The sequence below is a fragment of the Lepidochelys kempii genome, chromosome 25 (assembly GCF_965140265.1).
Source record: "Lepidochelys kempii isolate rLepKem1 chromosome 25, rLepKem1.hap2, whole genome shotgun sequence".
Lineage (NCBI taxonomy): Eukaryota > Metazoa > Chordata > Testudines > Cheloniidae > Lepidochelys > Lepidochelys kempii.
This window is the reverse complement of record NC_133280.1, coordinates 8,498,367-8,559,314: the sequence shown is the minus strand read 5'-3', so window position 1 is coordinate 8,559,314 and position 60,948 is coordinate 8,498,367. Positions and strand designations below refer to the sequence as shown.

Sequence of the window (60,948 nt, the reverse complement as noted above, 5' to 3'; positions counted from 1 at the left end):
CACACTCAGAATCTGAGCCACTGTGAACAGGAGGTCTGCCCATCCCAATGATATACGTCTATGGACGGTCGCAAACAACATGCGCAGGTTGAGTGGTTTGCACATGTCACCCATAGGCCTAGATCAGTGTTTCCCAACGTACTCCCATCACTTTAAGCACAGCACAACACTTGCAGTGGGGAGTCAAGGGGGCAGATCCTCCACTTGGGTGAATCGTCATAGTCCCATTTCAGTGGAGTAGAAGCTATGACCTGCTGAGGATCTCCCCCAAAATTGGATCTAGGGTCATGTAGCTTTTCCCACGCTCACTGCACCTGTCCTCTGCCCTGCACCCCTGGGCTGGGAAGCTGTGCCAGAGATAAAAATACCAATGTAGTGCATTAGTTTGGTGTAATCTGGTGTTTGCATAGTCGTATTTCAAACATAACACATGAAAAGTTTTAATTAAAACGTCACTAATGACATTTCTCAATGTATCATTATTTGCTGGATCATCTGAAACTTCCTTTTTCTTCCCTGTGTGTAAATTGTCTATTTACTGACACTTTATTCCTACAAATATCTCCCACCAACTCTCCTCACACAGATAAGGAATATGTTACCTCTCCTTATGTTACTTGCGTATTAAGAATGTTTACAAATAGTTAAGGGGGTTCAAATATTTTGATAGTTAAAGTTTTGGAACTGGTTTGAATTGTATGTGAAAGCAGATCATTTTATATAGAACGTGGTGCTTTTTCCAAGGAACTAAAAAGGAAAATAACCCAACAATGAATTTTGTAACAACAACGTGTTAGCTTGTTCTCCTCCTTTGGATCCCTTCTCAAAACTCTCTTCTGTAGTCAGTGTTCTTTCACGAATCTCCACTCTCATGCTTCCCAGGGCCCCTGACTGCTCTTGCCTATAGTAGGACTAAAAGTCAAATACACAAAATGTCGCAAATACCCCAAGAAGCTAACGAGCACAGCCCAAAGTTCCAGTATGTGACGCACCAAAAATAAACATAAAACACTCCGTTGAAGGCTTTCCCTCTCTCCATTTGCATTGTCACTTCATTAATCTCCCCTAGTGTTGAAATTTTCTTTACTCATGGTATTAACGGTGTATAATTGTAAGCTCTTTGGGGCAGGGAATCTTGTCTTGTGCATGGGGTGTTAGGCTGAAAACATCTATCATGACATATATCTGATAATAATGTACATCATCAAACATGTTGCTTCATTCCTGGGCTACCTTAATTTTAAAATAAACAATATTGACATAAAACAGGTGGGGTGAAGGTGAATTTTCAGTGGTGGTGGTTGGGGTGGAACTTAGCTCTTTTCTTGTGGGAATTTGGGTAGAAAGGGTTTCAAAACTCCTCGAAGATTATGGGAAATGTTGAAGTGTCACTTTAAGGCTTGAGAATGAAATGATTTCTATAGTAGTTGGTATATGTTTTGGGGGGCAAAGCTTTGTTTTTATCATGCTTTATGAATTTTCGGATGGTCTGGCGTGATATTTTTCATGCTTAAAGTTATAGATGTCTGTGGACTTGCTTCCCTTTTAATGAAACTAAACTGAGCAAGATTTGCCACACAGTGTAGTTTTGGGTTAAAATGGCAGATTTGGATTTGAGCTATAATAGGACGTGCCATTCTTCTACGTCTCATTAATGCCTCCACCAGAGAAGCCTGTTTTAAATGTCCAACTCCATGCTCTCTCTAAACAGGCAGAAGGCAAAACCACAATAAGTGACTTTTGATTGAGAAGGAAAGGAGGGACTCAAACCTTTCATCTACCCCATGTGGGCCGGTTCATAGACCTTAGCGACAGACACAATCTTTTAGGTAGGATTGGCAGAACTTGATTTTTATTTTGTTGTAATTTTGATGGATAATATGTTTATTTTTAAGCATTTTTCCCTCCAATTTTTATCAATTTAAATGTTCACGGTTACATGAAATTGGGAATAAGGGGGAGTCAACATCACATGTCCAAATATACTAAGTAAATGTCCTTAGCATTTTTCTTATCTTGCCTGTCTCTACATTTCAATCCTCATCAATGGAAATATTTTTCACCGGTTTGTGTGTATACGGTGAAATGGACGTTTTCCAACATTTACCCATAAAAATCTAATCTGTCTAAGATTACTTTTAAGTCATCTAGTCTATCCCAGAGCCTGGCAGGATTGTTTCCTACAGTGCTTTGGCAAGTGCTGATTATGGCAGAGCTTAGTAGTATAAGGGGCTTACCATCAATCAAACGTTGGCCCCGTCCCTGACCTGTCAGGTCCCACGCACCTGTCACCCTAAGACCCGCCCCCCATGGGGTATTACTTCTAGGGTCAAGATGGACACATGACCGGAAGGAGCTTACTGACTTGGACTTAATTTCCTTTTGTGGCCTTCTCATTAAGATTTAGTCTTTTACTGTCCCTGAGGCCACGTCTACGTTAGGGGCACTACGCCAGCGCGGAAGTTATGCTGCCATAGCATAGACGCTTCACACAGCACTGGACGGGGTTGTTCTGTTGATGCAGGACATCCATCTTCCCAAATGATGGTAGCCCAAATCCTTCCATCAACCTCCAACCATGTCTACACCGCGGTGAAGCGCTGCGACGACCTCCTGCTGGTCATCTTGGGAATTAGCTCTTCCAGCCTGGAGCGCCCTCTTCAGGCCAGCGTCTTGCTGTCCCCGTGTCCCTTCTGGACCCCGGTGTCCTTTTTCCCTTGGGGTTCCCCAGCAGAACCCCCTCACTCTGAGTCTCCCCTCCCAGGGGAACCCCCAACCCTCTAAACCCACCTTGCCTCAGTGGCTACTGCCAGTCATCATCTAGCCCCCGCTCGCTGGGGCAGGCTGCAGTCTGTAAGGGCCACTCATCCCTGGCAAGGGGTTAGGATCTGCTGCCTTTGCCTATCCCCGGGCTGCCCCTCTGCAGCCCCGGTAGCTTTTGGACCTTTAACAAGGCCTGCAGCCTGGGGGTTTACCAGGCTGGAGCGCCCCAGCTCCCTTTGCCCTTCTCCAGCACTTCTCCACTTCAGGTACCTTGCTCCCAGGCAGCAGCCCTTCCCACTCCAGGGCTGGAGTGAGACTCCTTCAGTTTCTGGACCCCAGCCCTCTTATCAGGGCCAGCTGGGCCCTGACTGGGACGTGGCCCCCACTGTGGCTGCTTCCCCCCATCAGCCTAGCTGTTCCCAGCCACAGCCCTCTCCAGGGCTGCTTTTAACCCCGTCAGAGCCGGCGTGGGGTGACCACCCCGCTACACCTGGGTTTGCTTAGATTAACTTTGGCACTCAAGGGTATGAATTTTTCACACCCCGGAGTGCCATAGCTATGTCGACCTATGTCTTTTTATGTAGGAAGGGAGTGATGGCCTGCAAATGTGCACCTAAGGAAAATATTAGCAAAGTCATCTGTTTCACAATCCCAGTATCGTGTTTCCCAGTATTTCCCAGGTTAAGTGAAATGAGCAACCTAATTCCCCCCTAAATCCCAGTACAATTCAATATCCCCACAGGGTTTCTGAGCTTTCCAGTGAATCTCCTCTTCTGTGCGCCAGTTTTCAGACTACGTTTTTTGTCCCAGAGATGGTCATCTTTTTAGTTCTGGTGCAGAGAATACTGGCAGTGCTTAATAAATACTAAACAAGAATATAAACTCGCTAAAGCAGTCTGCTGCATAGAAGAAATCAGTGTCGTTTATGGAAAAATACAGCAAAGATTGCGCAAACCGTGTGTGTTTTTCCGAGAAAGGACATTTTGCCTTCTGATTGCAACACTTTGTTTCTTCAGTAGAGTAGCAGTTAATCCTGTTTCAGCTGCACTGTGTAGTCATAATGTAGGGGAGCTTTCGAACTTTATCTGTTGCGCTGGTCACATTCCTTGCTGTCAGAATGTGTGATTAGCATACTTACCCAGGATTCCTGGCCTCCTTTTTTGTCACTACTGACCCAAATTCTTCTGCTGGCAAAACAGTGAGGTTAGTAACAATCTGGTGAAGGGCCACTTGAAATGTTTTAGAAGTGATTCAGATCCTAGTAACATGTGACCCTGCCCCTGAGGCAGTGGTTTTGTCTCAGACAGCATGTTACACAACATTACTTCAATCAGCATACCGTGGTTACGTCTCTGGAAATAGACAAAACAAGAAGTTTGTACACTATTACTTCCAACTCCAACTTGCCTTCAGCTTTAAAACACCACTCTCTAAGCGCAGTATTTCATCTGCTCGTACCAGCTCTCTGGAGAGAAATAGAATTTAAAATCAGAGATGGGATCAGACAAATTATCAGAAGAATGTTAGTTGTTATATAGAGCGGTTACAGTGATAGACGCTCTGTAAATCAATATTAAAAAAAAAATGGATCCCATTCTGCTCAAATTCTGCTCTCCATTTCTGCTCCCGTGTAACCCAAATGTAGCCATAGTAGCTTGTACCCACATTAAATGCTATGGATTTCATGGTAAGTTTTTCACAACATACATCCAACAATGTTTGGTTTACGACGATATTAATTTCCATTTTATGTTCATGCAAATATCTAATTTAAAAATATTTTTGGCATTCAAATTAGGATCCTGACATCTTAGATATATATGCTGGTTTATAACAGACTCTCTTGTGACTGAATGGTGAAGCATTTATGTCAATTAGGCTGCAAATGAAATATACAAAGAACAGGTCTTCTCAAATTTTAGTTTTCGTGGCAGAGTATGGTTCTTCACAGAGTAGGTGACGCGAAGCTAATGGGACAGTGTTTCCATGAGCCGCTTCTGAAGCAAAGTGTTATTGATATAGTAAAGGAAAGTTACTATATTTTTAGTGAGAGCATTTTGAGAGATTCACCTTGCAGCCTCAGCATTAGAAATCTGGCACCTTGTGACTTGTTTTATAGGAGAAAATGGTCCTTAATCCAAAGAAACTGAGATTCTTCTCCGGGTTTTACATTTAAGGCCACATTGTCATCAAAACATGTAACAGTGAAATTAGATGCACTCAAAATGTAGGAGAGGCATTTTCCTTTAAGGGTCATTCTGATTTTAATTAAATATCCACAGATTTGTATGGCAGAATACAAAGCAAAAAATAATAATAATACATAGTTAACAATCGTCTAGGTCTTCTAGCATAAACCACCTAAATTCAAACACTTTAGAAAAATGACAGTTCACACATTTTTACACATAGGTATGGGCGGGAGGGCGCACTGCAAAGGAAGAAAACTGAGATTGATTATAACCCCCTCTTATGGTGGCTTCAAAATTCACTTTCACAGTAGCATGCTATATTTTTGATTGCCAGTTAGTATGGAAATACAAAAGAAAACGTGTGTCTGCATTTTTAAAGCAATCTTGCCTGTTTATTTCTCCTGCTGTCAAGCCCATATCAGTTTAAAGCAACCATTCTTGTATTAACTCTGTTCTTTTTCCCTAGCCGGGACGGTGAAATAGATGAGTGTTGCTTTTAAGAATGTTGAACACTTAGGAATATTGTTTTTCTCTACCAACATGTAGACACATTTGTAAGCAAAGAGTCTTTGGAAAAAGTAGATGGAAAAATTGCCATGAGGTATGCTCTAAACGGATGCTCAGATTTACACAGGACTGTAGAGAAGAAATTGAATTCGTTTTCTAACCTGATTAGATCCCAGATTCTGTCCATTTTGGGTCCTGTGTCTTGTGGACCAAAACAAAAACTATTGGATAGTCCTGAATTTAGAGACATTCAAACAATGCCAGGACACAGTAGGTTGATTGCATAACCCTGTTGATGACTGCTGGTTAACCCTGGAAAAAATATCTGCAGTTCAGAAGGACTGATCATGTCTACCTCATTCTACTGATTTCGTTGGGCTGTCAGTAAAATACAGCAGAACAACAAGTAGATTGGAGAGAAATCACTGAAGCTGTTAAACGAACAAACAAAAAAGTTTCCTTCACTATGGCCCATATCCAAAGTTTACTGAAGTCAAAGGAAAGAGCCCCATTGACTTTAATAGACTTTGGAGCAGGCTCTTAGGGAGTATGCATGAATACATTAAAAATTGAATTAGGATGTTTTAGACTCTGCCCTTTAACTATCTCGATATAAAGACCAGAATCTGATTATTTTAGTTTATGGTTTTCCATGACATGGATGGTAGAATTCAACCACTAGTAGCTGTGAGCGCAATACCTTCTTGTTGTTCTTGGAGCTGGTGCCACAGATGTAAGATACCCTTTCCCTCCGTCAAAAATGGTGCTCTGGATGGACTCAATATTGGAACTAATGCACACAAGTCCAGGAGTTGCCTCACCCAGGAAAATGTGTTTGATAACACCTGTTACTTGGTATCATACAGAGCATTCGTAAGTCAAAACAGCTACTCTTCAGAGGTTCTTTACAAGGCAGGAATAAGACCAGGTCTACACTAGACGTGTTTCTGGTATAGTAATCATGCAATTTTTACATTTTTAGACCCGCAAAAGCCCTAAAGTAGATGCAGTTAAACCGCCAGTTGCTGCTTCTGCTGGTCTAGCTGATTTTGTTTGGGGACCTGATTGAAAAACTGCAGGAACACGAGAGTTTTTTGCTAGTGTAACTATACCCGTGTAGCTATCCCATTAAACCCTTTCTAGTATAGGCAAGGCACTAAAGTCCTCACTGTCAGGTCTCTTTCAGTCAATGGCAAGGAAATCTCTTGCCCTACCTCCAGCACTCTTTTCAGTTGGTATTCTATATAGCAGCATCACATCCAGGTGTAACCGTTTTGAATGGCAGATCCATTTTGCCTCGGAAAGTAATATTGTTATCAACATCGATAGATTTCTCCAGCAGAGAGTAATAGTGAAGATGCACGGAAATAAATACACCAAAGGCTTCTAAGGACATCGTTAACATCAAGAGTGGAGCTTGAGTAATGCCACCAGACTTCTGACATGGCATTACGTGATGCCACGTGACAATTTGTAACTTACAGCAGATACCTGCACATCTTAGTTCTGCTGTGAGGCCCAGGTATGTTAAATGCCTTCAACTACCGAAGAAGTAGAGCTGTCCAGTATGACGGCACTTCGTGAAGTGTTATTACTAAAGCATGTTTTGTTGTAGTTTTTAAACAACTGGTTGAGGACTCCAGGCCTATGCGGTTATACCAGATCCCTGCGCTCTCTGAAACTTTGTCTGCCATTCCGATTCTCTCTTTTGGCGGGCCAAATCCAACCCTCCTTGAAATTCACTGAGTCTTTCTATTGTCTTCATTGAGAGTCGAATCCAGCCCATTATGCTCTTTTTAAAACAAATGCAGCCATTTTGTGTGGAGTATTTTTACAGTCTAGGGATCTTATATTATATTGATGTATGAAAACATTTTAAAATCGCACAAGGCAGTCAATACCAGTCTTAGATATGTGGCTGCATATCTTGGTAAAGGGATACTGCCAACTTGAATGGCACGTTTCCATCTCAGACTTTTGTAGCTACTAGGGTTACAAATAATACCTAAAATCGGGACAGCTGAAAGAAGTGATTGACACTTTTTTGTCTCTTTTTTTAAATTTACTTTGTGCATTTGACAGCACTGTGTGTATCGTCTGTTTCACTTTTTCTCCTGTACAGTCGGTTTCTTTCATATTGAAAAGATCCTTATATAGACATCAGCTGGGAAGCAGGAAAATCTCTCGACACATTTTAAAACAAGATCTAGGATATCCTGTTTAAAGATCACTCTACCAGAAAGTGTATTTTTTAAAAAAAATTAGCTCGTTTTACGAAAGTCAAGTTGACGTTCTCCATTTCAACGAATTACCTTCCCTCTCTGTGCAAATGAAATAGATGATGTACATTTTAATATCCTGAAACCTCAACCCCAGTCTGGAGGACCTACCTCATAAGGTGCTAATACTTCAATCTCCAGGTCCATCCTTTCTGTGGTTTCTCTGCTAACGCTGCAAATGATGGTGTTTCAAAAAGGTCACCTATTGTGGTTACTATTCACGATCAACGTTTTAGTTCTCAAGGTCCCAAGATGGAAGATAAATCTGTGGGTGTTTTTCCCCCCCAGCAGAAGGTGTGCCAGAACAGTGTTAGTCCACTGACTGGGATGTTGTGAACATTTCTGCTGAAGTGTTGGAGTTACTACAGATGTGGTGGAGGTTTCTGGGGTTGGATTTCAAACATCTCTTTAATTTTCTACCCAACTGCCCATGGTATGACTTTACAACTCCCTTCCATCCTTCAATATCATACAGTTTATTGCATTCTTGACTTCCACTGAAATGCAGGAAAGTGTTCTCAGAATGAAAATAAAAGTCTAGGCCCTTGAATTTCTGATGGGAATGGGGAATTCACATGTTCTGTACTACAGCAAGATCTGTAATGATTTATTCTGAGTCTGTTCCAAAGTTCTTTGATGTCAGGGGGAGTTTTTTTATGCACCCCAATGGGTTTTGGATCAGTCTGTTTGTGAGAGTGCACATTGCTTTGTGGACCAGCTTAACCCTCCCATATTCTGATGACTGCTTCTTGCCTTGAAACCAAGTGACTGCCGAGTTTTTGGAATTCTTAGTGCAAAATGTTCTTTTTTTTTGTCTTATTTAGTGTAAAACTCAAATTCCAAAAACCCTGAAGTGCTGCTTTCTTTTGCTTGTAGCACAGAAATCTGACCTCCACGCCAGCAATTGGCTAAGAGTGAAATTTCCAGGAAGCCAGGTGGCTTCATGAATGCTCGGCAAATGAATTGTTACTTCTTTTTAACATGCCTGCAAGAGAAAGCATCAAGATCTTCTTCTTCTGTGGTTCATGATATCAGTGCAGTTCTCCTCTCCTTCCATGCATACGTCTGCTCAGTAAATAAATCCATGACTGAAGAGTCATGCATCCCACTGAAAACCTTCTGCCCACAATATAGGAGAAACATGCAGAACATGAGAAGATAAGAACATTGGCAAGTATATGGTTAGCTAGCATACTCTCTGCTCCTCTGCCATTGTTAATGATAGGAAAGTATAAAAAGCAACGCTCTGCATTTTACAGAAAGCTGATTCCTCTGTTCAGAAAATCTTGCTTTGCCAGTATTGCCCTCCTGTGGGGTTTTACAGCAGAGTGAAGTGGCATTAATTTCAAATGGTAATGAATAGCTGGACTGTTGGGGCTCTGTACATAAGATCCACCTGGGACACCAGTTATAAAATGTCTCTTGACCACTGAGATTCTCAGATAATTCTTCAGCTTCAGAACTCATCCATAAGGGGTTTTACCTTGTGCACGTGTGACATTGTTTGCATAGGCTGACCCTGGGCTAAGACAGGGGTTTACAAATTAGGTTGCCCGATTTATGCTTGTTCAAATTCTTCTCTCCTCTGCTCAGAAATCTTCATGAGCCCCCAAACCACGTGTTAAAGTCCCGATACCATGTCTGCATTGTTTTTGAGCTGAGCGCCTGCATGTCCATACAATTCCCCGTCTTCGTATTTGCAAGATTTCCCAACCTAGGTTTGTGCTGGTCACGCTGCAATCCGCCCTTTGCTCGGACAAGACTCTCACCACCCAGGAAGAGAATGTAGGAACATTTAGCAGCTTCTTTTTGCAATAGGAGGTATAAAGAGTGGATGACTGTCCAGTGTCATCATCTATGTAAAGAAGAGGTGTGAAAAACTTCCCAGTCCATAAGGTTCCTTCATAAGAATAGGTCTTTCTTTGTGCCATGATGTGAGAAGGTGCGTATAGAAGGATTCTGGCTAAGGTGGCATCCGAGGTAGAGGAGCCTTCTTTCAGAGTATAGTCTTTTATCTGCATGAGCCTTATGAAGAGGGACAGGACAAATTAAACATCATCGCACTCACTCATAGATAAGTTTCACCATGAGTTAGCTAGAGAGCTGGACCAGCAAGGATATCCCGAGGTGCGGGAGCCAGGGATGGGGGAAATGTGTTGGCCAAAGGCTTGGTGGATACGTAACATCTACTGGAAGAAACATACCCCGTATCTGTAAGGGAGGAAAACTTGCTCTTCCCAGTTCCTGCGTTAGCGAACATAGGCCCACGGCCATCGGAATCGCTACCTGGAGGAAACTGACGAACAATTGAAAGCAAAATTGCACAGTGCTGGCCAGCAGCAAGTTAGGGAAGGGGTTTATGCATTAAAAAAAATAGACCTCTTCTTTGAGCTGGTGGCTGTAATGGACTACGGGGTGATGTTTACGTGCTAAGAGGAAATATTGTATACGTTTGCACTGCTTATCTCTCGCCACAAACCATCCTGTCCTAGAAAGTGCTATTATTGGATTATTCTTTCTTTAAATAAAATGTTTCCAGAAGCTTTAAAGGACTTTGCATCTCTGAGACGGGGGAGGCAGGTTCCTTGATCTTACAGGAGTTGGAATGAGAAGATGACAAGATCTTGTACCAGGAAGGGCATTTACAGTGGGTGACTGCCAGGTTGCATCATTCTCCGGTTCCATTCATTCCTCGTTATTTCTATTCATGACATGCTAGGAGGAGAGAGAAAGACAGGGACATTTTTAGAGGGAAAACTGTAATAAATCTTATGCCTTGAAAGCCAAATAGCTAAGCATCCCAAAGAATATGGATACATGTGAGTTTAATCCTCCATAAAATTCTGCAAGCCAAACACGTCAGGCCATCTCATCACGGTATTCCTTTTCCAAAACTCCTATTCACTTCAATGGGCATTTTGCCTGAATAAGGACTGAGGGTCCAAAACTGCAAAGTTTTATTTGCTCAAAGTTGTGCTTATTCATGCATGTAGTCCATTGATGTCAAAGGGTGGCATGGTCACATTTAACGTGGCCCTTAAGAATGCTAGGTATTTCCTATGCTGTGATCTATACGTTCCCTTATGCGCTGTAAATTACAGCTATTCCACTTTTTAAACATTATGCATGTTGTCCAGTAGACTTTTAGGGGTTGATGTTTGTTTCCTTTGACCGGTTGTATTATCCTTGATGTTAATGAGCATTTCTAACTGGTTACAGTAATTTTTGGGGGACAGTCCTTAAACATAATCAATGCAGGCCGCTACTCGGGGCCAAACACTGACTGGCCCAGCCTCGCTCTCTGGTAGCAGGGCAGGAGAGGATAAAAAGTTCCCTGGCTCACCACTCTTCGCATCTCATAATACATACTTTTCTGCAGCGAAAGCTCATTCAAAGCCCAGTGTTTCCACCCAGCAGCTCAAGGACTCGCTAATGCTAGCCCAACCCTTCCTAATGGGCCACACGATTCTCTGCTGTTAAACTCCATCAACGAGATGCATGTGTCTCCAGCAGGTGTTTCTGTGCTTGAGGATGGTGGGAGCATTAAGGAACGCCAGCCAGGGCGCGTCTACACTAGGGGTTAGGTCAGCTTAACTTCATCGTGCAGGGGTGTGGATCTCTCAGACCCCTGGGCGACATAGCTGAGTCAACGTTTGAGCGTAGACCTGGCCCCACTCGGCGAACATCGGCTTAATTTTAAATTCCGAATTAGAAGTAGGTTTCATTCCAACCTGGTTTCCTGATCCTCCCTCGGCAGCGCAGGCCTGCTTGGGAGACAAACATTGCAGTGAATAAGCAAATCTGCACGACACGCCTGTCATCCTCAACTAACAGCCCTAGAGTCTCGTGTGGTTTTTTGGAAGGACGCAGGCAGCTCCAGTGGACTCTCCCAGGTTTGATCTTACCCTGGGGAGGGCATAGTAGCAAGACCCACCTTCCCCTTCAGGAGTAGAAAGGAGAGACTCTGGTAAATAGAGTCAGAGCCAAAGCAGTCACACAATCAGGTCTTGACACTGCAGGCTGACATTTGTCATTGCTTTGCATTCACATGTGATGATGCTGGAGGGTCATATTCTGCTCCGAGCTGCACCCAGGCGTTCAAAGGAGTTGCCCAGCTTTCCCTGGCAGCAGAATTTGGCCCTTTCCTTTGCAGCAGTGCAATATAAAGACAAACATCGCTACAGAATGTCAGGAGACCACTCCGTGTGACGTTGTGGTTCTCTGGCTCCAGTCCCTGACCACAGGGTGTTTCCAGCTCTGTGAAGTCGAAGAGCACTGCCAGGAATCTATTCAGACAGATGAAAACCAATAATGGCGAAAGATCAAGCTGATCCATGTATTCTTTATACTGCCACAGTACAGAAAATATTTCAGTCTCTAGAACAGGAGTAGGGCTCATCAGAATTGGGACCTGGGGGGAGGTGACACAGCAAGGCATGGTGCTAGGCTTAGAGAATTCGCTAACTTGGGCAATTACAAAATGCCCGGGAATCACGCAGCTGTGTTTTGAGGTCATTCCCCAAAGGGCCATCTGATAGTTTCAGAGGGTGGCGTTTCAGAGAGCTACCCGTCAGCTGCACCACTCTGCAAATTCCTGTTTCTAGGAGATTGTTGCCACGTTTATCTCTATAAAGATTTTGACCTACACATGTGGGTGGGGTTTTTCCTGGTGTAAATGGGAGGGAGAGACTGGCAAAGGCAAAGTCCCAGGCTGACATAAGGAATTCAATCTTACCCAAAACGGGGGCTGAATGGCTGTGGGGCAATAAAGCTTTGTAAAGTTCTCTTCCCTTTATTCATTGCCTTTGGGCTAAGAGCAAGGTAGAATCAATTTCCTATCCCCGCTCAGGGCTTGCCAGGGCATGGACCCTGCTTCCTTTCGCTTAGCACTGCAGGTTCAATATCAAAATGATCTCTGGCTTTAAACAAAACCCTGCACCTCACGTTCATTTCTCTGCGGGGACAGGATGGATTCCAAAAGTCCCTCGTTTCCTTTCTCACTAAATCTTGGATTGCCAGGTGTCCGGGTTTCAACCGGACGGTCCAATCGAAAGGGAACCTGTGCAGTGTCTGGTCAGATGTACTGACCAGACACCAAAAGTCTGGTTACCGTGGGGGAAGGAGGCATTGGGGTCATTAACCCATGCCAGCCCCTGCTCAGCCAGGACTGCCTCCTACCTGCATCTCATGGGCAGGCAGGATCTGTGTCAGGGACTGCAGCTCCCGACCCAGCCCCAGAGCAGAGGGAGGCCAGCTGGTGAGGGGAGGGAGGTGGAGAGGATCAAGTGATGAGGAAGGGGGAGAGGGGAGAGCAGTGAGTGACAGGGGAGGGGTGGAGAGGAGTGAGTAGGGGCAGGGCCTCGGGGGAAGAGGTGGAGCAGGGGGTGGGGCCTCAGGGCAATAGGCGAGGCAGGGGGTGGGGCAAGGCAGAGGGTCCGGCGTTCCTGCTTTAGGGTCCGGTTTTCAGAAATTAAAGAAAGTTGGCAACCCTACATCTCTTGGTTCCCGAGAACAACACGCTCTGCCCCTGGCTTCACATCCTTTGATATGCGAGTCCCTGGGTGAGTCCCGGGATTATCTAGGGCAGAGCTCCCTGGCTGCAGTGACTCAGGAGGGATCTGCATTTTAACATGCTGTCTTTTCACTGTGGTCCCTGAACACACAGTTGAGCAATCACGAGCACTGGGGCATGGGGTTTGATGGCAGCAATTGACTTTGTGAGCTGCTACACAATAGGATTGTTGGTTATACTAAGACCAGACTGGTCTTTAATAGGGTTAGAACCTTCTTGACGCATGCACCCGCTAAGTGACATGGCCAAGTGTGTGCCCTTCCTTTTCTTTCTGAAGATCTTGCTGATTTGCTCGCTAGATTTTCCCCGGTAGCTTTTATCACGATATTTTCAACCACTACTGGCAACATTACACCAGGTTTTCAATGGAACAGAACTGATAACAATGAACCAGGCAGGTGCTGAGGTGCAGCATCATGGCATGCAGCTCACCGACAAGTGCAGGGTATTTACCTGTCTTTCTCTGCCATTTCTTGTTTCTCCTCTGCCCTGTAATGATAAAATGTATTTGAAATCTACCGAGTGGGAGCTGCCAACGTGAAAGGGATGCGCTGGATTCTCCAGCTCATGCGGCTTTTAAATCAAGACCGGACATCTTTGTGAACGAGATGCTGTGTCTCCGCCCAACGGGATTTGGCTTGCTGCAGAAGTTAATAGGAGGGGTTCTTTGGGCCATTGTTATGCAACAGATCAAACTAGATGATCCTAATGGTTCCTTCTGGCCTGAAATCTATGGTTCTATTCAAATACCGAGATCCAGACCTTTCCATTTCTCCTCGCTTATTACAGATCAATCTCGCTTTTATGGTACGTATGGTGTTCTGAAGATGTAAAGCGCTATGTACCTATATTGCTCATTATGGTCCTGATCTTGCAGCCGTTACTCGAGTGAGTCATCTTTTCTCCCATGACTAGCCCTTTGAGACTGCTGGCTGCTCTAATTTTACGTTTGTGGCTGTTTTTGGGCTTTAGAGGATCTTGCAGGTTTTTTTTTTTTGGTTTGATCAGCTCAAGCAATTTAAAGGAATACCGCACTAATTACTTCTAATAACTTGGGGCTAGAGTCTGGCAACCTTACTTCTGTGGAGTAGCCTCTTACTCCATGGGTGAAACCGTGACCCGAATGGGAGTTTTGCTATTGACGTCAGTGGGACCAGGATTTCACCCCAAAAACCAGTGCAGAGAAATGCAGGCCTGGCAGAAACTGACCTTTAGGCTTGGGTTACACACAGGTTTTGCACTGATATAACTCTTTCGATTAGGGGGTGATTTTTTTTAAACCAAAATAGTTACATTTGTAGAGTGGATGCAGTTATACTGGTTATAAAGGTGCTTTGTACTGGTCTAGCTTATTCCCCTTTCTGTACAGGAATAAGCTAGACTGGTATAAGCCCCTTTCATACCAGTCTAACTGTATCCACACTAGAGGGGGGTTGTACTGATTTGAACTTTAGCAGTACAGGGAAAGTGATATGATTTTGGGGGGCAGGCAAGCCCTGAGAGAGGTAAATAGGCTTTTATTTAAGTATGCAGTCACATGCATTTTCAAACACTGATCAGTTTTTCAATAGCTCCTTAACTGTGAAGGGTCCATGGAACTGCATGGCTTTAAAGGGCTGGAGGGCTGTGAGTGGCCCCTCCTAAAAGTGAGGGGGGGCCGACCGACACCAGAACCGTGGTCCTGCCCCCTGGGCCATCCCTTCTTCCTGAGGCCCCGCCCCTTCTCCCCAAGCAGCAGGGTGTGGCCAACAGGGAGAGAGCCATCCAATGTATCAAGATCATTTTGAATTCTAATCTTGTCCCCCAAAGTGCTTGCAACCCCTCCCTGTTTGGTATCATCCCAAATTTTAAAAATGGACTCTGTGCGATAATCCAAATCATTTATGAAGATATTGAATAGAGCTGGACCCAGTACAGATCCATGCGGGACCCCACTCGATACGCCCTTCCAGCTAGACTGTGAACCATTGATAACTTCTCTCTGAGTACAGGTTTCCAATCAGTTGTGCATCAACCTTCTAGTAGGTTTGTCTAGGTTATATTTCTCTCGTTTGTTTATGAGAGGGTCATGTATCAAAAGCCTGACTAAAGTTGGAATATATCACATCTCCTGCTTCCTCCATCCACAAATGTTCTGATTCAGAGAAACATTTCTGCAATAAATAAAAATATCTGCTGAAAGCAAACACGAAAGGGGGCCAGAGACAACCGAAGCGTGTGCTTAACTTTAAGCACACCTGTAAGTCCATTCCTGTTCCACAAAGCACATGCTCAAGTGCCATCAAAATCAAAGGGACTTCATCATGTGCTTCGCATTAAGCATGTGATCAAGAGCTGTCCCGAACAGGGATGGAGTTACGTGCTTTGCTGAACTGGGGACTAACACAGGCCCCACTTTGCAGACACTCATATAACTTTGTGCACATGAATAATACCACTGAACTCATTGGACAACTCACATGGATAAAGTTACTTGGGCGCACCAAGTGGATGTACTTGCGTGCCAAAGTTTTCTTGTGTGTAAGAGTTTGCAAGTCGGGGGCACAGTTCTGACTTGGGTTGTGCTTTTGATCCGGAATGGTCACCGTGGCTCGGGCCCATGGCAAGAGCTCCTCCTCCCAGGTTGTTAACATTTGATTTGTTCTGTCTGTGGTAGTGAGTCCCACGTAGGTTCCCCGGCATGATGAGGCATTTTGTTTTAATAAACCTCACTGGATGCATGCTAACTCAGCTAGCTTTGCTTCCTTCCCATACCCCCCTCTGCTTTTAGTATAGGGTACTGTAATGATAATGTATGCTCTTATCATTAGTTGTGGCAATATATCCTAATTCAGTATTTTTTTTTATCGGATGGGATGGCTTAAAACATGGAAATAAAACAAACTAGGCTATAATGGGCCCAATTCTCATTTATAGTAAGGCCCTTTTACACCTCTCTAGCCTTAAAGAGCGCATAAATTACCTTTCCTGCCACTTTACACCACCGTGGTGAGGTGAAACAGCCTTAAAGAGGCTTTAGGGCTTGTCTGGACAGGAAGTGGTTCCTGATTAACTCCACGTGTGGCATTCCAGAATAAGAGCATCCACACACAGAATTAGTCAGGGACAGTTAAGCAGGAACAACTCCTTGTGTAGACAAGCCCTTTCCCAGATGAGAATCGGGCTCAATAGTTCCCCTGCAGGTTTATTCTGGGGGACTGTTTCTGTGCAGAGTTGGGGGACAGGTTCTTCCTATGGATGGAAGGTGGGGGTTGAATTTACCACAGAGGGCATCTTCACTAGTGAAAGTGGTACATTGTTAACTCAAGTTAGCTAAACAAAGGTAAAATCCTAGTGGGGACTCGGCAGTTGGCAGGTTTCACACAAGTTATCAGGTTGAGTTAAAACCTATAGGAAAGTCTGGGGTTTAAGCAGCTACTCCCTTTGCATCTTGTGTCTGTTCTGAATGAATATCAGTAAAAGTCAAATACAGACCAAATGGGTTGCCTGGATTATGAGGAACACAGAATTTACTGGCTGTAACTCCCACAGGAGAAAGCTTTAGGACAATATGAGCCCCATTCCCCCCAAAAGGTGATTTTTACCTTTCTTTCCTGGCTTTGGTTCTCTCCTCCTCGTACCTGCAATGAACAAGATAGATTTCCTTAAATGTCACCGCCAGGAAAACACAGCATTCACTCTGAAGCCGAAAGAGCCTGGGGCAAGCAATGGCTCCAGAATACAAAGAGTTAATGTGTTCTCTCTCTTGCATTTTCTGCCGGTAGGAATGGGGAAGCTTGAGGCACAGAGAGGGTAGGACTTGCCCAAAGCCAAGCAATGAGTCTGTGGCAGAGCTGGGACTAGACGACAGCCAGGCCTCCTGAATGCCAAGCCGTGATCACAGGACCATCCCTCCTCTCTGAAGCACCGGAAAGAGGTGCACGTGGTGAGGAGCTAATGGACTGTGGCCTCCAGAGTTGCCAAGTTTTCAAGTGAGAGGTCCCTGTGATACTTACTGTAGGAGGCAGTCAGGAATCTGGACGTGCTCCATGGGGATAGTCTGCTCCAGTTCTTCCAGACTGTGAACGTACTGGATCTTATTGATAAACTTCACACTGACAGAGGAAGAGAACATACACCCTTTGAGAGCTTATTCTGACTTCCCCCTTCATAGAACAGTGACTATCTGGGACATACATCCAGATCCTATCGAAATCTGTGGGCGTTTTGCTGTTGATTTAAATTCAACTGGGATATGACCCAAAACGAAGGCTTCTCTTTAGCCAGAGGCTACAAACACTTCAGACACCTAGAGTGGGGTTCTCCTGCTCCCAACTTCATTCCACCCTTTTGACAGTAACTTTTGCTGAGAGAGGATGGCTTGGGGGTGAGCTGTGAGTGCCAATCCTATGAGTTTTTACACCAGTCTATGCAGTGACCTGTACCGGGAGAGGCTGGGGCTAAGGCATCTGGGACTTCTCAAAGAACCACTAACTTCTGTGGGGAGAGAATTTGGTCTAGAGTCCTCCTTGCTAGAGCACCCACCCAACCCAAGTCAGGAGCTGGCCAATTGTTCCTTTATTTGTTATAAGAACTTGATAAAAATAAAAACAAACAAACAAAAAAACCCCTTCCAGCAGCATTGGGACACCTTTCCCCACTCCCAGTGAGTAAATTTCCTGCCACAAAAATCCAGCCTCCCTTTCTGGCTGCCTCAGTAGGGTAACAGGAATACAGGGCTTGCCAGGCTCAATCAGAGAGAAGGTCCAGCAAGCTCAGTATCCTCTCTCTTCTGTGGCCAGTCCCAGGTGATTCAGAGGAAGGGGTGACGTAGGTGGGATAATCCCCCTCGTGTTGTGTAGCCCTCACCCTGCTCTCTAACATGTAGAGATTGACACGAGGTTTAATAGCTTTTCCAAAACCCACTGGGATGCGGGAGAGTTCTTTGTTCACCTGATGAAGGGTCTGGATATAGCCAGTACTGTCCGGATGAACCATGAAGGGTGCACGATTATCAAAGCTTTCAGGTTTTTCCGTAGCCTGTGGAAAGGCCAGAGGTGAGAGGTTAGATGCAAAGGGCTTGCTTCCAAACTCCTGGAGGGCCCCGTGGGACTCCGTGGATTTCAGAGATTTACTCTGGTTGTCGGGGCAGAATTGGGCCCACAGGATCACATAAGTTAGAGAAGCAGAAGACCTGCTAGGGCATAGTCCTGATGCCTTTAGCTATTGTAGGAATGTTCCTACAGTATATTCTTCAGCACCTCACCCAGGCCTTGTTTTACACACTCTGATGATAACAGGGCTTCCACCATGTCCGTTGGAAGAGGAAAGAGAAAATCTGTTCTAGTCCTAAAGCAGCAAGAGGCTAGTCACACAAAGGGTCTTCGGCAGGCAGTGCTCAGTGTCCTCTAACGTTTAGGTGCCTTGAAAATCGCTGGGATTCACAGAGCCTGAGTTTGGGGCCTGGGCTCCCTATACAATGAATGGGGAGAGACAGGCGCCTCAGAATGGGAATCACAAAAGCCAGTGTCTAGGTGGCCCCTTGCCCAAGCTAGCTAGAGGGAGGTGCCCTGTCCTGCCCCTCTCATGGAGATAGGTGCCTCCTTCTGCCAGGGATTCTCAGCAACAAGCCAGTGGGGTGGGGTGGGGTGGGGGGGCTCCCTTATAACCTTGAACCCCGTGGTTAGCATACTCAGCTGGGATGTGGGAGACCCTGGTTCAAGTGCCCCTTCACTGGAGGAGGAGAAGGGATCTGCCACCTCTCTGGTGAGCATAGGCGAAATTTAACTTCTATATTTGTGGGGGCAGCTCCAGTCAGGCCAACAGGGCCACGCGTGGAATGGTGGGGGACTCACAAATTCCGTGCTTGCCCCCAAGGGCGCTATTTCAGATTTGGTGGTGGTGGTGGGGGACACAACTTTAACCGTGATTCCAGGGGCTACTTAGGCAGCTGAAAACTCTAGTGGTTTTGCAGATAATAACTTAGAAATCTCTGATAGGAGCCCAGTATCGAATTCCTATCTCAAGAAAGAAAATTAAATAAATATTAGACTCGCTCAGCTCTAATACTAACATGTTCTGACCTCTTGTGGCAAGTCACTTATGGGACACTGGTTAGTTTTAAAATGGTAATGTCTATTCTTTCTCAGATACTCTTACTAAAGTCAGAAGGGAACATCGTGATCATCTAGTCTGACCTCCTGCACCTCGCAGGCCACAGAACTTCCTCCACCTACCCCTGTAATAGCCCCCTAGTCTCTGGCTGAGTTACTGAAGTCCTCAAATCGTGGTGTAAAGACTTCAAGGTACAGAGACTCCACCACACCACAGAAACACTAACCCAGGAACCAATCCCTGTCAGAAACCCCATTGCCAGCTCTGTCCCCATATCTACTCTAGCGACACCATCAGAGGACCCAGCCACATCAGCCACACCATCAGGCATAGGCGCCAACTTCTACTCGCCCTGGTGGGTGCTTGACCCCGCCTCTGCCTCCGGCCCCGCCCCGACTCCACCCCTTCCCCACCCCCAGCCCCCCACCATTCCTACCCCTTCCCCAAAGTCCCTGCCCCAGCCCCGCCTCTTCCCCGCCTCCTCCTCAGAGCGCGCCACGTTCCTGCTCCTTCCCCCTCCCTCCTGGAGCTGGTTTTGCCAAGCACTGGGAGATCAGATGAGGAGCCGGGACATGGCGAACTCAGGCAGGGAGGCAGAGGAGGTGAGGTGGAGTGGGGAGGGGAGCTTGGCTGCCGGTGGGTGCAGAGCACCTACTAGGTTTCCCTGTGGGTGCTCCAGCCCCGGAGCACCCATGGAGTTGGCGTCTATGCCACCAGGGGCTCATTCACCTGCATATCTACCAATGTGATATCTGCCAGCATGTGCCAGCAACGCCCCTCTGCCATGTACGTTGGCCAAACTGGACAGTCTCTACGTAAAAGAATAAATGGACACAAATCAGACATCAGGAATGATAACATTCAAAAACCAGTAGGAGAACACTTCAATCTCCCTGGACATTCAATGACAGATTTAAAAGTAGCCACCCTGCAACAAAAAAACCTTCAGAAACAGACTTCAAAGAGAAACTTCAGAGCGACAATTCATTTGCAAACTTAACACCATTAATTTGGGCTTGAACAGGGGCTGGGAGTGGCTGGCTCACAACAAAAGCAATTTTCCTTCTCTTGGTATGGACACCTCCTCATTAGTTATTGGGAGTGGACCACATCCACCCTGGCTGAATTGGCCCTGTCAACACTGGTTCTCCTCTTGTACCGTGACTCCCTTCTCTTCATGTACCAGTATATTTAGCCTGTGTCTGTAATTTTCATGCCATGCATCTGAAGAAGTGGGTTTTTTACCCGCAAAAGGTTATGCCCCAATAAATCTGTTAGTCTTTAAGGGGCCACCGAACTCCTTGTTGTTTTTGTGGATATAGACTAACACGGCTGCCCCTCGGATGCATTTCCTTTGTCTACAAAATCAGTTCTCCTCTCAAAGAAAGATATTAGTGACTTTGTTAAAAAGAAAAGGAGGACTTGTGGCACCTTAGAGACTAACCAGTTTATTTGAGCATGAGCTTTAGTGAGCTACAGCTCACTTGCTGTAGCTCATGAAAGCTTCTGCTCAAATAAATTGGTTAGTCTCTAAGGTGCCACAAGTCCTCCTTTTCTTTTTGCGAATACAGACTAACACGGCTGCTACTCTGAAACCTAGTAACTTTGTTATTATTGAATACAAGAATTGAAACTATTGTAGAAAATTCTACAATTACTTTCTATCCTTTAGGCTACTTGCAGTTCGCCAAGCTGGGGCAGATCATTTAACTTTAGGAAACACCCTAACAGCCCTTTCTTATCTTAATTACCTGCTAATCACTCTGTTTATAAACACAATTCTGACGGGCTGCCTCAAGAGTGCAAACAGGGAGCAGCACCTCTCCCATCTCTGCAGAACTCATTGCATCCCATACTCAGACTGCCTGCCCCTGAGGCTTGCAGTTTGAGGGGGGAAACACCCTTCCTTGCCCTCCCCTCCACCTGTGCAGGTGAGCACCCTAACCGCTGGCCTATGGGATACTCTGCTGTGGGGAATCCCTCCTATTGAAGTTGTTCTACTCTGACTAAATTAAAAAACGACATGGGTGCAGGGGGCCTGGATCTTCTACCCCCCAGGGGAGCGTGCTAACCACCAGGCTACAGAGTCATTCTCATGCCTGCTTGTTCTCTCTGGCTCAATGATTCTTCCATTATTTAGACACCAGGGACACCTGAAAATGGAGACACCCCAACTGATCAGCTGTCTGCAGCATCCCCAAACCTGAACTCAACAGAGCTATGCTGATCTACACCAGCCAGGGATCTGGCTTCTACAATATAGATTAAAATAGCGTGACTAAGAAATTCTATCTGATGAAGTGAGCTGTAGCTCACGAAAGCTCATGCTCAAATAAATTGGTTAGTCTCTAAGGTGCCACAAGTACTCCTTTTCTTTTTACTTACTTCTTCCAAGGAGACACCCATTATTAGTATCCCCTTTGTGCTAGGTGCTGTGCAAACACAGAACACAAAGAGAGTCCCCGCCCCAGAGTTTACAATCTAAGTATGAGACAATAGACACCAGGGGAAGAGAGATGGGGGAGCCTGAGGAAACAATACTTTTTATAGTACAGAGCGTTAGTAAAATACTCTTTAGTTCCTTTGCATCAAATTGACTTTGACCGAGGTGTGTCTCTCTGTTACTACAGGTATACATGCTTGTATTTAATACTCCTGTGAAATATAACCAATAGAAGGGACGAAATAGCATCAAAGTCTAATGTGAAAATGATCCTCATTTTCTTGTTTATGGACCCCGCGGTCTGTATATGCTGCACCCTTGTCTTGGGTTGTGAAGTGTGAACCCGGTAATCAGGAATGAACAACCCAGTGAGTGTAAGGAGGAAGCAGGCCCGACAGTTCCTCCCACTGGTGCCCATTTAATGCTGCAGGCTGGCTTTCCCAGTGCATCACTTTGCAAGAGTCCCTGCTGCCGCATGGGAGATGTGGAATGATACCAGGTGAGAAACAATTCTGCTGACTTTGTCCCCTTTTTGCTAGGAGGGATGGAGTCATGCCCCCGGGACCTGTAGTGTTCAAGTACCACCCCCTATAGGTGGGGTCATAGAATCATAGAATATCAGGGTTGGAAGGGACCTCAGGAGGTCATCTAGTCCAACCCCCTGCACAATGCAGGACCAATCCCCAATTTTTGCCCCAGATCCCTAAATGGCCCTCTCAAGGAACTCACAACCCTGGGTTTAGCAGGCCAATGCTCAAACCACTGAGCTATCCCTCCCCCATCCTCTGTATGCATCCAGTCCTAACATACCTTACGTGGGTGCATAGGAGCCAAACTCAGCTTTACAGCTGTGGGACTGAGTCACATTTACACTAAGGCTCCTTTGCATTGTTTTGGTGGTGCCTTAAGCTGGGTGTATAGTGCAGTGGATGATCAGGGAAATAACCTGCCCGTAGAGGGCATTCCTCACCTTCTGTCTATCATCTGGTAGCATTTCTTCAGCCAGCCCAGGCCTGGCATCCTCCGACGTGGTGTGGCTCCATTCAGGTACACGATCATGTAGTCCTCGGCCACCAGCAGCTCCAAGCTACTGATCACGTACCTATCAGGTGGAAATCCAAAGCCGCCATGGAGTGGGATTGCAGGGATTGAAGCTTCAATACATACTGCGGGGTTTCTGTATTTATTTGTGTACACCCTCTCTCCCAGCCCCACCATGCTGATCATTCTCCAATCTATTCTGACTCCGTATTGTGACTCAGGTCACTGTATTTGGCCACAAGAAGGTTCAAAGGAACATTGCAACTGAAAATCTGACCTGTCTGTCTTTGTGGGTTGTGGGATTTGGAGAAGATGTTTCAAATCCACCATGAGGCACCTTTGCAGGAGCCATGAAGGGGTGTGTTTAGGTGGGGCCTAGAGATCAAGTACAGTGGTCCATACATTTATGTCCATAAGTTCCTTTGCACAGCAATAGTCTCAGATGGATAATTCCTACTCTGGGCAGGCATTTATTGCTGGCCAGCATATGGGCGCACATCAATGCTATATGTGAAGCTGCTTTGAGGTATCGGTGTTGGGTCAGAATTTGGATCATTGGGCAGGTAGGAGGACACTGTGGACAACAGGTCATCCAGCAGTATTCAGCCAGATACACAGCAGCACCCTGTACAGCTGGCATGGATTCCACCTTGCCTAGTCTCCCAGATGAGGTGCTCCATGTAAAGTCCCAGTGAGTGGCACAGATACTGAGGTTACCTGGGGACCCGGGACACTTCTTGCCTCCCCTCCATCATGCAACTTGGCGTTGTCACTTACAAGAAGAGGTTCTCCATGATGTAATGGTAATCAGCTAGATTACTGTCTGGGAGATAGCAGGCAGCAAAGACAATGATAGCATTGAGACCTTCTCCGTAGTACCCTAATAGAGAAAGAGATGGACAGCATGGCCACTTGAGTGAGACAGAGGCAGGAGGTCAAAACGGAAAACAACTAAGTGCTTCTGCAGCCAGGCCTGTGCTTATGCTGTGTTGTGGGACATGGCCCCGTCCACAGAGAGGTGTCCTGACCCTGCGCAGAACTCCCACTGACCTCCATGCAAGAGGAACTATGCAGGATCACAGCCCGGGAGAGATGCAATGCGATGTTTGCTTTGTTGTATTACTTTATGAAGCTCCTGTTGCTGGAGCAGCTCAGGGCTTACTTGAAAATCACTATGGCTTGCAGTGTGCCACAAAGTTGTGCCCATGAGGATTTTGGCAAATTCCCAAGGAAGTTGGATTCCAGAGGTAGAGGCCATCGACTGAGAGAGCCCAACTTATGATCCAGTCCTGGAAACTTTTACCCAGGGGACGAACAACAACGGCTTCCCATTGGATCTTAACATGCTCTGTTAGGCCCCTTATTCAGAATGGTCAGCTCATTATTCAGTCGTTGGATATAAACCAGTCTTTGTATTCGGGGAAAATATAGTCTGCTGTCAAGGCACAGGAGTAGGAGCACTATTCCTGGCTGTACCATTGACTCATTGCTAGCCACGAATTTTCAGAAGTGACCACTATGTCTGGTGCCTTAGTGCCTACGTGTCCAACCTGAGACACCAGGGCCTGGTTTTCAGAGCTGCTTAGCTCCTGCAGCTCCAGTTGACTTCCGTGTTAGTTGGGGGTGTCCCGCACCTCTGAGGGGGACCAGACCCTATTGCTGCCATCAGCTCCTGTATGCTTTCTATTATGTAGCTAGGTTTTTTAGGGTGATATACAGAGCTGGGTAGAAAATGGTTTCCCCATCCCTGGAAGATTTTTGATATTTTATCCTGTCCTGGGACGAAAAGTCAAAATATTTAAATTTTTTGCAAATGAAAAATCTACAAGACATCCAGTTCAGGTCCACCAAAACATTCGGTTTCAACCTTTTAAAAATTTGTTTTACATTGAACTACGAATTAACTTAAATTTTGAAACAAAAAAGTCGTTTTGGACCAAACGAGGGGAACTTTTCGCTTTGCAAAAGTCAAAACAGGATGGTTTGACAATTTCAAAACTTTTTTCCCCAAACATTTTTCCAAACAGGCCGTGCATTGAAACTGGCCCTGTCCTGCAAAGTGTCGTCAGAAAAAAGTTTAGTCGAAATAATCCCAACCGGCTTTAGTGATGTGAATGGTGCCATGCTGAGTGGGATAGCTGCCTCGTACGATATGGGGAACTGGCTCTCCTTACTGATGGGCAAGACAACCAGTTGCTCATGGGCGGTGGGTATCAAAGGCCGGGGGAGGCTGAGCCTCCCCAAACAGCCTTGCGTGGCCCTGCCCATTCTCCATCCCTGGCCACACCACATGCCCGCCCGGTACTCTGGGGCTGGGGGCACTGGGGGCCGCGCTGCCTGCTTGGTGCTGGGGGGGCTCTGGGCTCTGACGGGGGAAAGGAGGGAAGAGGGGCAGGGCCTTGGCCACAAGGGGAGAGTCAGGCCGGAGTTAGCCTCCCTGAGCCTGTGGTTCACCCGCCGCCCATGCAGTTGCTACATCTCTTCCAGCCCCACCTTCCCAAGAAGCAACTATAAGAAAGGCCGGCAGGCCAGTGCATTTCTGAGACACCATGGTCTTCCTAAACCTCACCTCCATGTGTCACCACCTTCATGTAGGGTTTGATCATCTGCAGATCAATGCGGTGTTCCTGCTCCCCAATGATAACTGTCCTCCATAGTCTCCCATTGGTAGCGCTGCTGTCTTCTACCACCCCATCCCCAAAGAGGTCTGCGCTGTTCCCGGGCATGTTCTTGGCTGTGGCCACAGGTGTATCATCTGGAAGAGGGAAAGCGAGAACTCTGGTGAGCTTCTCCTTGAGACTGGATAGAGGTCTAAGGTGCTTATCTAGGCGTCTACACTGAAAACGTACATTGGCATAGCTATGTCTCTCTGGGTGTGAAAAATCCCCCCTTCCCCATAGCAACACAGTTCAGATGACCTAACCCATGGTGCAGACAGTGCTAGGTCGACGGAAGACTGTAGTGAGTGTCTACACTGAAGCGTTACAGTGGTGCAGGTGCAGCTATGCTGCTGTAGCATTTTAAGTGTAGACACACCCTGAGATCCAGATTCAGAATGCATGCATTAAGAATACAAACTGGAGTCTCAGTCTGCTCTCCATGCAGGGCAATAAGAGACCGCAACAACCACAGACTGAGAACCTGTCACCTCAGGGTGGGATGCAGAGATAAAATTTCTCTCACCATTAATGACTGTCCATTGAAGCAGCTAATCCTGGAACCCATAATGGGAGAGGCAATTCTTGCTTTAGTCCTAAGTGGTGAACAGGATCTGGTCCAAGAGGTGAATATAGCTGAACCACTCAGTAATAGAGTCGATTATGTAATGAAATTAAAAACCCTTGTAGGGGGGAAAAGACCAAAGAAACCCACCACAGAAGCTTTTAACTTCAAAACAGGGAACTACAAAAAAAATGAGAAGGCTAGTTTAATGGAAATTAAAAGGAACAGCCACAAGAACGAAATGCCTGCAAGCTGCATGGAAATTTTTAAAAAGCACCATAACAGAGGCTCAAACTATATGTCTGCCCCAAAATTAAAAAAAAACATAAAGCAGCAAAAGGACCAAAAAGTGACACCATGGCTAAACAACACAGTAGAAGAGGCAGTTAGAGAAAAAAAGAGATCTTTTAAAAATTGGAAGTCAAATTCTACTGAGGAAAATAGAAAGAAACCTAATCTCTGGCAAGTCAAGTGCAAAAGTTAATAAGGCAGGCCAAAAAAGAATTTGAAGAATAACAGGCAAAAGATACAGAAACTAAAAGCAAAAAAAATTTTGTTAAGTACATCAGAAGCAGGAAGCCTGTCAAACAAGCAGTGGGACCGCTGGACAATCGAGGTGCTAAAGGAGCACTCAGGGAAGACAAGACCATTGCAGAGAAGCTAAATGAATTCTTTGCATCAGTCTTCACTACAGAGAATGCGAGGGAGATTCCCAAACCTGAGCTATTCTTTTTAGGTGACAAATCTGAGGAACTGTCCCAGATTGAGGTGTCATGAGAGGAGGTTTTGGAACAAATTGATTAATTAAACAGTAATAAGTGACCAGGACCAGATGAGATTCACCCAAGAGTTCTGAAGGAACTCAAATATGAAATACAGAGCTACGAACCGTGGTATGTAACCTATCGCTTAAATCAGCCTCTGTACCAGATGACTGGCTGATAGCTAATGTAAGCCAACTTTTAAAAAAGGCTCCAGAGGCGATCCTGGCAATTACAGGTGGGTAAGCCTAACTTCAGTAACAGACAAATTGGTTCCAACTATAGTAAAGAACAAAATTGTCAAACACTGTGATGGGGCACCTGCCCCACACTGGCCGGTAAGGGGTTAACTGAGCCCTAGGAAGGCTGTGCAGAAAGCAGCCAATAGAAGAGGGGCTCAAGGAGCAGCCAATCAGGCCCATATAAGAAGAGTTGCAGGTCAGAGCAAATTCAGTTGCTCCCTGGAGCTCCAGGAGGGAGGACTGGCTGCCTTGCAGGAGGAGGAAAGCTAGCACCTCGGACAGAGCAGTGCAGGGTGGGATCAGGGGAGTGAGGGCGAGCTCCTAGCTGACTGATAAAACTGGCATGCTGAGGCCCTGAGACAAGACAGGAGAAGGTGCTGGGGTTGTGGGGAAGCGGCCCAGGGAAGTAGACTGAGAGGTTGGAGGGGACGCAGCGCATGGCTGCTGCCTACAGGGTCCCTGGGCTGGGACCTGGAGTAGCGGGCAGGCCTGGGTCCCCCCTCACCTCCACTCACCACTGAGGAAACGGCTGGACGATCGGACTGTGGTACCTCCCCCACCAGGAGCGGGACGGTGGTGGGGAGCACAGAGTATGGCACAGCTGGAGGGCTGTGTCCTGAAGAGGACGCCGTGGTCCTTGGAACGAGACGGGTCCACGAGCAGAAGTGACAGAGGCAAGACATCACCAGAAGAAAGCGCACCGCCTTGCCGAGCTAATCCCAGAGACAGCCAGCAGGGGGCGCTAGCGAGGTGAGTGAAGCCCATCACAGACACATAGATGAACATGATTTGTTGGGGGAAGAGGCAACATGGTTTTTGTAAAGGGAAATCGTGCCTCACCAATCTACTAGAATTCTTTGAGGGGGTCAATGAACGTGTGGACCAGGCTGATCCAGTGGATACGGTGTATTTGGACTTCCAGAAAGCCTTTGACAAGGTCCCTCACCAACAGCTCTTAAGCAAAGTAAGCTGTCATGGGATAAGAGGGAAGGTCCTCTCATGGATCAGTAACTGGTTAAAAGATAGGAAACAAAGGGTAGGAATAAATGGTCAGTTTTCACAATAGAGAGAAGTAAACAGTGGGGTCCCAAAGGACCTGTATTGGGACCAATGTTGTTCATCTTATTAATAAATGATCTGGAAAAAGGGGCAAACAGTGAGGTGGCAAAGTTTTCAGACTATACAAAACTACTCAAGATAGTTAAGTCCAAAGCTGACTATGAAGAGTTACAAAAGGATCTCACAAAACTGGGTGACTGGCAGGTGAAATTCAGTGTTGACAATTACAAAGTAATGCATATCAGAAAACATAGTCCCAACTTTACATACAAAATGATGTGGACTAAACTAGTTGTTTCCACTCGAGAAAGAGATCTTGGAGTCATTGTGGATAGTTCTCTGAAAACATCCCCTCAATGTGCAGCAGCAGTCAAAAAATCTAACACAATGTTAGGAACCATTAAGAAAGGGCTAGATAGGAAGATGTAAAATATCATAATGCCACTATATAAATCCATGGTACGCCCACACCTTGAATACCAAGTGCAGTTCTGGTCACCTCATCTCTAAAAAGATATATTAGAATTGGAAAAAGTCCAGAGAAGGGCAACAAAAATGATTAAGGTTATGGAACAGCTTCCATATGAGGAGAGACTAAAAAGAATGGGATCGTTCAGTTTTGAAGAGAGACAGCTAAGAGGGGCATATGAGAGAAGTCTATAAAATCACGACTGGTGTGGAGAAAGTGAATAAGGAAGCGTTATTTACTCCTTCAAGTACTAGGGGTCACCCAATAACATTAATAGGCAGCTGGTTTAAAATAAACCTAAGGAAGTACTACTTCAAACAATGCTCAGTCAACCTGTGGAACTCGTTGCCTGGGGATGTTGTGAAGGCCAAAAGTATAACTGGGTTCAAAAAAGAATTAGATAAGTTCATGGAGGATAGCCATTGATGGACTTATTAGCCAAGATGGTCAGGGATGTTCTGTGTGTCCCTAAACGCCCCAACTGCCGGAAGTTGGGAATGGATGACAGGGGATGGGTCACTCGATAATTGCCCTGTTCTGCTCATTGCCTCTGAATGAACTGGTGCCAGTCACTGTCAGAAGACAGGATACTGGGTTCCATGGACGGTCGGTCTGACCCAGTGTGGTCTTTCTGATGTTCCTGTTCTTACATTTGGAGGGGCACTCGAGGGAGGCAGAATGTAATGATCTGTGTTGGAATCTGGCCTGAGGTCAGTGCCCTGGCTCTTGTGAGAAGTGACACAGACTCTTTATTGAGCTCAAGTAGTCAGTTCCTCGGTATTGCACCTCACCTGAGAGATGGAGCCTCTGCTGTGGAACAGCATGCTGGGGGATTAGCACAGGACTGACTCGGGGGGAGAGAACTTCTGAATCACCACCCCCCACCCCTCCCTGGAGCTGTGGGGGCAGATCTTCGCAGGGGACTGGACAAGATGACCTCCTGAGGTCCCTTCCAGTCCTAAGATTTTATGATTCTGATTCTATGATCTTCAGCTGGTCTCAATTCTCGTCGTTCCATTGACTTCATCGTTGCTACGACAATTAACAACAGCTGAACCTGTGTCATACCGTCAGCTGTGAACGTCCTGAGGACAAACGGTACACGACGGAGCTATGTGTCACAGCTGGGGAACACCAAAGCAGAGTCAAAAGAAAAAGGGTTAAAGTTAATCCAAGACAAGCACCAAGTCCTAGAGAAATCCACCCCACGTTGGTCTTTTTTACCTTCCCATTCCAGTTCATTCCCATTGCCCAGGAACTCCAGGGAGTCCGTCTCATCCGGGGTTTCGATGTCATCTACATTAATGTCCAGGTCGTCGGGCGTGTCCAGGAAGTCATCGGACAGCATGGAACCCTCACTTTGGTCCAGGGAAATGTTGATTTCAGGGGCTATGAGCGTCTTGCGCTTCCGATGAGCCCCGTTAAAGTTCAAAGTGTTAGGGGGAGCTGCAAGGAAAGAGGAAAGTAAGCGGCAGCTTGTCCTGATCATCCACCCTTGCACCAAGACTTTGCCCTGCCAGATCCTTGCATCTGTGCAGCAGCCTTACACCCCTGTGCAGTGAGTTGTTTTATCGCCATTTTAAAGGGGGGTTAAACTGAGGCACAGAAATGTTAAGCACCTGTCCAGGCCAAGAGAGTGAGTCAGTGGCAAGAGTCAGGAGTGGAAGGCAGGTGTCCTGACTCTCAGCTCTCTGTTCTAATGAGGTCCCTGCACATTACAAAATACAGCCCCACTTTTGAAGTGCTCACAAAGTCATTCCTTGCTGAGCTGGGCAAATTACTGAGACTGAACTTTCTCTGGGTCCAGAGTCTCTGTTCCGTTAATAACACTTAGCATTAATATAGTGCTAACTAAGTGATCTTCACAAGCCCCCACGAGACAGGTCAGAATCATTATTGCCATCTTATGGATGGGAAAACTGAGGCACAGAGGCCCTGTCTACACCAAGCAGGAAACTGTGTGGCTGAAAAATATAAATAACCATAAGAATAGACCAATTTGGGGCCTAATGATGCTCGAACCAGTATTTGAGCCTAGTTAAGAGCCTGATAATTGTTTTCATGGTTTGGTCTCTGGAACCCTTGCTATGGCTGATTGGTGATGGTGGTTTGCTGACATCACAGAGGAGGCAGCATGGTACAGTGAATTAAATATATGGCTGCGATGAAGGAATTCCTGAGTTCTCATTCTGGCTCTGCCACTGACTTCCAGGTAGGGCCTTAGCTCAGTCACTTGTTCTCTCAAGTCCTGTCTATGATGCTAAACATGCTTCTCTTATCTTAGGGGACGTCTACTATCCATAGCCAACCACAACGAAAGCTGCAGAGCTCAAAGCACAGGGGGGTGAACAGAACAACTTTTACTTAAAGGATAAACTAACCGGATAAAATAAAGCGAGGGAACAAAGAGGTCTGGGGCCACTAATGCAACTGTCTTTGTGCAGCGCCTAGCACGATGTATAGCACCCAGTCCTGGCCCAGGACTGGGGCTCCTAGCTGCCACAGCAATAGATATTAATAAGGATTGATCCTTAGGGTTCCTCTCCTCTCCCTATTAAACAAGTGCTAAATAATATTCTGGCTCTGTTCGTGGGGCGTATGTAGCTGTGGTATCTGCTCTATTCTGTCGGCGTCCAGGTGCATGGCAAAGCTCAATCAAATAACTGCAATGAGCGTTCCGGTCTGAACTCTGTTCTGAGCAAAGTGGATTATGGCAGCAATTGCTCAGCTTATCAATGAGCATCTGGCTTTTCAAACTCTTCCTACTGCTTTGCAGCAACTCACCGAGGCTGCGGGCACAGCTGTGTCCCCGGCCGGCTGCCAGATGGATGGAAGCCATGGGGCATCCCATTCAAGGAAATTGAGAGGGGTGGGACATAATTCGAAGGGGCTGAGCACCCACAACTCCAGTAGGAGTCCATGGGAGTGCTCAGCACTGTGACAATGCCTGTTTCCCCCACTTGTTGTGAATCTGTAACACACTCAAATGGTTCTTAGTTTTGATCCACACGCAAGATTTTTTGCTGAGACTTGAGGGAAATTTGTTCTCTCTCTTCTCTAACCATGGCCTGCTGCCCACTGGGCTCAGCAAAATACCCTCTTCGAAGCCCAACAAGGCAAGGCTGATACTTACAGGATGTGTTCTCATCTGCGGGTCTGCCCAGGGAGTCCATTCCTGTCTCTTCTGGGAGGGGTCTGCAAACCAGCCAAAGCAAAGGGTCCAGGAGGCAAAGAGAGCATAATTAGCAGGAGATGCCACTATTAAAGTCCGTTCATCCCAGCTCCTTGCGCTTCGTAACGACTATCTATAAGTATATTAGGCCCATAGTATTTATCAAGTTCAAGGTACAACATCATTTAAAAATCCATCAGGAAGAAGTCCCCCACCCTAATACCAAATAGGACAGGACCAGTTATCTTCAAGTCAATGCCTCCTCCTACCTAGCTCCCCAGCAAAAGAGATCAATTCCCAATGAATGCAAAGGAGTAGAGGGGAAAATGGGTCATAGGTGCAAAAAGCTCTGAAGCGAGCCAAAAATGGACAAGAAAAGACCAGCCAAAGAAGATAGGACCTGCCATGTATCCAAAATAAGTAGCCAGAGAAGGATCCCAGTGAAGAGAGTCTCAATGCAAAGAGCTCTGGATTGAGAAAGACCTTGCCCAAGACTGGTTCAATGTAAATCTAGGGATGGAGAACAATAGATCTACCTTGGCCAACCCTAACTGCTGGGCTGGGATGTAGGGTCAGAAGAGGCCTTCAGCTCAGAGTATGAGGAGCTTTAGAAGCTAATACTTGATACTGAGCTACGAAGCTATGGCTCAGCTGGCTTTACGTCCCTGACCTTATACGCATGGCAGACGGTGCCACCCACAATGGAGTGAGAGATCGATAGCAGGTCTTTCCATTGTTGATGCACTGGAGAGCACTGGGGAAAATGTGCAAGTTCTACACCTTTGAGCCACATACATTTCAACCAGACACAATAGTTGAGTTGGGTCCATCCCATCTGGAATAGACTGGGAACAACCTAATCAACTGCCATTTATTTTTATAGCATTTTGCATCCCAAGGTGCTTTAGGAGCTATCTATATGAACACACACACACATCGCATCCCCACTGAAATGCAGCCACTTCTGGGGTGCGAGGCAGCAGCCAGACACCCAGCTGCCACCCAGCAAGGAGAGTGGACATTTTAGCCAATGGACTAGAGCAAACTCTCTTTCACCCCCCAAAAGTGCCAAGAGACATCCTCACTCTCCCTTATTAAACTGCATGAAACCCACGTTCATGTCCTGTGAAGGATGAAGGGTTGCGTCAAACCTACAGGGATTTGAGTTCGTGGCACTGGGGAATCTATAGATTCTAAGTTTGATGTTTCAGATACTAAATTAAAGCCCCCAGCAGTGTGTGAATTAACCCTGCGATACACGTGAGGAACATACCTAGTAGGAAGCCGTCATTCATCATCTGCATAGAATCATTGAATATCAGGGTTGGAAGGGACCTCAGGAGGTCATCTAGTCCAACCCCCTGCTCAAAGCAGGACCAACACCAACGAAATAGTGTCTGTCCATGTCATATCTATTAATGGAGGAGGCTCCTTCAGGAACTAAGGTCTGGGGAACGCTTAGCTTCTGCAGAAGGAGTCTCTGAAATATTTGATGGCTGCTGTGTTAACCCTCCACTGAAAGTTCCCCTTTGCCAACCTTAAAGATGGGATGTTGACGGACAGGAGATTCTAGCAGAGCTGCTGAACCTGGAAGACCTGTTCACTCCTCTGCTTGGTGGATTCTTGTAGGGAGGTATTGTTTAGTCATTCTCACTCTTGCACAGTGCCTTACACCCTTGTTTCCTTGCCCACCCAGATGAGGCTCCTCCCCGAATCTAATAATAATAACAAAGTATTCACATAAGAGACCCAGTCATGGGCCAGGGCCCCATTGTGCTAGGCAAACACAGAACAAAGAGATGGTCCCTGCCCCAAGGAGCTTCCAATCAAAGTGTAAGACAAGACACAGCAGATGGGGACAGTCCGATGGAGGCGCACGAGGAAACAATGAGACCAGCATGATAGGTTGTGGTCTTAGCACAGCAGCAGCCGGGCTGTTGTCAAGTTTTACGCATTGCAATGTTCTCCTGGGTTTTCATTTAAAGTTCCTGGTTTGGATTTAACCCTTCCCTGGCTGCATTTGCAGCCCAGACAGCACGGCCTTGTGTGGGCCCCTTGACAGCCGGACGGGGAAATGGACTAAAGATGATGCCACGCAGAAGCCTGGGAGCTCAGCCACTCAGAGCAGGTGGATTTGGCTGCTGCATTCACTGAGCCACAGCCCCCGCCCCGGCCTTCCCTGAAGGGCCCCCCAAACAGCAAGTGTCCTGCCAAGAAGGAAGCCTTGGAGTGTAAAGTGAACAGACACTCTGGGCACGTCAGCACCCACCCTGGGCCGGTTATTTGCGGCCTGACTTTATACTTCTGCCCAAGGAAGATGGGGGGGGGAAAATTTGGCCCATTACATCACTTTGCAATTTTTCTACCCACAACGCTGCGAGCTACACCACAGCCCTAACCTGAACCATACCCCGGCAACTGCCTTTCACTCATTCTCTTCAAGGCCCGGGGTGGTGGGTAGAGTCCCCCTTTGGGCAGGCTAGCCCTGGCTCCGTCCCTTCTGCCTGCCCCCCCTCGCAGCCAGAGCCCCATCCCCGCTGTGCCCAGAGGAGCCCTGAATCCCTCGGCCGGAGGAGCCCCGGTCTGGCCGAAGCCCCGAGCCGGACCCCGCACCTGCCCAGAAGAGTCCCGGGCCCGCTGCAGCCACGCTGGGTCGCCCCTCCCCAGACCCCAAGCCGCCCGGGGGAAAGCATCTCTGGTCTGGAAGAAGCTTTTGCTATGCCCCATGCAGGTTCTGGGGCGGCTGAGGAGGCGGTATTTGCGACTCCGTCCAGAGAGGAACCCAGGAAGCTGAATAGCACATACCACCTCCTCAGCCGCCCTGGAACCTGCCTGGGGCATAATAAATCAAAAACTTCCCCCCCCAAAACCCCACAACTGGGGGTAGGACCAGGGGAAGCACAGCCCCCCCGGCCTATTATACCCACCCCACCCTGTCAAGGCACCTTGCAGAGACTAACTAATGAACCCTTCCTGTATGATTGTGGCCTTTATCTGGGTGGGGAACCTGATGCCAAGAGATTAGGTGACTGGGGCCCAGGGAGTCAGTGGCCTTAAAGACAGGTTTCAGAGTAGCAGCCGTGTTAGTCTGTATTCGCAAAAAGAAAAGGAGGACTTGTGGCACCTTAGAGACTAACCAATTTATTTGAGCATAAGCTTTCGTGAGCTACAGCTCACTTCATCGGATGCATACTGTGGAAAGTGTAGAAGATCTTTTTATACACACAAAGCATGAAAAAATACCTCCCCCCACCCCACTCTCCTGCTGGTAATAGCTTATCTAAAGTGATCACTCTCCTTACAATGTGTATGATAATCAAGGTGGGCCATTTCCAGCACAAATCCAGGGTTTAACAAGAACGTCTGGGGGGGGGGGCAGGAAAAAACAAGGGGAAATAGGTTACCTTGCATAATGACTTAGCCACTCCCAGTCTCTATTCAAGCCTAAGTTAATTGTATCCAATTTGCAAATGAATTCCAATTCAACAGTTTCTCGCTGGAGTCTGGATTTGAAGTTTTTTTGTTGTAATATCGCAACTTTCATGTCTGTAATTGCGTGACCAGAGAGATTGAAGTGTTCTCCGACTGGTTGCAAGGTAACCTATTTCCCCTTGTTTCTTCCTACCCCGCCCCCCCTCAGACGTTCTTGTTAAACCCTGGATTTGTGCTGGAAATGGCCCACCTTGATTATCATACACATTGTAAGGAGAGTGATCACTTTAGATAAGCTATTACCAGCAGGAGAGTGGGGTGGGGGGAGGTATTTTTTCATGCTTTGTGTGTATAAAAAGATCTTCTACACTTTCCACAGTATGCATCCGATGAAGTGAGCTGTAGCTCACGAAAGCTTATGCTCAGATAAATTGGTTAGTCTCTAAGGTGCCACAAGTACTCCTTTTCTTTCAGTGGCCTTAAAACTCAGGAGAACTCGGCACCTCCATGCTATGCTCTGGCTCAAGACTCCCCCATTTCTATCCTGGCCCTTCCTTGTGCAGAAACTGATGAGCCCCCTCCTCCCCCCACAAAAGGTGCAGTGGTTTGTAATACAGGCAAATAGGACCCAGGCACGCCATATCATTTCCCTACCCAGGAATTTACAGCCATGTCTCGGGGAGCACTGAGCAATACAGCAGCCCCGGGTCACAGCTCCAGAGGCAGATTCTGACTTTCAGCTTGCACCGTAAACCTCCCTTTTCTGCAAGATGGTCGCCACTAGCAGGAGGTTCAGCCATGCCAACGTAACAGAAAGCTTTGCTTTTAGATGCCAGAGCCAGAGTCTGCACTCAGTCACACTGGTGCGAGTCCTGCATCATTTCAAGGAAGCCAGTGGATCTACCCGGGTGTAAATGAGATCAGAATCTGGCCCACGCGTTGCATATGTTAAGCAGCACGTCTCGCCACGTCCCCTTGTAGTCTGCCCGGCTGAGCTACGCAGGCTCTCGCGGGCGCATGAATGATGTATGGTGTTCTGAAGCGCAGCACACTGGGCAAAACACCAGGCTGTGTTCCTTCTGCCTGGCGCCTAATAACCCGAACTAGAATTTGTGTTCCACTGCCCAGTGCCTGCGAGGGGCTGTGGGGTGAAGATTTGCGAGTTCAGGGACAGAGCCCCACAGAACAGGCCAGTCTCAGAGCAACCCATATGCTTGTTTTACCTGGTACGTTCAAGCAAGGGGGATAGACTGCCCTATAGAACTACGGAGACTGCCTTTTAAACTGACACACCACCACAGCCATCAAATTAAACTGTATAAACATTCAGATGAAGGGATCATCCCCTTGGAGCCAGGTTGTTGTATATTAACGAGTGTACGAGTTCTGATTAAAGGCACACTGGCCCTGTTTCTAAGGTCCAGCCCAGAGCCCAGCAGACAGCTGTACCCTAAACTGGTAAGAAATAAGAATATTCCTAGATCAGTGCAAAAGATCTACCGGACACACACACACATGTATGCGTGTGGATGGACACACACACACACACACTTTCTGTCTGTCTGTCTTTCTCTCTCTCTCTTTCCCTGGTTGGTTCTGTGACTGTGATCTGACCCTCTGATGCTTGACGGTTGGGTGATGCACTGTCAAAAAAAAAAAAAAAAAGCCATCTGGCGTGGGCGTATCAAAATACCTGCTGCCGTGAGGCTCAGGGGTTTATGAAGCTGATGGGGGATTTCAGATCCTTTTAATTTAGCAATAGAATCTGTCTAAAAGTCAGAAGTACGGGGTCTTCCTTACCTTTCCAAAGGATGCTTAGACTGCTGTCTCCCACTTCCTAGGGTAAGTCTGCCCTTGGGTTTTCCTTCCCACACAGCTAGCTGAAGAATCTTTCCCCTTTTCCAGAGTTTCCTGAATAAAGCAGCTTTTCTAAGGGTCATGGGCCACCATTTTGCTCTGTACTGATCAGCTGATGGCCAATTTCACCATATAAGGCACCTGCTCCCCTGTGCCCCTGCTGTGGATTAGATGGATGCTAGTGACACAGTGAGCATGCTCCTGCATCCACCCTCTAGCATCACTACAGCATCACTGCAGTCACACAAACAGCTGAGACATACTGTAGCCAGGAGATTAAACCTTCAGGGAGCAGTCTTTCCTTGCTGGTGCCACTTAGGTCATTCTCAGCCTGGGTGACAGAGCTCAGCCCAGTTGTGTAGCAGTGGACACCACCCCTTTGCTACCAGGGAACAGGAAATTCACCCCAAGAACCGGCTGGCTACGGGGAACGTTCACATTCCGCCCTTTGTCAGGCGCTGAATTCACTTCGCCCAGCGGGGATCTTTGTAGGGACCGCCTGCACCTTTGTAGCCAGAGGGGCTAATGGCCGCTAAGCAAATACAGTTGCTCAGCACATCATCCGGGCTCCAAGGCAAGCCGGAAGGGACAGTCTCTGTGATTGGAGTGTGAAAATATCTTTAACTCAATTCTCCAACGCCAGCTAAATTCTGCCAGTCCAGCAGGGGCTCATGTGTCAGCTGACAGGCTTGGTTAGGTTTTATTTACATTAAAGGTTAACCTCTTTCCCTGTTTAATCCCTATGCAGTAGGCGGGAGTGTGGTCTGGCAGCTCGGCCAGGGGGCCTGGTATTCCAGACACTGGGGCTCAGTTCACAATGCCGCCCCTGATTTGCTGCGTGGCCTTGGGTATGTCACCTAAGCTCTTTGTGCTTCGGTTTTCCTATTCTGCAAAATGGGAACAAAGGCTATCGACCCACCTTGAGATCGAGGGGTGAAACCTAAGAGAAGTGCTACGTTACTATGACAAGAGAGCGGATTTGCCACAGCTGGAAAAAATGGAGCTTTGTGGCTCCTGCATCATCATAGCAGTGTGACCTAGTGGCTAGTGCACTGGCTCGGGACTCAGGAGACGTGGGCCTGTTGGCCATTGTGTTTGTACAGCACCAAACACAATGCAGGGGGATGGTTTCTGAGCTCAGTTGGGATCCTAGTTCCTCTAGATGCTTCTGTAATAGAAATAACGACAACATTTGGGGGAGTTACGACTGCCGTCCGGTCTTGCAGCAGATCTCCGGCTCAGGGCTAACTTGCTTTCTCAGGAGCTCTTTGCTAGCTTGGGGCCCCCTGCCCCTCCCTGAAATAAGCGAGGGCTGTTCCCATCTTCTAGCAACACAAAGGCCTGGCTGAGTCTCATTCTTGTGCATGGGGAGGACGACGAGTGAACAAAAACGAGCGGGGTACCGTGGGCTGCAGACAGAGGTGCTTAGATTAGCCCTGCAGCTGGGACTTGCATGAACAGAACTAAGCTAATCATCTAACAACAAGGAGGACAGGAGACCTCTGACTACAGTGGTTGGCCTTGCCAGGGTACTGCACTTAACAGGCCGAATTACACAGCGGGCCCACTGTCCTATGAACAGAGGGTGGCTGAAGCCCTGGCAGTAGCAATTCCGCTGCAGCTGGGAAGAGAGGATCGCTACTTGAAAGGCATCCCCACAGCATTCAGGCCGCGCCGCTCCACCCCATTCATCAGCGCCAGCTGCATGGTGTGTCCCGAGTGATACGCATGGGTGTAGCCAGGTGCTGGGTTCAAGCCGAAGACTGGAGCTGGGAGAGATGGGTTCTGTGCTAGGGGCCAGAGGCAAAAATTCGGATTGGATGCGAGCAGATGCAACTCCGTCTTTCTCTACATGGCTGTCTGACAGCCCCGGTGGGGGATCAGTTGGGACCTGATTCTACAACTCATTATAGCATCGCGTAGCAGTTACTCACACAAATAGTCCCATTGACTTCAATCGCCTCATTGGGGCTGCTCGCTTGAGTAAGTACGTGCAGAATTGCTTTCTTTGAGGAGATACTCCCGGCACGTTAGACAAGAGAAGGAGGCATGTCCAGCTTGCTAACAATCACATGACCACTGTGCCCCTCACCCTGATATCTGAGTGTCCAAGAGGTGTAAGTGTGTTGCAAGATTCTTGCCCCGCAAACATTTCAAAAAGGGCTGTGAGCCATCCTTGCAAAATCGCTGCTCTCTGAATGATGGTTTGCCTGAGCTTTGCAAGAACCTGCTTGTCAGACCCAGGTGTCCTATTGCTCTCTAGTATAATTCTCCCTGGCCTCTAGCTGCAGCTCTGCCAGAACAGACCTGGGGAAGTCCTCGTCTTGCCACTCCTCCTTCACCTCCACATTCTCCATCCGCAGCGTGGCTTCGGTGGTGCCCATCGCGCTTGGGGAGAGACTCTGGCCGCACTGGGCTTCACCTGCCGAGGGGCTCGGTCTGGAATAGGAGACATGGCAGCATGGGCAACAAGCTGAATGCTGAGCATAAAGCTACACCCTTCAGGAACTGCAGCCCACCCTCAGCCCCCTCATGGTTCAGGAGCGTGGGAGTCCAGGGTTTTGATTCTGGTCTGTTCCAACATCAGAAGCCATTTGGAAAATTTAGCTCCAGACATGGGTCGGGGTGGGGGAATGTTCAGATCTGACGTGACTGCATCGACTTTCTACAGAAAACACGATGGCTTTATAAAAGCATGAGCCAAGTTGCAGTGGGGGAGGTTTAGATTGGATATTAGGAAAAACTTTGTCACTAAGAGGGTGGTGAAACACTGGAATGCGTTACCTAGGGAGGTGGTAGAATCTCCTTCCTTAGAGGTTTTTAAGGTCAGGCTTGACAAAGCCCTGGCTGGGATGATTTAACTGGGAATTGGTCCTGCTTCGAGCAGGGGGTTGGACTAGATGACCTTCTGGGGTCCCTTCCAACCCTGATATTCTATGATTCTATGAGCCAGCGAGCCCCGGGGCATGGTATTTTGGGGCTACTGACCCCCCTGATAAAAACAAATCAGCTGGTCCTGGAGCATAGGCTCTGTATAAAACGCGACCACAGCAAACTACTTATCGATCGCCCTTTGAGATGCTAGTTCTGAGCAGAGCCATTGAAGGGATCCGCAGGGACCCAACACGCTCCGTTCTGTGGGGTATAGGCTCACCTTTCCGATTTTATTCTGCCGTACTGCTAATATTGACGTTAACAGCACGATCGCCAATGGAAATGCAATACAGGTTTAAAGGACAACAATACAAGATCGGTTTCAGGTTGTGTGCCAGTGACACCGGTTTCCATTTGGCTGTCTCCTGTGGATGTGAATCTCTTCTGTTGCACAGAGCAATTTCTGGGTGATGTTCTGTGTTTGCAACTCAACTAAGCCCCCAGCACTGAGAGAGGAAGAGAGGGGCCTAGGAGGAAGGCCTCCTGTGAGGAAGACGCTGGCTCTTCTTCACTCAGGAGATACACCCGGTAGCCTTGTGGCATTCATCACTTGTCCTGGGTCCCATTTTTATAAAACCGTATGTCAAACCATACAGGGACATGTCTGCGTAGGGGCCTTGGCTCTGTGCCCACTTCCATGTGGTTTATACTGATGTAACTCCGTTCCCTTCCGTGCAGTCACTCCTGAGCCACGCTAGTGCAAGGGAAGGCAGAACCAGGACCCCCGGGCCTAGTTCTCATTTACATTCAGGCCTCTGGCAGTGTGAAGGGGTCTCAGAGTGACTGTAGCTCACTCTTGCTTTGTGACCCCTTTACACTGCCGGTCCATGAGAATCGTGCCCGTCCTATCTCGGGTCTGACCCTATATTCCTGGCCCACTTAAAGCTCGAAATGAAGTCAGTAGGAATTCAGAGTGTGCAAGGATTCAGGATCAGGACTGCATGTTGTCAGATCCTTTAGCAAGGCCCCATATACTCCTCTCTTGACCGGATTCCATTCCCATTGATCTCAATAGCAGCTGAAGTTAAAGGGAGCAGGATCAAGCCCACTGCCGGAGCTGAATAACTGACATGACACACCTGCACATAAGCACGGTCAGCATGAAAGGTACATGAATGTTCAGGCTCAATCCAAAGGATCCAATATACATGAGGTGTCTGCGTATTTAGGGGTTGGCCAAATAGGAATGTATTTTTAATACAACCGGCCAGATCCCAGGCTCAGTTACATCAGCGTCAAGCCTGAGTGACCCCACTAAAGCCAGTGTTGCTCCTCTGGCCCACTCGATGCTGTTTGTGAGAGCCAGTGCGGTTCTGGTGTCCTTTCTAAAGGGGGCCTCCATGATGATGGATGAGTGGGAATGCAGTTCTGTCTGCCTGCTGCTTTAAGGGGGTGAAGCTCTATGGATCACCAAGGAAATCCGGTATTCGGATTTACTGTGGGCATTGTCAGAGGTGGGAGCCAGCCCCGGAGGAGGCTGGCGGAGAGCTGTGTGGCGAAGGGTTACTGCCTTCTCCCCACCCTCCCTCCCTCTGTGCAGTGCTTCCTGCATTACATATTTGTCTTTATCCTGGTGCATTGCCGGATGCGCTGCTTGGGAAAGGAGCGTATTTGTGCTAACGGATGATTTCCTAGCATGTAGGAACCAGCCATGCCCCAGCGCCCATGCAGATCCCAGAGCTCTAATCCCCCTTCCCCAACCCCTTCAAAGCAGGATGGAGGAAAAAACACCCCAGGAGCTGGACCTGGGGTCTCCATCATCAACCCTTTCCCCAGCAGAAGGGAAGCACGGAGGGCATCTTGTACTTACCCTCTGAGGGTCTCTTCTTGCTACTGAGGAACAAAGAAGCTCTCTCCTGTATTCCAGCTGGGCATTCCTCCTTCGGTAGCAGGGGGCTCCTTAGGACGTCCAGGATTGGAATAAAAATACCGCTGGGAAAGGCTGTCGCAGCTGGGGAACAAGGAGCTGCATCAGTGCTGGCCTTCAGTGCAGGAGCTGGCCTTTTGCTTTGGAAATGGATGGCAGTTATTTGTATTCTCTTAACACGGCCGCAGCCACCGCTGCTTGCTCTGCCCGGGGGCTGCCTCGGAGGTATTTGATTATTTGCAGCTCACAGCTGGCTAAGCCCCAGCTCCCTTAAGACAGCTAATTGCACTGCTTTTGTGTGCTGGGAAGGAAGGGGAGGGGTGTGGGGGTGTGGAGAGCTAGCAGCATAAAGCACCCCCCTTTTCAGTGCCGCGGCTCCTCTGATTGGATAGATGACAGCAAATGTCTCCACAGCCTCTCCCTTGGCATCCTAAGCACCCCCAGCCCCTGGCAGGATCCGGCCCAGGAAGAGAGGGGCGGGGGAAAAGCTGTTTAAAGTAGAGCATCATTGGCTAAGGAAAGCCAAAGGCGGAGTGGTCCAAAGCAGGTTCTCTGTCCCCAGTCTCACAGTGCGCCCTCTTCCCCTCAGCATCTCTCTGCACGTGGAACAGAGGGGCTCTTCTTGCTGCTGGGAGCTGGAGTGGGGGTGGCTAGGAGGGCCACTGGGGTAGTGCGGACCTCCAGAGGGCTTTGAGGGAGCTGAAAAGAATCGGCTCTAAGGAACGGGGAGGATGGAACGCAGGTCTGTGCAGATGCAGCCCAGAGCAGATGGCAAGTGGAAATGGCACCAGCTGAAGATTTAGGCTGGGGTGGGGGTTAACAAAGGGGTCTAGGGTGTCCAAACCCCACTGTCAATGGGAAGCAGGTGCCCGATTCCCTTAGGCGCCTATGAAAATCCCTGCTTCTGTTTCAGCCAGCTTTTTGGAAACTTTCCTTGGGCTTCCAGGAAAATGCTGTTTTGAATGCCAGGTGTTACTGCTGAGGTGCACACGTCCGTTGATTAATTAATTATTATTGATGATTTGTATCACCGTAGGGCCTAGGAGCCCCAGACACGCAGCAGGGCCCCCTGCGCGAGGGGTTGTAAAGGCACAGGACAAGAAGGTGGTCCCTGCCCCACAGCTAACGGACTGGCTCCCAGCTGCCTGCATCCAGCACATCAAGTCAAGCTATAGTCTCTGAGATCATGCGTCCTGCCCCTATTCCTTACTGAATCCTCTAGCTAGATGCTATACTATGCTGATGGAACTACTGAGCAAATCTGGTCCTCCAGCCCCATCCTTGCACATGCATACAAGGTCCGAGGAGCAGCTGAATGGTCAGGGTTCCACTAGGAGGGGTCACTGGGGTGGCATGCCAAAGACGGGTTGGGCAGGGTTCCGCATTTCTTAGCCATACCCATGTCCCTCCGTCTCTTTGCGCTGGTTTGGTGCCAGCCCCATCATGCACAGCCCTGAAGTCCACGCTGGTCCTGCTGGATCCCAGCTACCCTTCTGCTGATGGTTGCATTTCACCTGCTGATGGGAGAGTTGCCAGGATGAGTTGGAGGCTTTGGGGCAGGAATCTTGCCAGCGATCATGACTGAAAGGCTTTTCAGGAGGAGCGTGTCTTGAAGAGCAAAGTGAGGGAGGAGCAGGAGGGAGTGGCTGGTCACTTGCGAAGTAGGAGTCCATCTGATGTGTCTTTGCTCTTTACACAACATTAAGCATAAACCTTAACTACGGCAGAGCTGGGTTCCAACTACAAACACTAACTGCAGTATATACAAACATACAAACCCCCGTTACACATACGCACCCTTGCCCTGTAAGGTTTTGGTGGCTTCTGCAGGAGAAGACCAGGAAGCTCACACACTATTTAAAGGCAAACTACCCAATTCCTAGGCACTACACTTTCCCAAGACCAATCTGGGACAATGAGACGAAGGGTCACTTTAGAACATGACAGCTCAGATATTGCTGATCAAAGTGGTGTGGGAATATCCAGCCGAGAGGAACATTTCAGTGTTTTCTTCTGTTTTGTTTTTGCACAAGAAACATTTTCCTCTTTTGCAGCAATTGACACCTCATGCAAAGCTTATGAATGCCACCTACTGGCTCTTGCTCACTTAACTCTTGGCTCTGTTCTGCTTCTTAGGATCATAGAATATCAGGGTTGGTAGGGACCTCAGGAGGTCATCTAGTCCAACCCCCTGCTCAAAGCAGGACCAATCCCCAATATTTGCCCCAGATCCCTAAATGGCCCCCTCAAGGATTAAACTCACAACCCTGGGTTTAGCAGGCCAATGCTCAAACCACTGAGCTATCTCAGTCTGGTCATTTGCTAAAAATATGTGATCCTGGATTTAATCACTCCCACCTTGTTTGCTGTGCCAAAATATTTTAAATCCCTTCTTTGCTGAGACGACGTATTCATTCTCTTTTCATGTTGTTGTGCGTTAAAAAAATATTGATCAATTTTCTTTTCAGCATTTTTATTTCACCTGGTCGTTATTTCAGACCCTGATTCTGCAGATGCTTATGCAAGTGCTTACCTTTAACTCCCATGACTAGCCCCATGGATCTTCATGAGACGACTCCTGTGAGTAGTGTTCCATACATGCACCTGTGTTTGCAGGATCAGGGCGTTAGTATAGCTGAGAATTGGCGAACAGGGGTTTGTTAATTTCCATCTCACTGTCTCAAGTACTTATCCCGCCTCCATCACCATAGTATCTGAGCATCTCACACTCTTTAGTCTCACGACACCCCGGGAGGTAGTGCAGCACTATTCTTCTCCTTACACAGAAGCACTGATTTTATATTGGTAAAATGATGTCAATTAAGACTGTGATTTTTTTCCTGATATACCACTACAACCGCTAATGTGGACGCAGTTATACTGGTATAAAAGGGCCTTATACAGATATAGCTTGTTCCGCTTCCTTTGGAGGAATAAGTTATACGGGTGTGTAGCGGGGTGGTCACCCGCTCCTGCCTTAAAAGGCTTAAGACCGCCCGGGGAGAGGGCTGTGGCAGGGAAGGAAAAGCAGGGCTGATTGGGAGAAGCAGCCTCAGCTGGGGGCCATGCCCCAGTCAGGCCGCACTTGGCTTCATCAGGGCCCAGCTGGCCCTTATAAGAGGGCAGTGGGCTAGGAGCAGATAGTATCTTCTCTAGCTGTCAAGGGAGATGTATCAGGGGACCTGGGGTGAAGCAAGGCTGGGGAAGGCTAGAGGAGCTGGGAGGCTCCAGACTGGAAAAGCCCCAGGCTGCAGGCCTGGCAGATGGTCTAAGGCAGGGTACTGGGGTTGCAGGGGGCAGCCCAAGGGTAAGCGAAGGCAGCAGGTCTAAACCCCCTTGTCTATGATGACTGGCTTATACAGTCTGCAGTCGGCCCCAGTGAAAGGGGGCTAGATGGTGACTGGCAGTAGCCCACAGACTGAGGCAAGGTGGGGATGGGGGTTCCCTGGGGAGGGGAGACCCAGATCTGTGGGGTATTGCTTGGAGGGGTGGCACTGGGTAAATAGGGCACCGGGGTCCAGGAGGGACACAGGGGCCAGTGAGACACCAGCAGAGGGTGCTCTGGAGCTAGTAAAAAGAGCTCATTCCTGGATGACCAGCACAGCAGGAGATGCCGCTGGGTGAGTCTGAGCCCCATTACGTGGTGTGACAGCGTGAACTGTCATATGGGGAGAGGACCCCCCCCCCCGGACCCTCCAAGCAGCTGACTGCCATTAACCAGTCCTCTCAGAGGCTGCTGGGAGTGGGAGGAGCCTGGGTTCTATATAAGCCAGACCTTGATCATTCCAGCTTGGGAGGAGGGAGTGATACTAAGAAGGCTGGAGGACAACAGCTCCAGAAAGGGGCAGGAGGCCAGGCAATTACCTGTGGGGAAATGTACTGGATCTGGGGAAAGTTGGGCATAGCCTCTCTGGGAAGTTTTGGACTTGCCTGAGAAGTAAGAGAACTTATGTGGAAATGGGACTAAAGGCTTTGGGTGTAGATGCTGATTGATTGATTGTAAGGGTGGCCTCAGGTGACCTGCAAATGGTCCCCTGCCTCGATTTACCTCTCCTGGGCGCTTGCCAGGGCTGATCACCTGCATGCCTTCTCTATCATGAGCCTACCTCAGTTTTCTCTCTTGTTCTGGAGTTCCCAGTATCTCCAGCAAGTTTCCAAGCATAACTAGCTCTTTGTGGGGTTATCCTATAAGTCCCCCCACAACTGTAGTCCTGATCTCCCCAGCACAGTCCAACCTGTACAGTCATTCTTTCAAGGCCTAACACCAAGTAAGGCTCCAGCATCTCTCCCTATGCCTCTGGCTCTCAGGTACGGCTCTGGTGCCTTCTTCCAGCTGGGGGTACTTCTCTACCCTGTTTCCTTTGCAGGTGTGCCTCTAGCACTCACCCCTCCATCATTCCCTAGACTTCAGCCCTCTCTGGCATCGGCTTTCTGGCCCAGAGAGCCAGCAGGCATCTGTCTCTGCAGCTGCCAGCCGTCAGCCCTCTCTGGCCTGGGGAAGTCTGTGGGTGACCCTGACCCCGACTGCCTGCCGCTTTCACGAGACTGATGTGGGTCCACTACTCGCTGGAGATCTGACCGCTTCCTCCTCTGAGGGCATCCCCTCCCTGATGCTCTCAGCCCAGCTCTTCTGAGCTCTCTCTGCTCTTGGGACTCTGGACTGTCTCCCTGTCTGAATTCTAGGACTGTCTCCCCTCTGCAGCCCTGGTGCCTGCTTTTAAGCCCAGGTGGAGTGAGCTGGTGAGTCCCAGGCACTCTGGCCTTGCCCCTTCAAAAGGGCCAGTCTCACCCGTGACACTGATACATCCCTCTTGTAAGTACTCCCACGTTCTCACCGGCTTCCGTATTTCTTCTGAGGTGGTCAGCTCAGCTTGGTGAAACTCAGTGTGGTGGGATCTAGGGCTTAGCCACAGGGCCAAGATATCTAATTAGCGATCGTCTGCCAAACTCCCTGGGGCTGGTGAGAATCCACCAGTTCACAACTGGTGTAAGCACCTTTATACCAGTATAACTGTGTCCACACTGGGGGATTGTACTGCTTTAGCTATACTAGTAGAGTTAAAACTGTATAACTCTTGTGCGTAGGCAGGCCTACGTGATGTGCCCAAGGTCACACAGTTATGCCAGGGGTTCCCCAGCACTGAGCCTGGAGCCTCAGAAACCTGGGAGTGTTGGTGATTAACTGGGGCTCCACTCCTGGGTCTGCAGCAGGGAGCCTCGAAGCCTTGAACGCTGGCTTAAACTGGGGCTCTCCTGGCTTCCAAGCACCCTGCCATTCACAGCCTAGCTTGTTTTGGACACATTGCTGGTTCTGAAGCAAATTTTGGGGGGGATTTTCTGCTTTGCAGAAAACTTTGAAAGAGCAAAATTTCCCACAAAATGGAAATCCCAGGAAATCTTGCATTTCAGAGCTCTGCACACATCCCACACCCCATTTTGGTCACCAAAGAAAAAGCCTGGTTCAGGTGCTAGCCTGAGACTTGGAAGAACATTCCCTAGGTACCATTTCCTGCTCTGCCACAGACTTCCTGTATGATCCTGGGCAAGTCACTTAGCCTACCTGTGCCTTGGTAAAATGGAAATATTAGTGCTTCCCTGCTTCGAAGGGATGTTGTGGAGCATGTTGCGATCTGCTGGTAAAAAGCACTATATAGGATAACAATACTTATAGGAATTATTATTATTTAGGAGCATAAATAGCATCTTTCTGGGACACAAAGCTCACTGATAGTAGGAGCGCTGGGAGCAAGTTGCTCTGCAATCAGGCAAGATCGTGCGTGAACCAGGCAGAGGAAGAGAGAGACAGTTATATTGGAAATATGGTCAGATGGACTGGTCTCTAAAGGAGCATGGAAGTTTTGCTACTGTCATGGCTGTGGAAGATGGTGGTCAGCAACCTCTGTATTGGGTTTGTCACTGGAAGAAGCAAAACCTTTTTTAAAAAAAAAATCTGGTCCCTAGTCTCTGCCTCAGTTTCCCCTCTGTGGCACTGCCCATCTCACAGGGAGTTTGTGAAGGTAAGGGCCTTAAAGACTGTGAGGTGCTCAGATACCCTGGTAACAGAGTGTATAGATTTTTCTTTTTGCACAAACAGCTAAAACTGATCTCTCTAATGGGTTCTCTCCATGTCTGATTAAGGGCAAGTTTATTTAGTCTCCATCAATTGCTTTTGAAGGATTAGAATTTCTGTTCTGTATGAGCGGTTGAATATTCTGAGGAGCAATACTGAATACTCAGTATTCTCAATGACGCTCTTAAAGATGTTGCCTCTGTTCTGTCCTGGACAGAGATGCAACTTTTAGTCTTTATGATGGAGATATAACAAATGGCTTTTATTGAATTTTTGCATGTTTTAAAGCAATTCCCTTTGTCCTGGACTCAGTGGCGGACTCACAATATGATTCTGAAATGCTGACAAATGCATGGAGTCTCTCAAGGTTTTGCACTTAGCCAACAGAGGTCAGTGTGCCCTAATTCAAATCAATTTTGGAAAAGGACTCATTTTAAAACGCCCCCCGTCCCTCCCCCTTCTTGGCCAAAATTGCTTATCCATGAATCTGCCTGAAGGGGTCACGCTGCACCAGGAGATCATAGCTGTCAACGTTTCAAACATGATCCCTCAGCTGATTCTCTAAGGATTTGTCAACACTGTAATAAAACACCTGTCAGCTGGTTCAAGCTTCAGCTGCAGGGCTAGACCATTGCAGTGTAGATGTCAGGGGGGCCTGGGCTCTGAGTCCCGGGAGCTGGGGAGGATCCCAGAGCCTGGGCTCCAACCTGAGCTCCAACATCTACATGGCAATTTTATAGTCAGCTGACGTGGGCCAGCTGTGGGTGTATAGCTGTAGTGTAGACATACCCTTTATGGCCTGGCCCACTGGGTGGTGAGTCCTGGTGACTTTCAGGTTATTTTAAATGGCTCTTCTAACAATTTGGGGACGGGGGGCAAACAAATGGGGCTTGGAGCAGCATCCTGAAGTTTGGGGCAGGTGGACAGTTCTGAATGTAAGGGGTGCATGTTTATCCTCCATGCCCAAACAGCTCCCCTTCCTAGTGGCCTTTGTTGTGAAGGTGGCCCAGCAACTGGACACCCTCCAAATCAAATGTTCACAGGAAAATTTGGGGAACTTCCCTCCCCCCTGAAAAAGCCTCAAACATTTTTCAAAATTTCCCACAAAAAATACTAGGCTTCCCACCCCCCCCAACCAGCTCAACAGGGGCCTTTGGTCTGATTAGCACAGAGCAGGAAATGAGGAGAGGAAGACAAGCGTGCCAAAAAATCATGACCCAAGAAGGTGCACTCTGGTCATGTTTTCAAGCCCTTCTCTGTGGCTACGAGGGATAGAACCTTCATTCAAAATGCAAGCTGAGATCCTTGCATATTCACATGACTCCAGGAGCTGGGGCGTTAAAACACCAGCTATCATGAGACTCATGGTAAACATCACAGCGATTGGCAACACTGTGAACCCTACCATGCATTCCAAAATAGGAGATGTTCTGTTTTTAACCTGGTAGGCAAAAACCATAACAGGAACCTAATAGATCCCCTGCCCCCTTGGGATATTATCACAAGTCTTATGAGTTAGCAACACTGCAATGACTCCCTGTAGCCTGACTGATGGCTTGATGAAAGCGGCTGCAGAATCTTTCCATCACTTCCCTGTTGTCTGTCCCTGCATTGCTGCACCGAGTGTGGCAGCTGCTAGAAAAGGGGAAATGGGAGAATTTCCCTGAGTAGAACTAGCTGGGAACTTTTCAATACTAGTTTTTCTTTGTCGGGAGCTGCAGGCGTATTGAAACCAAAGCTGTGTGAGGGCTGGAGGAGAAGAGCTGGTTTTTACAAGTTATTTGATATGAAAACAAATATTCAAATATTCAAAATAGCCCATCTTTTGACATTTTTAAAACAAAAAATTCCAGTCTTCTGGTTTGAAATGGCTTTTTTTTTTTGCCTTGTAATTTAAGATAATTATAGTTTAAAAATCATTTTTTAAAAAAGATCAAGATCAAAATGAAACACATTGGAATTATCCAAACGGAATGTTTCAACTGACCTCAACTGAAATCTTTTTTTCGATTCCTTCTCCCCCCGTCCCAGGGTTTGATATATATTTTTGGATGAAGACAAATCTCGATCTCAAATTTACGTGGGCTGGGAAAACCACTTCTCTCCGAGTTCTCAGACCAGGGACCGGAGCAGATCCCCCGTACACAGCAGCCTTTTCGGAAGGGATGGGCCCAAACCGAATGCTGCTGGTAGAAGATGAATTTGTTGCAGCTCTGAATTCCCCTCATGAAGCTACTTGTATGTAAATTGTGACTGTTGTGTGGTGGTGAATCTGGGAAGATTTGGTCCATGTTTAGCTATTATTATTCCCCCCCCCCCGACATACCCTTGTTTAGGAAGCTGGCTTGGGGGCACTGTTCCCTCTAAGGTATGCATGCGCACACAGATCCTAAACCCTGCGCACACAGCAAAACACTGCATGCACAAAAATTTGCACAAAGCACAACAATTTGCACAGAAGAAATTTTTTGTGCACACAGCCTGTCAAAAATTAGAGGGAACATTACTTGGGGATTGTGTATGATGCATAAGGAGCAGGGTGAAATACCCTCGTAAAAAAGCAGGCCAAGCACATTTTACCCAAGAGCAAAGGGGGGGCGAGCGTGCGTGGCTGGGGGAACGGGAGTTTGTTCACAGATCCCCAGCAATATGCAGCCATGACCAGACATAAACTCGAGGGGGACAAACAGTGTGGCTCAGTGTTATAATGCAATGTTACTGGACACGAACAGTTGTTGTCGCTGACTAATGAGGGGCTGATAGGAGATTGATGCTGGCAAGGTAACATCTGGGATGTGTTATGATGTTAGATGTCAATAAACAAACATGGGTGGTGCTGCTGGGCATGTAATTAATATATGCCTGCCTCCATGCATCCCCGTTTGCCCTTGGCAGCTCTTGAAACCACAGAATAAACATGTGGGAAGCCTTGTACCCATCTCGAGACAGAGCCTTCCCCTTCATCTTGGGAGGTTTCTTTCCTGCAGGGTTGGGTGAGGTTTTTAAGTGGACAGCGGTGCTGTTTCCAGCCCGGGGGGTGGGAACTGAAAGCCGTTACCAGCTGCAGCCTGCTTGGGCGCCGCTGTGAAAGGCGGTGGTGGGGTCTCAGGGGTCTTTATCCTAGAAAGTGGCCCGGTTCCCTATTTCTGGGAGCCTCGGGCTCTCACAGCTGCCAAGGCACAGGGGTGATCATTTGTTAATAGAGGCTGGGATCTTCAAAGGCACCTGAGTCAGCCTGGGGTGGGTGCTGACTGTGGGTAGGGGAAGGGCCACTTTACACTCTGTTCCTTCGTTCTTGACATGCTGCCACCCACCCTCAGCCGGCCCGTGAGTAGGCATCTGGGAGCCCTATCCACTTTTCCCTCCCTGTCTCTGCACCTCTATCCTCCTTATACCCTCACGGGATGGCCCCCCTCCCAGGGACTGAGCTGGGGAACTCCAGCGCTAAATGCACGAGCGACTGGAGCTAATGAGCAAAGGTCTCCCTGGCTGGGGACTGTACAAATCTTCGTGCATCGGCCCAGAGTGGGAGCTGTAATGTCTGGGTTAGACCAATACCTGCATCAGCCAGCTGGGTGGGGAGCTCAGAACAAAGAAGTGGGGTGTGTGTGTGCGTGTGTGGAGGAGTTCTTTCCAGAGCATTTCCTGTAGCCTCAGGTTTCCTGATTAGAAACAACAAGCAATCAGGAGCAGGCTGGGTCTTGCCCTGGGCCGAAGTCGCTCCAAGTCTAATCAACGGCACAACCGTGAGGCCCCAGGGAAAGAGCTGGAGGGAGTTGTCGGGTCGGCCAGAGCTGCTTCTGAGGAATGCATGGCCTGGACCCAGTAGCTTTCTGATGGGCCCCCTCACCTCTCATGGATATTAAAAACCTCTCCACCGAGGCTTTAGGGCGATAAACGCAGCGGAACCACATGGAATGCGTGTGGGATGAGGGAGCGAGCTGTGAGGCCGGGGGACACCACAGCCCTGACTCCGTCTCTCTCTCTCCCTCGTGAAAAGCCTATGGCTTCTCAACACCCGCAGCGTGCCCTCCACAACCCGGCCCTCGTGATCCCAGGCCATGATTCTCAGAAGCCTCCCACTCAACAGCTTCTTGGGAAGGCCGAGGAGTGGAAAGTTGGAGAGAGTCGCACGAGATATTTATACTGTAGCATAAACAGAGGCCCGAGGGAGAGGCCGGTGTTTTTCTCCTGAAATCCTGATCCTTCTTTTAAAGGCCGATGAACCTAGCAAATGGGGCCTTTCCACAGTACGGGGACTCCCTTCTGTTGTAAAACTGAGTTTCAAACTGGAAATGAATCGCTCAGCGCTCTGACTGGAGACAGCCCTGGGGGATTGATGTGCAGGAACCTTCCCAAGGGGTCTCAGACGTGTCTCCCCAGGGGAATTTGAATGGGCTTCCCCATAGGGGGGAGCTGGAGGAAGGCAGCCCGTGGCACGCAATGCAGCCCCTTGCAGAGCGGCCTCGCAGCCTTGTCCTAGGCCAAGGCACGAGAGAATTATTGTGGAGCTGTTCTTTGGCCTGTGCTATGCTCCAGGTCCCACTAGGTCCCTTTGGGCCTTGGCATCTGAGGTGAATCTTTAGTGTAGATGCACCCAAAATGTGCTGATCCTGAATTCCTCCTGGTGCTGGGGTGCAGCTGGGCCCCCCAAACGATTCCCCGAAGACCTTGCACTGTGCCTGTTGCCACGTGGACCATTTTACAGCAAGAGGCTGAGGATTTTTGATGGAGGCATCGCTCCAGTTTGATGCCCAGGTGATGGGTCAAGAGTTTCATCTTAACAATCGCTGCAGGTGGAGAAATCTCGGTGTGAGACCCCCAATCTACTGGAGCTGGGTGAGTGCATCTGGGGGAGGGTCTGGCCCAGGAAAACCATTTAGACCGGAAAAATTGGAGCTCTGCATGGAGTGGGTAGGCCAGGCTGGGTTGATCACTAAAGGAAACTGGTTCCAAATGGTTCATGGGCCAATCCTGCCCCCACAGAAGCCCACGGCATACCTCCCACACCAGGTGCAGGATCAGGACTGTGCCAAGACTGGCTCAGCAGAAACCCGGAGTCTGTCTCTGGCTTTAGCTCTAATTCCTTTCCCTGCTCTGACTCCTACGAGGCATCCTGAGGGAGCCCCCAGTCTCCAGGACCAAGATGCTGATGAATCCAGTGTAAACACTCATTGCGCAGCATCTGCCTTCCACAGACAATAGTGTGTCCAGCTAGAATGCCCAGAGCTGGGGCCGGGGGGAACCTGCTAGACAGGGTGGAATAAACAAGCAACAGGATGAAACCCCACCGCTAGGGCCCCATTGCCCATGGTCCTCCCCCCTGGGCCCTACTTACCCACTGTCCTGCCCTCTGAGTCCCAGTTCCCTGTTGCCCTGCACTTTGTATTGTCAATTGCCCCAGTGCAGACAGGGTTTAAAGTGCTACCAGAGCCCAAAGGCCATGATTTATGCCTCTTTTTCACTTATTGTGCATGGATGTAAATGACGACACAGGGCAATAGGGAGCCAGGTGCCCCCATCAAAGGGGCTCTGTGTCCCTCCCCATCTGAGCCGTTACGTGAGTAAGCCCTGGTGGGTTCAGAAATTCCAGGGGAGGAGGTTGCGCAGAGAAGGATTTTCCCCTGATAAGATTCGGATCCTTCCGCTCGGCACATGGCAAAGGAGCAAAGGCATCTGGGAGAGATTACAGCCCTGGCCTGGTTTCTGTTGTTTATACCAAGCTAAATGGCTCATGACCCTGCATGGCCCAACCTGTGTCACATGGCTGGTTATGTCTCATAAACAACTGGACTAGCCCCAGCCGCTCCCTCCGGTCAGGTGATTAGCAGCAGCCCCCTGTCCGTCCCCTGATTGCTGCCTGTTTGTGTTCCCTGAGTAAGAAAATATACAGCAAGAGGGATGGGGCTGCATTGGCCATTTCTTTCCAAAGCGTGGACATTGTAGAGTTCTCTCCTGGCCTTGGCTGAGTGGGGATCGTAGGTTCTGGGCAGAAGTGGCTGTGTGCCGCAAGGCATCGTGGATCTGGCCTGGTCTGTACTCGGCTGGCTGGCGACTGGTTCTTGTTACAGTCATCGGAGATTCCTAGGATTTTACCCTCCCAAGACCTAGTGGGGTTTCCTGTCTTTGCCTTTGGCTTGGCCTCCCTGCAATCGGCTGAGGAGTGGAGCTGGAGGGAGAGACCCAGAGGTTTAGTTAGCAGGACAGCTCCTGGCAGGTCTCCCTAGCTGAGAAGGTAGGTGTGACCATGCCGGACCCTGGGAGAAAGGTGACAAAGGACAGAGGTCTCCGTAGCAACCTGCCACCGCCTCAGGGACAGGCAGTAACAACACACAGGCACAGGAGATCAGACGCCAAACAGCGCATGTCACCCCAGCCCTTCACCTAGGCCACTTCCAGTTCTCCATCCCTTTCCGCTTCCTCCACTCTCTTCCCTTCCTTTTTCCATATGCTGCCTTCTACCCCTTCTCCTGCCTTGGTCTCCAGTCCCTGGCCCAGGTATTACTGTGCAGGTAGCAGGCTTAGCCCTGGGGGAGGAAAAGAGGATCCCATGGTTAGGGTGTTAGACCTCCATTCAGTTTGATACTCCACTGTAGACTTTCTGTGAGAGCCTCAGTGACCGATCTGTAAAATGGGGCTAGGGTGGTGTGAGGGTAAATACATTAAAGGTTATGAGGTGCTCAGATACTATGGTAACAGGGACCAGATAAGTACATAACATAGAATTAGTAACTCTCAAATGATCTCTCTAGACATTTAAGGAACAGCGGATTCTGAAAGATGTCCTGCCCGCTTCTCCTCAGCCAAACAGCTGAGGGCTGCAAGATGGGGTTTCCAAGGGAGAGCACAGGCCATGACTATACTCCGTGGCTGTCTACACATGCTCAGTTGGATCTTCCTGAAGTGCTCACTTATTTGGCTCCCGACCCCTGGGAGAAACCCAGTAGAAGCAGAATTCACTCTCCAGCCTCTGATACCCCTGAAACAGTGAGCCAAACATTTAGGTGATATCCTTGCACAGGGATAAGGGGTAGAGTGTTAAAGGGAAGGGGCTTGGGAAGGTTTAGTGGCGGCTTTTACTCCTAATCAATAATGGTTCATATTTGTATAAGATCCATGTGATGAATTAATAATAATAATTAACAATAAATAAATAACAGGCATCATTGGTAGCGGTGCCTATAGTTAATGTTGCTTAACGCTTTCCATAAGACCCTGGGCTCTGAAGCGCTGGCTGGGGGAGTGAAGTCGGATCTGGGGAGACACATTTGAAGCATAAACTTACCGTGTCTTTCTAGACAGATTGGTCAGAGATGCTGTAGTTGAAGAAAACGAGGAAGCAGCAGCCTATTCCAACCTCTTAGACCCAGCAGCGCCGGCCCCTCCGTCGCATGGTCTTAAATCTTGGTCCCTACTACCATTTTGCCTATTTGTGATCTAATTGTTCCTCTTTCCAACGAGAATCCAAGGTATTCTATCTCCCGCTTTGCCCAGACCCGCTTCCGAGCGGTGACGGTAAGCCCTGCTGCTTGGATTTTTCACTAGACGCCTGCCAGCTGTTCCAAAGGAGATGTTTAAGGATACTGTTGAAATATGCCGCTGCGTATTCTCCGCTACTCTGGACAGTGCTCATGTGCTGAAATGTAGCTGGTGCCCCTCAAGGCCCAAAGGCACGACTAGGAAGTGACGGTCCCATTGGCATTTTAAATGCTGTGTCTGCTGTCGAGGGCTGTGCTCATGGCACTTGCCTACACCCTTGATGACACCATTATTCACTAGTTAGAAGTTGTCTCTCTTCCCTGGCTTGGCTTGTAACAGATCCTGGAACTTCCCCAGCAACAGCGGCCTCCCCAGACTAACTCCCTGTTAGTCTTCCAAAGGTTTAAATGGGGGGACAGTTTTCCTCCCTCCAGTGATGCGTCTCAACCCCCAGGCACCCTTACTCCACTCCTTCCAAAGATTCACCCAGAGTGTTTGCTCAGGCTGAGGTCTGTCCAGTCCCCTCCTGTCTCTGGATGCGTCGCCTAAAAAGGCTCCAGACCTCACTGCCATTTTACTAACCTTTTATGGATCCTGGCAGGCTATGTCCCCACCTTCTGCCCTGGCTGGGTGGAACTCCTTCTTCCTGCAAGCCCATCATACTAAGCTGCTTGATCAGCTGCCAGCTTCCCTGTGGTAGGTTCTCTCAGGGCTTCCAGGCCACCCTTTCTCTCTAGGATCTAGGAGGCTGCAGGAGATGGTTGTTCCCTGAGCTGATGCATGCACCTAATACCTTTAAGGATCTAGGCCTCCATATGGCTGCCACCAATTTCCAGAGTATAATTCTTAACAGCCAATTACAGCGCTCTGCTGAGCCACGCGGCCGCTAAGGTCATTGTTTTCATCCCTTTTATTCCCGATTAGGTAGGGGACTGAATGAGTTGCACAGGAAAATTTGTGCTTTGGGTCTGTGATTATTGCCTCTGGACACCAACCCAGGAAAATGGCGGTGTCAGGGCTTCTGTAACACACAACTTCTCGTGGAAAAGCCTTGCAGTCTCTTGAAAGGCGTAGCTCTGAGCACGTGTATAAGGGTTTCCTGCATCAGGCCACAGTGTTTTATATTGTGATTGTTACTTTGATTTATCGTGATGAGTAATCAGGGCACAGCAAGTCTTTAGTACATCAGAGGAGCAGCGAATAATATCTCCTACCTGCCGATGTCCTTATCCAGGGGAAATATTCCTCACTCAGGGATTCCCAGCCACTGTTAACAGAAACCTTTTTAAAAGGTGCCTTAGTGAAACATTGCAGTGACCTTGACGTTCACGTGTGAAGGGCTAATAAGGGCTTCAGTCACCCTCAGTGTTGGCATCTGCTGATTAATTCCAGCCAGGTGTCTGCAGGCCAGGTCTTTGAAACAACAACTGCCTTCAAGTGTCTGGGAACACTTAGGGCGCCTTCACTTTGCAATTCCAAGTATGGATAAATATTTGCACCTCTGTGGCCTGGAAGACACCTTTTGAGAGGGAAGGCAGTTACTCTAGGAGTTTTTTATAAGACAAAAAGATTGAGGTCCTGGGGAGTGATGGGGCTTACAGAGGAGGGACCTGGGAGGTAGGACTCCTGGCTTCTGTTCCCAGCTGTGCTGCAGACTCCCTGGGTGGTCTTGGGGAAGTCACATGCAGGCATATCCTGGTCACTGACTTTAGGGGCCTCCATGGTTTGGAGTCCAGTTGGATTGAGCTCCCAGCTCCCATTGACTTTTGGCTTTACAGTCTCTGGGCCTCAGTTTCCCTAGCTGTAAAATCAGGTAACAACAACAACCTGCCTCACACTGGAGGGAGCTGAGGCTAAATCCACTAAGCATGCAAAGCACCCTCCTGGAGACCCTTTGATGGAAGGCCCTATATCGCTAAGTACTAACAACAACCCCTGGCTTTTGTACTTTGCTTTCCATCAATAAATCTCAAAGTACCCCCGATCTTTAATGTATCTATTCTCACAACACTCTGTGGGGCAGGGCTGCTATCCCCATCGCACAGATGGGAATACTGATGCCCAGACAGGCTAAGTGACTGGCTCAAAGTCCTGCAGGAAGTTTGTGGCAGAGGAGGGGATGGCGCCCATGTATCCCAAGTCCTAGTGTTAGAATTTATTACTGTTTCCATTGTCCCTTATGTTTCAATAGCTGCATTTTCCTGCTTTCTTCCTGTGAATAAAGCTCTGGCTGTCAGGGATTTACATATGAATTCCAGGCCCATCCTTGAACACACTTGCCTTAGTAGCTTGCTCTTCTAAGCCAGAGGTTGGGAAGAAATCCATTGGAAAAAATCCAAAGGGAAAATGTTCATTCTGCGCCCACCGTACTGTGGGGTACGATCATTAGAGGCGTTTAGTTCCCCCTTCTAAACTGCCCCTGTCATTTCAACTAGATCAAGTATTCTTCACTTCCTGTCCTAAAGCATCATGTGTCCTGGCGGTGTGCTGTTCCGCAGCTCTGCCCATTCCACCCTGCTCTGGATAGCAGATGCTGCATGAGATCAGATAGCAAGTCAGGGACCGAGGTGGGAATGGAAGCTGGGTCACCGCTGGACAGACTTTGCAAAGCAATCAGATCCCATTTCGGCACCTGAACAAAGTGGCCATATTTTCTCAAGAGCTCAGCTCCCATTGTTCTCAGCTGGGCCCCATGTGCTTAACTTTAAGCACTTGCTTACATCCCATTGATTTCAATGGTACTTAGCCCTGGGCTTACGTGCTATCCTGACTAGGGCTGTTTTCCTGAATCAGAGCCTGGGACAAAAGACCTGGGTTCTATTCCTGGCTCTGCCGCTGGCCTGCTGGATGGCCTTGGGCATGTCATGTCCCCTCTCTGTGCCTCAGTTTCCCCATCTGTAAAATGGAGATAATGCTGCTGACCTCCCTGGTAAAGCACCTTGCGATCTCCTGATGAAAAGCGCCAGGTAAAAGCGAGGGGTTGATGTCATGATTATTACATTGTTCTCAGTGGAAGCCGTTGGCTCGCGAGTTCTTTGGAAAGTCACCTAATACCGCCCGCCCCAAGCAAGGCTGCTTCCTTTTCCGTTTGGTGGTGCCCAGCTGCTAGCTCTGTGTTCTGAAGTTTGCTCCTCATCGCCGGCTCTGTGGACCCAATTCTGGCTCACCGAACCACCTGGCAACACATGCGGCCTGACATTGCTTCAGCCTGTGCAAATTAAAACTCACCCCTGAGAAACCCTTTCTCCATGACTCAATTCACAGAGACGTTTATAGGCGGCGGGCCTTTTTATTATCCTTTTGGCCGAGTCCAGAGGATCCCGTGAGAGCTGTTCCATCCAGCACTTGACACTGTTACGTTATGCCTTGCTATCCCGGTTGCTAGAAGGGAGTCTGTGATATAATAACTTCACGCATTTCCAGATTCAAGTGATCCTAATAACGCCCATAAAACACACTCAATGTGAGGTATTTATGAATGACTCTACATGGGAAAAAACCCCTCCAAACCCGGGAAGGATTAAGAGCATGGGAAGAGCCATAAATTCAGAAGAATCGGATGGCGGAGATGTTTTATGGATTGTTTTGCATGCCTCATGAAAGGAATATTATTGCTTTGGGATGTAAACAGGGGTCAAACCTTTTTGGAGAAAAAGCTCCCTTGAAAACAAAAGAAAAGAATGAAGCCGCCTTGAAGGGAGACACCAACTCTTTGAATCATAGAATATCAGGGCTGGAAGGGACCTCAGGAGGTCATCTAGTCCAACCCCCTGGTCTCAAGTTGCAGTGGGGGAGGTTTAGGTTGGATATTAGGAAAAACTTTTTCACTAGGAGGGTGGTGAAGCACTGGAATGGGTTACCTAGGGAGGTGGTGGAATCTCCTTCCTTAGAGGCTTTTAAGGCCTGGCTTGACAAAGCCCTGGCTGGGATGATTTAGTTGGGGATTGGTCCTGCTTTGAGCAGGGGGTTTGACTAGATGACCTCCTGAGGTCCCTTCCAACCCTGATATTCTATGATTCAATGAAACACTGTGGAATAAACGCAGTCCTGGCGTCAACGACTGCTCCTCCAGAGCAAGGGAGGTGGAGAGATCCAGGCACGCAGGCCTCAGTGGCAGGAGTGAAGGAACAGATGGGCCTTTCCTGAGAGTGGCAGGATTGTGTGAACAGAGGCGGGTGTGGAAAGAGGCGAGGGAAGGAGCAAGAGAGAACGAGAAGGGGCTTGATTCTCTGTCGTCCTGCACCTTGCGCAGTCCGTTACAACAGTCAGCGCTTCATTTGTAATGGAAGAGGTAGGCCTCAAGCAAATTTTGTACCTGCATAACTGATGCAGCAAGCCCAGAGGTGCCGGGGGCTCTGAACGGCCAGGCCCAGAGGTGCCAGGGCTCAGCGCCGGCAAGCGCTGACAGATTAAGCACTGACCACAGTCTACAGGGAGTGTCACACGCTATCAGGTCAGAAGGGGAGGATTTTACACCTGCTTTGCACGGCTGCAAATGGATGCCCAAGAGACAGGGAGAGAGAGGACCCGTGGCCCCTAAGGTAGGTTGGAGCAAATCCCTGGTAGGTTTTGAAAACGAGGAAGGTAGTTGAAAGGAAGGGGGTGTCAGGGAGGGTGTTGGAGTGTGGGGGCACAGGGGTCAATGCTATTTGAGAATGTGGTCTGGCCCGTTCCCCAGAGCAGTTCCTTCCACCTCCATCCATCCAAACTTTGGTTTCCTTTGAGTTAACGCCAGAGTTTTGTGGCCAGAGACCTCTTCTCCATCACTGTGGTGATAAAAACACATGGCCCCTAATATCTCAGTAGTAATCACCTTGTCCAGAGTCATTTCTGGAAGCTGTTCACACGTTATAATAAGGCATCTGTCTGTGATATTTGTCTTCCCTCATTTCCTCACCTGGGTGATGCTTTTACGGCACTGGCGGAAACACAAAGGGGGTTACGCAATGAACAATGGTCCAGATTTACAGTGGGGTTAAATTACAGGCTAAGAAAACCATTGCATGGGGGAGAAAGGGGGAGGAGACAGATGCACAGATTCTGAGTAAATCCAAGGTAACTCCTCCAACATCAGCAAAGCTAGCTTGTATTAACACCAGGGTGAGTGAGGGCAGAGTTTGGCCATGAGCAAATAGTCAGGAAGCCAGTCTATATTTCCAAACGCTATTAATGTAAGTTCGAGTTTGTCAGTCACTTCTTGAAAGCAGCTAAACACCAAGGAACCAAGGGAAAGGACACATAAGCCTTTATCAAAGGAGACCTTTGGGTCAGAGGATATTTATTACTCATATTGATTGGTAGTGACTTGCCCAGAGTCATATTTTGCTTAAAAACTGAGAACGATATATCACAAACACAGCACACATTAAATGGATTGCTAACTGACAGGTCTCAAAATGTAACTTTAAATGGGAAATCCTCACTGAACAGGTGTGTTTTGAGGGGGGTCCCACAGGGATTGGTTCTCGGCTCTCCCCTATTTAACCTTTTTATC

General features: G+C 48.2%; 1 protein-coding gene across 8 annotated transcripts; it reads right to left on the bottom strand.

Moving 5' to 3' along the window:
* Positions 1-3,663: 3,663 nt before the first annotated feature.
* Positions 3,664-42,386, bottom strand: ATCAY (ATCAY kinesin light chain interacting caytaxin). 8 transcript variants are annotated; one of them, XR_012156159.1, is made up of 13 exons: positions 37,048-37,349; positions 31,777-31,838; positions 29,868-30,089; positions 25,460-25,645; positions 23,668-23,770; positions 22,820-22,951; positions 18,246-18,332; positions 17,309-17,407; positions 16,898-16,933; positions 13,767-13,802; positions 11,473-11,508; positions 7,853-10,456; positions 3,664-4,115 (listed from the first exon to the last, which is right to left on the bottom strand). XR_012156159.1 is itself a non-coding variant. In XM_073323906.1 (13 exons), the coding sequence occupies exons 2-13, from the start codon at positions 39,486-39,488 to the stop codon at positions 10,447-10,449; spliced, it is 1,086 nt and encodes a 361-aa protein (XP_073180007.1). In that variant the 5' UTR covers positions 39,489-39,543; positions 41,849-42,380; the 3' UTR covers positions 5,003-10,446. The 8 variants fall into 8 exon arrangements, 7 of the variants coding, with proteins under 7 accessions (XP_073180007.1, XP_073180010.1, XP_073180009.1 ...); XM_073323906.1 differs by lacking the exons at positions 3,664-4,115; positions 37,048-37,349 and adding exons at positions 39,412-39,543; positions 41,849-42,380 and having other exon boundaries at positions 5,003-10,456; XM_073323909.1 differs by lacking the exons at positions 3,664-4,115; positions 37,048-37,349 and adding an exon at positions 41,849-42,386 and having other exon boundaries at positions 5,003-10,456.
* Positions 42,387-60,948: the final 18,562 nt, after the last annotated feature.

Bases quoted from the DNA above. Each gene is read 5' to 3' on its own strand.
- ATCAY (XM_073323903.1), bottom strand. From the start codon at position 37,187: ATGACCCTTAGAAAAGCTGCTTTATTCAGGAAACTCTGGAAAAGGGGA. The intron at 25,646-29,867 runs GTAAAAAAGACC...TCCCTCTTCCAG, and splicing joins GAATGAACTGGAATGGGAAG to ATGATACACCTGTGGCCACA. The intron at 11,509-13,766 runs GTAAATACCCTG...TTGTCTCCCAAG, and splicing joins GAAATGGCAGAGAAAGACAG to CAGGCCTGCGCTGCCGAGGG.